At 37.9% G+C, this 72089-nt stretch overlaps 2 protein-coding genes across 2 annotated transcripts; one reads left to right on the plus strand and one right to left on the minus strand.

Annotated features, from left to right (window-relative positions):
• The first annotated feature begins 25442 nt into the window (after positions 1 to 25442).
• Positions 25443 to 26112, plus strand: LOC110695027. Its single transcript, XM_021872219.1, has 2 exons — positions 25443 to 25816; positions 25902 to 26112. Exons 1-2 carry the CDS (start codon positions 25443 to 25445, stop codon positions 26110 to 26112), a joined length of 585 nt encoding a protein of 194 aa, XP_021727911.1.
• A 27931-nt stretch (positions 26113 to 54043) lies between these two features.
• LOC110695032 lies at positions 54044 to 56579 on the minus strand. Its single transcript, XM_021872222.1, has 4 exons — positions 55517 to 56579; positions 54773 to 54983; positions 54599 to 54660; positions 54044 to 54501 (listed from the first exon to the last, which is right to left on the minus strand). Exons 2-4 carry the CDS (start codon positions 54930 to 54932, stop codon positions 54289 to 54291), a joined length of 435 nt encoding a protein of 144 aa, XP_021727914.1. The 5' UTR covers positions 54933 to 54983; positions 55517 to 56579; the 3' UTR covers positions 54044 to 54288.
• Between the last annotated feature and the right edge of the window lie 15510 nt (positions 56580 to 72089).

Consider the following 72089-nt stretch of genomic DNA (forward strand, 5'->3'; position numbering starts at 1 on the left):
GGTCTATTTTCTCTTGCTTGCTCCTTTGAGTAACCAAAAAAGTGTTTTTCCTTGTGACGATATCGCCAACCTCAATACAGGGCTTCGCATTGAGAGCTTAAAGCCCTTGTTACACTAAGGCCAGCAACAACTCGTGGCAATCCCATTCTCCCTACAAAATGATACAACATCAAGGAACATTACTGCCAGCAACAAACCTTATCTGCTCATGAGTTACTTCATTAAGTAAATGTGAGGAAATGATAAATAACGTCACCTGAATTTTGTTATACAGTCTTTCCTTGGCAGATTTGTCAATAGCTACCCAATTCCTATAATAGTATATATTAAACAAGTCAATAAAATATAGCATTTATATGCCTATTATAATAAATTAAATTATGAGCAAATTAAATGTTTATATAATCTGACCACCCTACCTAGCATTTAAAGGACAAAACTCTCTCACCCATCTACTCCGATCACTTATAAATTCAGCAGCCTTATGACCAATAACACGTCGCATGCTATCTGAAATTTTAGCATATGATTTTTTAGTTGGGTGCTTCTCCCTCCAACGACGTGCTTTTAAGCCTCTACTTGGCCCACGTTTAGGTTGTCCTGTAAATTTCTTATTGCTGTAAGTAGTTACTTTTTCTTAGGATATATTTTTAATTCAAGTTATATCATCTAGAGAAGGAAAATGATGCATATAACCTGCTCTTGTAGCTTGCTGCAATCTTTAATTTTGTCGATAAAATAAGTTATTGCCATGTTCTTCAGTACTAATTTCTGATGTAATAGGTTGTGTAACAGAACCTGATGCAATTTTGTGAACATACCTGCACATGTAATGTTTTAAGGTTTACGCAAAAGTTAATAAGTTTGAAGTAAACCAACAAAAATCAAATAGCAATCAACTACGCATATCTTACCAAAGGCACTCCAATTTATTTATTTTTTAATTTTATCATTAATCAGAAAATCACTTTCTGATTCAACCTCTAAAAGATCATTATGAAAGGAATCTATACTTGACTCTACATCAGAAAACTCTTCCTCATGACCATCACTACTTGAATCACCATCAATATTTTCATCATCAACATCACTATGATCAGCTTGGACATTATTAGCATCAACAAAAAATGGTTCGACATCATCTCGAACAACAAAATTTTCATTGTCACTATGTTCCCCCACATCTACAACATTAGCAGCACGACTTTCCACATTTTCCCACAACGATTCATCTTCATCATTATCATCATCATTAGGAAAATCAAAATAGTTTTGAGGTTTAGTTTTTATGACACTTCTCCATTGAGTTTCATTGTGAGACGGAACATAAACACTTGTTCAACTTGAGAAGCCAATGCATATGGTTCATTAGTTTTTAATTTTCGAGTCACATTGACAAGTATGACCTGAAGCTTATCTCTTTGTATCCCTCTCTTGTTATCAAAGACATCAAACCAGTTACATTTAAACAATACAACCCGGGGACTTGTCCTGTCTTTTAATGAGTCATACTTTAATACTAGAACCTTTTCCAAAACTCCATAAAAATCTCTTTCTCTGCTCTCTAAGTCTCCTCTCACCATAACACCACTGTCTTGAGTGTTTCTCTTTTTCTGTTTTTTTTTTGTATGGAACCTAAATCCATTAACAATGTAACCCTCATAGGTAATCACACTCTTCATTGGACCTCGTGCTAAGCACAATAATTCTTCTGTTACCCTTTCATCCCCCTTATTCCAAAGATCAGAAATCTACAAACAAAAAAGTAATTACACTAAATAAAAATAAAAATCTTAATTATTAAAATAAAAATAGTTAATTAAGTAATGGAAAGTTGTCTTACTCTATTATTAAACCATTCGCAAAAGTCTATCCTTTGATCAACAATGACATTCTCATATTCACTAACCAATTCAAAATAGAAATAAGGGTTAATTTTTATACCTAAAGTTATTTTAATATATATAAATACTAACAAAAAATAATACTTACTCTATAAATGGTTGTGTGTAGACACCTGATTGTGTCTCCCTAAAAAACAACACCAAGTGATGAGTATCTTTCACGTCTTTGAATATCGAGTTAGGTGAAGAGTTGAAGAGCCTCGTAAAGTTCCCATTAATCTGGACCAATTCTAACCTTTTCTAAAATGTTTTAAGCCAAAATCATTCATTTCGTGTCCAATTTATAAAAATGTCCAAAAAAATTTATTTTGGTCCATAATCTAGGTCCAATAATTGTGTAGTTGGATGGGGCTTGAAAAAATCTTTCCAACGATATATTATAAGCCCAAATCCGAGTTATAACGAAGAAGTTATGGCCAAAATACTAAACTGAGCCCAAACCGATCCTTACCCACGACCCAATGACCATGTGGAGGTTCCATTAACCTCAACCTCATTTCAAAACTAATTATGATTTATTACAAGCTTCTAGAATCTTTTAGAAGGTTATTTTCAATCCTAAATCCCTTAGGATTTATTATTAACTTCTAGAATCTTCTAAAAGGTTCTAATTTATCCTGTTTTTGAAAAGATAAAGACTTAAGAATTTAATATCGGATAAAACACTTGTTTTTCAATGATATTAATTCTGATAAAAATAGACTACGTACGGAAATTCTATTAACCCAATTTGATTGGAAGTCGGACTCCGTACGGAGTCTATCTCTTAAAAGCATCGCTGAGCGATAAAAATATCGCGCTGCGATAAGCATATCTCATCGTGATAAGCCTATCGCGTCGCGATAAATCTATCTCGTCGCGATGGAACCTGTTTTACTCCGAGTCGGGTTCTAACTCTTTTCTGATCTTTCGACCCTCGTTTTTCCTTATAAATAGAGGTCGTATTACCCTGTTTTCATTCACCAACAATCATCATCTCTTTCCCCCTTTCTAAGCTAAAGCTTATTCTTTTCTCTCTCTTGATTTCTAGCCTAGCCTTAGCCTAAAAACATCCCAACACATCCTAAACACACGTCCTTGATACTTTCCCTAAACAAACACCATTCGTCCTTCACGAGCCTTGAATACTCCAAGCCCTTCTCGAAATTCCCTTCGACCTTGACTTGAAAGGTTGATAGTTCTAAGGGTTTGGTCCCAAATCCATATTTCAATTTATATTTGATGTCTAATGTGTGTATTATTTTGATAGAAAGAGATACGAGGCATCAAAGTGATTAATTCGATTGCTTAATTATTCTTTTGATATAGAAATCATGCTTAGAATAATGTTATTTTAATTCCTAGTATCATGTTAAAATGTTATTATGATTTCTAGTATCATGTTAGGATGTTATTATGATTTCTAGTATCATGTTTAGGGTGTTAACTAATATTTCTAATATCATGTTTCTAGTGTCATGTCTAGGCTAATGCTGTAATCTTTATTATTAGTGACATGCTAGGATTTGTTATTAATCTGTTTAGTATAATGCCTAGGATCTTGCTATCATGTTATGATGATTTTGCTTATGATCGATGATGATTGTTGTGTCAATTAATTATGTTGCTTGATTATTCATGATTTATTGTTATTGCATGATCACGCCCTTTCTTACAGGTTTAAAGGGAATTTATACTTGAAATCACGCATAATAAGATAATTAATAATTTGATTTAGGTTAATATAATTCAAGTGATCATCAATAATAGATTTATTTGTGCATTAATTATCAACCAACGTAGATTAAATATGCTTAGGATTAATTTGATGTATGTATGTTGAACGAAAAGCGCACATGAATATCATAAGAATTAAGTAGAGGCTGATTTAGGGTTGGTTCAATCTCTTTTAGGTTGGATTCATACCATCATTCCCGAATATCCAGTCATGGTTCCGGACCACTATGGAGTTAGCGATCTCCGTGATCGTGAATGGGGTGTAAACTTCACACCCATGAACGGTTTACAAGTTCCTAAAACTTGTTGGCTACTCTTTTATCTCTAGCTTCCTCCCCTTTGGACGCCGCCATGCCTAAAAACATGATCACAATGGGGCTCAAAGTTGATGTTTGAAAAATTCCCTACAGTTTTTGGCGACTCCACTGGGAAGGATTTCTAATTTTAATTCCTAAAATTTATTTTGGCAATTGACTTTAGAATGAGTGGATGAAACTTGAAAGATTCTAGATATTCATGTGCATAATTTTGATTAACATTGTGGCATAAGCATAAAAAGATCCTCATTGGAAAGACCATCCGTAATGCGTAAAAAAATAGGATTTTTACACGTAGGAAAAGCTGGAAACATCTTTCACAACTAGAATCGAAAAGATACTGCGAAAATCAGAAAATCCGAAGAACATAGAAAACTGCCGCAACGCGCAGGAACTGTCGCGAGACGACAGTGTCTATCGCCATGCGATAGGGTTGTCGTTGCGAGATAGACCCTGTTTTCTCGCGCCGAGTTCTTTTGACATCGAGCCAGGAATCTGCCTTCTTGTTTTGACCGATTCTAGTACTGTCTCACCGATTCTATTTCCTGATTGAGTTTTTCCTTCTTTTCAATTCCCATATGTTTTCTACATATGGTCTTAGCCCTTGGGAATTCACGCTCCATCTACCCAATCGAATGCTCCGTGCAACGACGGGTACATCCGAGTTTGTGAATTCACCAAACCATGGAAGCAAGTCTAACTTGTGGGGTCCCATCCATCTGCGCCAACCCTTCCAAAGGTAAGGCTTCCGTGCGATGCATCTGGACTTATAACCATGGACCCTCTTTTGACTACCATAATTCTTGAACTTTAGAGAACTAGATCCATGGTTAGGTTGCAAACTCATTGCATCATGTTGTGACTATTTGACTACTTGTACATTCCTTACTTGTGCATATCTTACTTAGGATTAAACTAACCTTTTGTGTTGACTTGTTTTTGTAAATAAATTCTTAACAAACTAACTAATGACTAAAAAAGACTTTTCTTAATTAATCGATTAATTAAATTGAACCTATAAAGTCTAAACATACTTGACTTAGCAAGACTATAGGCTTACCCCTTCGAAAGAATTACCGAAAATAAGTTAAACTGATGTTCCAGTTTTGGCGCGGAAGTTTGGTTTGTGCCGCAGAACGCCAGCTTTATCGCGACACAACATTTTTATCGCGCCGCGATAGAGCCAGCGCAATGCGATAGTTCCATCATTTCGCGATGGTTCAGTCTTTTCTTTCCGAGTCTTCACGTCGAGTCTAAATTTCATGAATAACCTATTTAATATATAATCAAGGTCTTAACTTAGTCTTTGTTTGAGTCTAATCACATAATTAGTCCCATGGTCATTACACGAGTGTTGAGCATGTCACATTCACTCACGAGTCAATGCACACACTTTGTATATGTCTTTTACCATGACCATGTCTAGAGTCTTCTGTGTGTTTTTACGTCAATTTTTGTAGGGGGGTAAGTCGAATATTACCCTCCCAACATAAACCATGTTGCTTAAAATTTGATTTGATCCCCATACTTTATTCCCAAAATATGCACCCATTTTTTTTCCTTTTCAACCCAATAAAAAATAAGAGTCAATTTGAGTCAAGGAATTAAAAGAGTCAATGGTTTAATTTACAGCACTTGGTCAAGGAGAGAAGGGCGTTTAATCGAGGACAACACTTTCGTTCAAGTATTACTCTTTGACAAACCGATTCGACATAGAAAGAAGTTCGTAATAATGGCTAGTCAAGAAGAATTCGAGAAGCTTCAACAAACTGTCAATGGACTTGCCGAGATGCTCAAAGGGCTCACCACTCGAGTCGGCAACCCTAACAAGCAAGTACTAGTCGAAACCATCAAGCGCATGGAAGGTAGCTTGAGTAAAATCTCTAATGACTACAAGTACTTTGGAATTAACTCCAAAGGGGTCTCAGTGGATAAGGAACTTCTTCCGCAATTGTTCTCTGCTAATGACATCCCTAAATTCAAGTCCATCGACAATCCTTACTTCCATTTTATCCATTTGAGGGCCTTTGAAACAATCATTGAGATTAAGGGAATTGACAAGAAGGTTTTCCCCTCACTCTTCCCACTTTCTCTTGAGCCAGTATGTCAACAATGGTTTTTCTCCTTGGACACCGAGAATATCGCTACTTGGGAATCTATCACACATGCTTTTACTGATAGATACAAATGTAATATTCAAGTAGAAACTGATCATAGGGAACTTGAAATGCTTAATCATTAAGAGAATGAAGGTTTCACTACCTTCTACAATAGGTGGAAGGAAACTTCCGCTAGACTGATTGAAGTTCCTAGTGAGAAAGAATGTGTAAGGATGTTCATCAAGAACCTCCAAGAAAAATATCAAAAACATTTGAAATATCAATGCAATTTAAATACTTTCAAGGCTGTCTACAACATAGGCATTGAAATTGAAGATGACCTTGCTAAACAGAAAGTTGCTAACAATAGTAACAACAGTGGCTGGAAAAGAAAGAAGAACGACAATCCTTTTTCTTCTAAAAACACCCATTCTAGTAACAATGGTAGTACCTTTAATCTAAATGATGTCCTAGCCATGAATAATCAAGGACAAAAGAAGCAATTTAGAAGAGAATTCACCGCTATTGGGATGAGCTATGACATTGCCTTTGATCGTCTTTATGCCAAAGGACTCATCACTCTCATTAGACCTATGCAAGATCCCCTGCTCGAAAGGAGAACGTCCAATTGGAATCCAAATGCACACTGCAAGTATCATCAAGGTAAGGGTCACTCTACTGAAAGTTGTTGGAAATTGAAAGAAGCTATCCAACACTTAATTGATAACAACAAACTTCCAGTGCCTTCTTCTAGCAAGAAACCAAGCATCAATACTTCTCCACTTTCGGATTCCTTGGCAATTTCTGATGAACATGATCCAATAGATCCATCACTCCTTATTAAGCCAATTGAAGATCCTCCCATAAAAGAAGTTCATGCCATTGAAGAAGAAGAGGAGATTTTCTTCGATTCCATGAGTGATTTTCAAGAAGAAACTACCAATGAGGACATTGCTAGTCCTTCCAAAAACCCTACTAAAGAAGTAGTACATACCCTTATTAATGTTCTGCAAGAAATAAGCCTTGAACTTCAAGTTTTTTACAGGAGGGTAGATAAAATAGAAAACAAGCCTATCCTCGAAAAGAAGAGTAACCTCTCTCCTTCAAACACTGTTGGAAGAAAAAAATTTACTTTTAACGTTGTTGAGCCACCAATGAATAAGAATAACAGGGCTTACACACCCATAATCATCCCTCATGAAAGAATGTTTGACATGCTCTTCGAAATGGGAAAAATCAAGCCTCTTGAGCCAAAGCCATTAGAATCCCTCAAAAGGATGGACAAATTTTACTGCAAATATCATCAACCTGGAGGACACACAATAGAAAATTGCTTCAAGTTCAAAGACCTTGTTCAAGGATTCATAGATAGTGGTAAGATTAAAATCAACACCCCAACAATAAATGACATCATGAATAGAGATGCCAACATTAATGGAATTTGGGACAGTGATGATGAGGATGTGTACCTCAAAGACATGGAGGAGCCACCACGAGCTGCACTTTACCCGGTTGATGACATTTAGGATGAGAATGAGGACTCCCCTATCATTGTGCTTACAAGGTCTGGAAGGTTGCAACCACCAGTCACAAATGTACCTATACCTACAACTCAACAAATTCCAGCACCCCTTATAGAAGACAATGACATTGTCAAGCAACTCAAAAAGACTAAGGTTGAGATGAATGTGTGGAAAATTCTAGCTTCATCTTATGAACATAAAGTTGCAGTAAAGGATGCTTTGGGAAAAGTAGGAATAGATTCCGAGACTACTCCAGAGGGGTTGGCCAACTTCCTTACAAGTGACCTCCCTTGTCTTATCAACTTAATCACCTTTTCTGACAAGGATTTACCCCCGGAAGGTGATAAATACAACAAAGCTTTAAACCTCACAGTGGTGTGCAAAAGAATGAATGTGCCAATGACCCTCGTAGATAATGGTTCAGCGATTAATGTGTGCCCAATCCGTACTGCAAGAATGTTGGGAATAAAGGATGAAGACTTGTCTCCATCCACACAAGGCATAAGGGCCTATGACAATACTCCTCGCCAAGCCCTTGGAACCATCACTATGAATGTCACTGCAGGAGTCATTGAACATAGCACTACTTTTCAAGTAGTAGACATCAAGGCTTCATTCAACTTATTGTTGGGATGCCCTTGGCTTCATGACCTCAAGGTCGTCCCGTCATCCCTCCATCAACAAGTAAAGGCAATAATTGGAGGAATTCCTGTCACAATTGATGCTTCCCCTATGAGAATCAAAGAGGTTGATAAACCAATCATTAATGTGGAGCACGATGAGAATGATGAAGATTTGTGGGGCTTTAACACCGAAGAGGTCTCTCTTATCAAAGAAGACGAAAAGACCCCTCTTGACTATAACCCCCACTCAAATCTTGTAGTCAATGATATCCTTAAAAGACAAGGGCACTTTCCTGGAATGACTCTAGGAAAGAGGAAAGGAATAACTAAATGAATGGGAGTACCTGGCCTCCCTAAATTGGATACTTTTGGACTTGGTTTTGTACCAACTCTAGAAAACCTTAAGCGAGCCAAGGAAAAGTCCAATGCACGAAGAACAGCTCGCACCCAGAAAAATGCAATGCCAATGGATCACTACCCTCTTACCTTAAATGGACAATTCATAAAAGAAGGAGAAGACTACCCATGCTACGAATTCCCAGATCCACTTATCAGGAATGGGATACACCAGCCTGGGTTCGAAATCTTCTTGGATTGCAACTTTCTAGACGAAATCCCGGCTCCTATTTACAAGGAACGAGCACCTCCATGCTTTGACTTTAATTTCATGGGTCTCCTCTTTGGGTATGAGAAGAATGAGCCTAAGCGCGTCGACGATAACTCCGTGCTTATTCAAACCGTGCTACAAAGTGAAAACTTTGATCCCTCCAAGCTTATCACTCCAGTGGAAGGACTACTCAAAGGTTGGTGCAAGACCATGAAGGTGACTACACCAAGTGGAAGGAAAATATCCATAACCACGAGAGAAGGATCTATGTTTGATGAGTCCGAGTCGTATGAGTCTGAGTCTGAGTTCGAGTTTTCTATCGATGAGTCCTCTAAGAAGCAGTTGCACCTCCCTCTATCCCACCTAATTTAGCACCTACCCCTAGAAATAGTTAGTAGTTAGGTCCCAAGGGATCTTTCTCTTTTCGATGTAATGATTTAAGAATTTAATAATATGTCTTCTTCCTCTTACTCCTCGTGTTACTCCCTTACCCAAGATGACGAACATTGCTTTTCTAATAATGAAAATGACAAAGAAATAATCAAAGCAATGGAAGCACTTGAGAATAAAACAGCAGTAATAGAAGAAATTGAAACTGTTAACATCTCAAAAGATCCCACCATTAAAAGAGAAGTTAAAATTGGCTTAACTCTAAATCAAGAAGATAGAACTCAATTAATAAATCTACTTAAAGAATTCATCGATGTTTTTTCTTGGTCATATGAAGATATTCCAGGTATAAATAGAGAAATTGCTCAACACAAAATACCACTAATTCCGGGAATGAAACCCGTAAAACAAAAGTTGCGTCAAATGAAACCCAACGTAGCACTTAAAAATAAAAGAAGAAGTTTAAAAACAAATAATTGCAGGTTTTATCAAGGTATCCAAGTATCCAGAATGGGTCGCTAACGTGGTACCAGTTCCCAAGAAAGATGGTAGAGGAAGGATGTGTGTCGACTATAAGGATCTCAACAAGGTAAGTCCAAAGGACGACTTTCCTTTACCACACATCGACATCTTAGTATATAATACAACCAACCATGTACTTCTCTCATTTATGGATGGTACCTAGGTTACAACCAAATTCTCATGGTGGAAGAAGACATGGAGAAGACAACTTTCATAACACCATGGGGCACTTACTGCTACACGGTAATGCCATTCGGGTTAAAGAATGTGGGTGCCACGTACCAAAGAGCAGCGACTGCCTTATTCCATGACATGATGCACAAAGAATTCGAAGTATATGTGGACGATATGATTGTGAAATCCAAGGATCGCCCTGGCCATCAAGTAACCTTGAGAAAATTCTTTGAAAGGCTTCGAAAATACAACATGAGGCTAAATCCTTCCAAATGTGCATTCAGAGTTGAGATAGATCCCACTAAGATCAAGGCTCTCATGTCCACATCACCGCCCAAAACCGAGAAGCAAATTCGAGGATTAATTGGCCAGTTGCAATACATAAGTAGGTTCATATCAAACTTTACCATGATATGTGAACCAATTTTCAAGAAACTCAAAATAATGTACCAGTAGTATGGGACGATGAGTGCCAAGAAGCCTTTGATAAGATCAAAGCCTACCTTGCAAATCCTTCTGTACTAGCACCAGCACTACCAAGCATTCCTCTTCGCCTGTACTTGATAGTCACCAAAGAAACAATGGGGCTATGCTTGCACAAGAAGTAGAAGGAAAAGAAAATGCCATCTACTACTTAAGTAAGAAGATGCTTGAGTACGAAGTTCGCTACACACCACTTGAAAAATTATGCCTCGCACTCGTGTGGGCCACAACCAAGTTAAGACGTTACATGCTCGTCCATACAGTCTATGTGGTATCCCAAATGGATCCCCTCAAGTATCTCTTTGAGAAATCCACACTTAATGGAAGAATATCATGATGGATAGTGAACTTAGCTCAATTCGATCTAATGTTCATGCCCCAAAAGACTATCAAAGGATCCGCAATTTCTGATTTCTTGGCAGACTTTCCAATTGAAGATTCAACACCAGTACAAGAAAACGATTTTCCTGATGAAGATTTGATGGTCACTGAGGATGATACTTGGACATTATACTTTGACGGTGCATCCAACAAGAAAGGGTGTGTTGTAGGAGTCTTATTAGTATCATTTGAAGAAGAGCATGTCCCAATCTCAATAAAGCTTGACTCGACGTTACCATCAATGCTGCGGAATATGAAGCATGTGTGGTAGGCCCCAAAACAGCCTTGGCATTGGGAGTCAAGAAGCTTCGAATATTCGGAGACTCATCTCTTATCATCAACCAGATTTCCAAAGATGGAAGGTGAGGAGTGAAAGTTTAGCTCCATACCAAACCTATTTGGAAACCCTCACTGATCAGCTCGAAAAGGTAATACACATATCTACCTAGAGATGAAAACCAATTTGCTGATGCCTTGGCAAGACTAGCCTTAATGGTTAGAATTCGTAAGGAAATCGAGCAAATGCCTTTAAACATAGAGAAAAGGCATAAACCTGCTTATATTTAAGCTATTGAGGATGAAGAAGTAATCCAAGAGGAAGAAGTAGAAGAACCATGGTATACAGACATCCTCAATTATGTCACCAAAGGGGAATATTCACCTAACGCTGACAAAAGAACGAAGCGCGCTCTAAGACTCTTAGCATCACAATATGTGCTTATAAACGATGAACTCCATAAAAGAGTACCTAAAGGTAGAGCTCTCCTATGTGTAGGAAAAAAGGAATCTCAAAGAGCGATGAGGAACATCCACGAAGGAGCATGTGGGACATACATGAATGGTAAAATGCTAGTCTAGAAAGTTATGCGCCAAGGATACTATTGGACTACCATGAATAGGGATTACCATCAATATGTGAAAAAATGTGCAAAATTCCAGATATATGCCAATTTGTAACATGTTCCACCATCCCTCCTTTACACCTACACATCTCCATGGCCATTCTCAACTTAGGGAATAAACATTATTGGAAAGATCACTCCCCCTGGAATGGGAGATCATGAATACATTCTCGTTGCCATTGATTACTTCACCGAATGGGTTGAAGCAGCATCCTACGCAAAACTCACTGCAAAACATGTGGCACTCTTTATTGAAAGAAACATCATATGTAGATACAGAGTCCCACATGAAATGATAAGTGACTATGGTACTCATTTTCAAGCGGAGTGTGAAGCCTTACTTAAAAAGTATATGGAATTCAACATCACCACTCCTCTCCATATAGACCTTAAGCAAATGATGTAGTGGAAGCAGCCAATAAGAATTTAAAGACAATCATCGAAAATATGACAGAACACTACAATGATTGGTCTGACAAACTCCACTTTACTCTTTGGGGTTATCGCACGTCAATTCGCTCATCCACAGGAACTACGCCGTTCTCCTTAGTCTATGGAATGGACGTCGTACAACCTATAGAGTTAGAAATACCTTCCTTGCGCATAGCATTAGAAAGTAAGCTTGATGAGGTCGAATGGACAAGGGCACGATACAAAGAGCTAAATTTACTCGATGAAAAACGACTAGAAACCTTACATCATGCCCAATGTTAACAAACTCGCATGGCTAGACACTTTAACAAAAGTGTCAAGACAAGAAACATCAAGGAAGGAGACTTGGTGTTAAAAGCACTTAGAAAGAATGTTCTAGATCAAAGAGGCACGTTTAGGCCTAACTGGTCTAGACCATATGTAGTGAAAACTATCTATCAAGAGGTGCAGCTAAGTTAAAAAATATGGATGGTAACGAATTTTTCGAACATGACAAATCTTGACCAACTCAAGAAGTTCTACCCATAATTTAATTGAGTTTCACACTTAAGAGAGCTGCGTTTGGCCTGATTCCTTGACAATGATACGTAGGCAACCCTTTTACAGGGTGCGGCCACTTTATTTTTTCAAAACCCCGCCTTTTTATGAGAATACATCAACTCAGCATCGCGAAAATCAAGCATCGCAACAAGGCAGGTTCTATCGCGCCGCGATAGCACCATTGCGCTGCGTCAGCACTGTCGCGCTGCGTCAGCACTATCGCGTCGCGATGAACATATCGCGCTGCGATAGAAATCGATTTTTGCTGTTTCAAAATTGCGATTAACTACGACAGTTTCAGATCATCTCGAAGATTTTCCAGCTTCCGTACTCGGATTATTTTCGAAATTACTCAAGTTGTTTTCATTACTTAAAGTAATATTTCTAATAAATGGAATATTAAGAATAATAAAGTTAATTTAATTGAAAGCTAAAAATTGTATTAATAATCGAATTAAAATCGACACTACATTATTGAAAGCTTGAAAATAAAATTAACTTGAAATTAAAAATTATCTAATAGAATTAAAAGCAAAGCGATGCTCTAATCTGTCTTCTCCTTCCTAGCTCTCTTCCAGTTCTTGTCTGAGTCTTCTTCATCCTCTAGCTCCTTCACCAGTAGGGAACCTTTAGATGATCGAACTTCTGAGACTTTAGAAGAGGAAGTTTCCCCCTTAGCAAAGACACTCGCCTTCTTCTCAACCCAAGCCTTCTTTTCTATAGGATTAGCCTCCCTTTTTCCTTTATCCTCTGCAACACTTTTCTTCTTAGGCATGGTAGGAGTCTTGAATTCAAATCTTGAACCCAGACGATCTTTAGGAGGGATTTTCTTGTCACCCAAGCGGTCTTTTATGTTAGTCTTCTCCACACCCTTAGAACTTGTGTTTCGAACCTTGTTCTTATCTTTTTGATTTCGACCGAGTAACCATAGTTTAAATTCTCTAGACAATGGAGGAGGAACTCTATCAGAGACAACATTCCATAAGGGTCTAGCACACCAATAATCGTCAAACCTTTCAACAAACTCTGATACAAGGTACTCATAAGGTCGACGATAATCTCCAAAAGGAATGGTTTGAGTAAGACCATATTGCCTCATCACCCTAGAAGGGTAGTAAAAGGTCAATTTTGACAAGCTTGGAATACGGTAGGAAGGTTGAGTATTGACTCCAACCATCTTTTCGATCTTCCACTAAGGAATGACCCATTTGATTGAGAAGTCGCGAGTTTCAAAGATTTTGCTCCACTCCCGGCGTCCCATCTTTAAGGAGAACCGCTTCTTCCTTCTTACAAGGCAATTTGGAGTGTACTTCTCAATATTGCCAGGAGGACTGATTAATTCAAGTCTTTCCATTAGCCAAATCTACAAGAGTAGAAATAAATTGTTATTACTTTACAAAATTAAATATTTTTGATTTCTGTAATTAAAAGTTTTGATTTTCTACCTGTAATAATATTGGTGATCCTCGAAGCGATGCTTTGGGATCCTTTTTCAATTCATCTAAGCTTAACATTATTTCTCCAACAATTAATGGCATTGGGTTTCTCCCAGCATCAATTTGTTCCATAACAGACGCTATTATAGCTTGACCCATATGGATACTACTGCTAGTAAGCAAAAATTGGCTAAACATGCAATAAAGAAAAGCTCTCCTTCTATATATGTGAAACGAATCAGAATTAGGTCTATTTAAGAAAAAAGATGCAAATTTTCTTAAATCAACTTAGTTTCCATGAACTATAGATTTTAAATCGGTTTCCCTAAGATTATAATAACGCTCAAAATCTTTGTAGTAATATTCACACACCGTGGGAATTACTGCAAGGTCTAAAGAGGGAAAACCAAATATAGCACCAACTTCTTCCGGCAGGGGGCTAATTTCATCATTTCCTAGCCTAAAACAGTGAGTGTTGGGGTCTCAATATTCTAGGGCGGCATGAATAAAATCACTATCTTCTACTCCTTTGATGCCCAATAAACTACCCATGTTGAGGAAGTCAAGTTCTTTCCTCTCCTTAGCGATCAAGGACCGACACCACTCACGGGTAGTTTCACAAAAAACTTCTAGACATGACTAGTGATTTGTGGAAACTAGAAGAGTTTAGAAAGCTAAGGACTCGAATTATGCAGAATATGGCGTATTTGGGGGCATTTTATAAGAAAATTTGGAGCAGAAATCGAATTCTATTCGGACTAGAATTTCCCAAATCCATCGTGCCACGATGGAATTTGACGCTTGCGATACAAAAGCGCGTCCTGTTTTATCCATTGATTTGATTTTGACTCAGATTTGTACTTTGACTTTTCAGGATTTTGTCCAACTCTTTTCACCTTTTCCTACCTTATCCAATTATTTCACCATTTCCTACAATAATTCAACCCTTTAATTAAATCCTAATTGATTTGGGAATTTCTTTTATTAGAGAATCTCAAGTTAATTAGTTTTAAACCTATTTTTTGCCTCATTTTTCTTTTTTCATTTTTTTTGGGGGAGAAAGTCAAATATCCTCCAATGATAATAAAAATGACGGAATTTTTGTGCAAAAGTTTGTCAACAAATCACACACATGCACATAAATAATGTAAAAATTGTAAAAATCAAAAGAGTACATAAATAATAAATAAAGTCTAGTATATACATGAGTCTAATGAGAGTCAATAAAATGTACAAAAACATAAGCAAAAGTCCTAGATTGTCAGAAGAAATTAAGTGTAGAAACAGCTACGGTGCCGGAGGACGCAAATCCCGAGGAACGCCCATCGCATCATAAAACTTAGCAGACTGTGGAGTCAACATTGGACCAGAGTCAGCACCACCGGTTATGGAGATCGTGATCAAGGACCAGTCCACTGAGACCCATACTGCTAAAAACTCTCATCAGCAAAGGAAGTAGACACCGGCTGCTGCGACAACGAGCCAACCTCGTACGTCCCACCACCGAGCTGATATGATGGACCGGCCACAAAAGCGTTTGGGGAATCGTGAGGACAGGTCACCGGAGTGCCATAACCGGGTGGTCTCACCTCTGTCGACGATGAGCTACCATCGCCATCTACTGCTGCCTGACCAGGTACCTCTCGCCCGTCCGGGATCTCCAGCGAGGTACGCTGACGCCTCACTTCTCCCTCTCTCGAGCCCTCTGGCCTCAAACGAGTGCGTGATCGAGGAATAGGCTGAAATAAAACAAAGAAATGCAAGTCAGGCATAAAAAATCAAAATAGAAAAATAAAAGCAATTGTGTAAATATATACCGGTACAACATCCCCCGTACGTCAACACAATGCCCGGTGGCTCCATCTCGCTAGCAGGTAGCGAAAGGCATCCATGGAAGCTGCCATTTGTGTTACCTCCTCCTCGCAGTAAGGTGACTAAGCTAGTCGAGGAAGTAGCATCTCCGCATAAGGACGGTCGTTTAATACCTTGGAAATTTCCTTCTTTTAAAAATACTCATTCTACTCTAAATAAAACCCTTTTTAGGAAATAAACAAAATATTACCGCCACCGTGATAACAATTAAGGCTAATTTTCAAAGTCACACAGTGGAAGTCTAAAAACAAAATCCAACTTTTTAAATAAGACTTGAGTTCACAACCTCAAAACAAATGTAGAATAAAACATTCACAAGTTGGAACCAATTCACACATGGCCCTTCTTAAAACTAATTAAAAATAAACACAATATTGTTAGTCCATAACAATAACCAATAATTCAAAAATATTAAAACTAAGAAACATAACAAGTAACTCTCTGCACTCTATCCCATCATCCTCTTCATGCTTCATGTACCTGTTACTTCCTCTTTATTCAACCCTCTACTCACCATATAAATGGGTCATAGTAGGGCCAATACAAACGAAAGCCAAACACAAACAAAAAAGTACGAATCAGCAAAGCTGAGTACATATGCACCACACTAATATGAATATCCTAGCACCAAAATAAAAATAATTAAAACATGTCTGCCATACAACCATAAGTTAACTTAACTTTGACTCATAACTAGCAATATTAATTATTAATAATAATTTTGGATTACGCATCGAACAGGCTTCCTTCCTTGCAAATAGTCCATTTAAATATTGAGCTTCCAATCAGGGAGCTACCCCAATTGGCACCTATTATGTCACACTTGTGATGGAATTTCATCGCTTAAATAATAAAAGAAAGTACAGCGTCCTGTACCCCTGTAGAAGCTATAGTTAAATATAAAACCCCATAACTCCCATCATATGTTCATACTCAAGGTAAATACGTTCCAAGAGTTTTGGTGCGCATCCTCTTACACTTTATGTGATTTACCAATTTAACTTGTGATGACTCAAACCAATCAATTAAGAATAAACATAGCAACAATCAACACATACTTCCAATCCATCATTGAATTAATTAGTGAGCACATACTATTTATTTTAAGTAAGGTTCCTTCCCTAGTTTTGTGCACAAAATTGCATGATTACTACCTTGGTGCATAAGATGCACTACTAAGCTTCCTTGACTCAAATTCAACTTACATGAGAGAGTAAATAAATAAACTAACTTCTTGACTGAACACCAATAATAAATTAGTGAGAAATAAATTCATAAATCATGCTGAATAATACTAACTTTAGCTCTTTAATTCATATATAAGCCTTGCTTATTAAATACATGTCTTCTTGATACTTGGAAATAAAACATACTTCCATGATTCATACATATTCAACTTGTATCATGCCTCACATAACATATTCACATGCTTGCATAACAGTTCATGCTCAACCAACATTAATTTCAAGCATATAATCAACCAAACATGCTACTAATTCATCACTTAGATCATACTTTATAAATCCTAGCATGATACAACGCATACACAAATATTCTTGTGCACATACGTACCTTGAAAAATGCCTAAATTCGGCCACACTTGCTAGAAATCACATAGCTCGAAGCTTCCTACAAATAAGAATATATAACTATAATTAATCTACAATTCTCACAAATTTTCAGCAACTATAATACAATTTAAACCTTATTAATTAACCCAATTTAATGCATAAAAGCCATAAAACTTTTTCCTTAAGTGGGTACTTCAAACCCTTTCAAAAAGACTTAATGTTTATGACTTAAATATATAAAATTCCAGCATACTTATAAAACATCACTAATAGACTAGGAAATCATAGTTAAATCATTAAAACCTTTTTTCCTTTTATGGGTAATCAGACCCTAACTCAATAATTAAAAAGTAGTGTGCATAAATAAATTCCAGCATTAATTTGAGGGCTTTAAACTCATTAAAAACATGTTTTAACCATTAATTAAACAACAATGACAACCTAGGATCAAACCCTAACCATAAAAATAAATTCCAAAATTCTGGAGTTTGTAAATTGGGGTTTTTGATTGAATAAAATTCTAAAATTTATATAAATAATTTAACACATCAAATACCCAAAATCAATACCAAAACATAATCAAAAATCATGTTTTAAATTAATAAAAACAAATAGAATTAAATTAGGAAGAGAAAAGAGTTTTTTTTTATTTTTTTATTTTATATATATATATATATATATATATATTTTTTTAACAATAATACTGAACCGCAAAAAGAGGAAAGAGAAGGCGGGTGGCCGGCGGTGGTCGCCGGTGGTCCTCCGATGCGCCAGTGGGAGAGAAAAGAGGAGAGAGAGAGGCGTGAAAGGAGAGGGAAAAACAGAGGAAAAAAGAAAGAGAAAAGGAGAGAGAAAATAAAGAGAAAACTTTTGGGATTTTTGTGAAAAATCTGACAATAATGATTTTAGAGTGAAAAATCTTGAGGTTTTGAAGTAATTATACTCCCCTTTTAAAACAAAAACACATAATTACAAAACTGCCATTACTAAATCCTACCCCTCCTTAAGTTCTTCCTTTGGGGCTAACTTGTTGGGCTCTTAAGTGCCCTTAATTTCCCAACAAGTTGATCCAACTATTTAAATAGAGATGACCCAATTTTAAACACTTTTATTGCCTCAATTAATGACTCATATTATTTTATACACACTTACATAATATTTATATAATAAATCTCTTTTAAAATGAAATGAATCATTTTAATTTATAAAAATAAATAAAATAAATAATTTATATATATAAAAATATAATAAAATACGGAGTATTACAGGTCGGGGCACCTATGTCTTCGCCAGTCCTCGACTATCGCACCACTGGTCGCATGGATCCGGAGCTGCTCTTCACTCATCATCTAAGCAGGAGGATCAGCGGGAACCATATGAACAGCTGAGGAGTGCTGGATGACCACTCTTTCCCCCAGGTACCATACCACCTCGTAGGTACCCCAGAAAAAACGCCTCTTAGTAGTATACTGAAAGGCTAGCCTAAAATCGCCCAAATCAGCCCATGGAAGATATTGGACCTCAGGGTGCTACAACAAAAGGAATAAGTCAGGAACTCGTGACGAAATCCAAAGAAGTAAGAAACGAAGGACAAAATCCTTACCTCAAGAATCGCAGCCCTGACAGCAGCGGTAGAAGCCAGACCAGCACGGCGATCCTGCCAGCTGGCGGCAATCGGGAGCCCTCTAGCCCGAGGCCTCACCAAAGCCAGCGAAGGGAAATACTTGTAGAGCCAGATCTGCGAGAAATAAAAAAAAATCTAAGAATCGATGAACATCAAGAGTGAGATTGAAATCACAAGACTAGAGGTACATCTACGATCTTCAAAAAACCAGAGAGAGAAATCTCTGCCCTGCAATGTTGCTGACGACAAGCCGAACGCAGTGCCAAAAGAAAATCAACATAGCCAAGGATGGCCTAGTCGTACGTGCCGACCCGCTGAAGGTCGCGCAGGGCAGAAAGATAATGCAGTAAAACACGACTTCCTCTATAAGGAGAAAAGGTCCCCGACAGGAGAATAAGAACAAAGATGCGAACCCGCTGCTCCGGGGTGGTCGCATCATCATCCAAAGCCTCAGCAAGCAGCGCTCTGCCGACTATCCTCATGCTAGTGTCCATCCTCTAAGCCTCAGCAGTGGCTATGTGGACAACAAGACCCAGCAACTCTGCAGTCTCTGGAGAAACTAGAGTGTGCATCCTATCTGCAGGAAGTCAAGCAGGCCGAAACTCGAGCTCGCTGATAACAGAGAAGTCGAGAGAGGTGATGGTCATCTAACCCCATGGAAAATGGAAAGTGTTCGTGGTGTCCTAGAAAAACTCCAGGACACCTCGAACAATGCGATGACTCTCTCGCTAGGGATGAAGAGTCGTAGCAACCCGAAGAAGGGGAGTCAATCCACAAGAATCCCAGAGAACTCTCACCACCTCATTCCCCATAATATGATGGCGGAAGACAAACAAAATAAGTATCGTTGCCCGAACTGTGCAATGAACGTGCTCCTTAGTGAATCCCAGCCGAACGTGCTTGGAGATGTAGTAGACCGGCTGAAAAGCCAGGGTGTGCTCATCCCACTCAGGGAGAGACCACGCACGGCTGGTGGAAGCGTCGTCACCGTCTCTTACGGGCTCATCCTCTCGGTGAGACAAGCGGGAACGTAAATCGAAAACCTCGACATCGAGCCATACTATTTATTGTTGAAAAAAAAAACAGTAAATTAATGGTTCTATGGTATCTAAGTTCGCCTAGTCGCATGATACTATGTTCGTCAAAACAGAGTACAAAAATGCAAAACAGAGCATGATTTTGATTTGCATAACAACGCAAATTTTGAGTACTAAGTCAATTTCTTGCAATTTTATGACAAATATTGCAACAAATTAAGCACAAAGAGAAAGAAAAATCATGAAGAACAAGCCACATTGTAATCACGGGCCTAGAGTATTCAACAATGGTAAAACGCTCGTTTCTTCACCAAATCATGCAATTCTAGTCACAAATTACTCACAAAGAAATATACCAACACATACAAGCAATTTCATGGCAAGAAATTCAACAAAAATTGAGTAATTAGCATGAACATGTTTCGAATTTTTCAAAAAAATGCGAAATAAATACTCGAAATTCACCCAAATTAAGAAGAGTTTGAGCAAAACTTACATAGATCGACAAACTAGAATGGAAATGCGACGATTTGCAACAAATTTGAGCAAATTTGGTTGAGAAACGAGTGAGAATGAGCGAATTGAAGAATAGGGGTTTAAATTACAGCGAATTTATCGTGGCGCGATAGGACCTGTCGTCACGCGATAGATCTGTTTCCGCCCGCGTCAAACCTTGTGGGTCCCACAATTTGATTTGAGCCTCATGATGAGACATTGATGAGAAATTGATTTGATTAGTAATCGGCCCGATTACAATTTTTGATTGATGATCGGCCAGATGACGATCACTTTATTGATTGAGCACGCCTAAACATTGGCAAAGCATATTTGATAAGCGCCTAAACATTGGCTCATTACACTTAGAAATGCCTAAGCACCGGCAGAGCACATTACGCCTAAGCATTGGCAGAACATATTGCGCCTAAGCATTGGCTGGAAAAATTATACCTAAACATTGGTTACGCACGCCTAAGCATTGGCTAATTGATTGCACCTAAACATTGGTTATGCACGCCTAAGCATTGGCTGATTGATTGCACCTAAGCATTGGTTAATCTCGGCTAAGCATTGGCGAGGTTTGAGGATCGCTAAGCACTGTGATCTTCGACGGCTCTACCTAGGATGTGGAGGTTGTCAGCATTGGTTGGTCCCATCTAAGTATTGACGAGATTTGGAGATGGCGACATACTGCGATCTTCGACGATGTCCTTAGGATGAGGAGATTGTCACTTTGATTTGAAGATGGAGACACATTTCTACCTTTGATGACTTTCCCTAGGATGTGGAGGTTGTCACCCTAACATTTGATGACCGCTAAGCACTGTGATCTTCGACGATGTCCCTAGGATGTGGAGGTTGTCACCTTAATCTGAAAATGGCGAAGCACTGCCACAATATTAAAAATAGCGAAGCACTGCCACCTTCGACGTCGTTCACTAAGCATTGTGGAGGTTGTAAAACAGAACGAATTTGATTCGACAATATGTCACCCAGAGGCGTGTATCCAATGGTGCAAGATACGCGTTTCTAACTCCTTTATTTGTAGAATTAACATTTTTCTACAAGTATCGGTGTTAAAAAGAATGATTTAGGATCGCAGAACGTTCTGAAGCATTCTCCGTCCCTATTGATTTACTTTGACTAGCATTTTCAAAACTTACGTTTCTCCAAACTCAATCAAAGTGGGGGCTTCAGTAGACACCTTATTATGCCTTCCCAAGAAACTTAAGTCTTTGAATATCGAGTTAAGTGAAGAGTTAAAAGAACCTCGTGAAGTTTCCTCTAGCATTAACCATTTCTAGCCTTTCCTTAAATGTTTTAAGCCAAAATCATTCATTTCGTGTCCTTAAAATCATTCATTTCGTGTCCTATTTATAATAAAGTCCAAACTAGTTTATTTTGGTCTATAATCTAGGTCCAATAATTGTGTAGTTGGATTGGGATTGAAAAGTGCTTTCTAACGATATATTATTGATGAGTGGCATTTTTGCCACTATTTAGCCCTTTTTATTAATGATTTTCCCCCATTTGTCTCTTGTTTGCGCCTTCTCTAGCCGTTTTTACCCTTGTTTTGGTTATTTTTGTTCTTTCTCGTGATTTCCTCTTCTTTTATCTTTTCTTTTGTTTTATAACTTTTCTTTGTTGATTTTGAAGGTTTTTGGAACTCTTGGATGGAGTTAAAAGAGCAAATTCGGCTAAGGAGGAGGAGAAGATGCTCAAGAGAGAGGGCGCGCAGCTCTGCAGGGAGCCGCGAGTGCGGACAGGCTGAATTGGAGCTCAACCTTTAAAACTGTAGAAGGCTGGTCGTGCCCTTGGAGAGGGCTCTCTCCAATCACCCGCGGGTGCGACATTTCGAGGCCCTGATTTCCCCTACTCTTCAGCTACGGCCTCTCCAACAACCACCGCGGGCGCGACACTTTATGTCGCGGGCGCGCCCTTCTGGGTTTTGCAGTTTTGTACCCAGCTTAGAGAGGGCGCGACCTTGATCGAGAGGGCTCTCCTTAGTTCGTTATTTCCGAAATTTTGATGCAATATAAATAGACTTTTTCTTGAATTTTAGGAGGATCCTACTTTTTTCCAATTATAATTAGAACTTTGTAGTGAGAGAAACTCTAGTATTTTAGAGAGAGAAAGTTGCTTAATCTTTAAGTTTCATCATTGTAATCAAGATTTCTTCAAGTTTTCTTAAATTCAATGCAAGTATCTCAATTTTTTCTTCATCAATCAAGCTTCATAGTAGTAATCTCTTTACTCTCTCCCTTTTGTTTGGTTTAATTGCTTTTGATAGTGTTGATTTCCATCTATTTCCTTGATTTTACTTTATTGATTGCTTTACCTTTTGAATTTGAATCATGTTTTGCTTTGCTAAGATTGAATCCATGCTTAGTGTAGTTGTGATGGCTATTTTCTCTTCTCTAGCTTAGATTTCTAGATAGGGAAGGGGGTGGAGATCATGATTGATTGCGATTATATTGATGATTGATTGGATTTAGCCCTGAGTTGTTGATTTTATGCTTAAATTACTTGGACTTATTGATGTGCACCTTTAATTCCAATATTTGAGTTCTAAATTATATGCATGGGAATGATCTAGTTTAGTTTTGATCTATTTCATCAATTTGCTTGAGTAATTGCATGGGAATGAATTATTTGAGTAGAATTTGTATTCCTTGGCATGAATCCATGTTGATTATCATTGTTGTCTTAGTTGAACATGATTGGAACCCCCTCTCCCTAGGGTTTTGATCATATTTCTCTCAAATCTAGTTTTCCATCCTTATATTAGTTTTTCTAGTTTGAACTTTCTTAATTTGCTTGCTTTTATAATTTGTAGTAGTTAATTTGATCATTGAAAATCACAAAAAAAATCAAAATACCCCTTGTTACTTGCAATAGATTCTTAATTCCACTTTGATTGTGCATTACCCCGTTTCCTTGTGGTTCGACCCTAGCTTGCCACTATCTAGTGTGAACTTGATAGAGAAAGGTTAGGATTACAAATTGATGATTTGATTTAGGATAGTAGACACGACCTATTATCCGGCGATAAAATTTTTGGCGCCGTTGCCGGGGAAATGGCTAGTTTTGTACTTTTATTGTGATATTATTGGAATTTTAGCTTTTGCTTTTGTTCATTTACTCTCTTGCTAGTCAGTGCTAATTGTTTACTTAGCTTTGGTGGCTGCGAAGGAGGTCTCAATGACCACCCACACATTACATTGACCACGAGATCGACCGTACTTTGAGACAAGTCCGTAGGCTTAATCAAGTAGAGGCGCGAGGTCTTGGTGTTATTATTGAGAATGGGAGTGATTCTTGGTCTTCAAGTTCTCAAAGTGAGGCAATGGCGACACAAGAAGATGATATTTTATTTCGTGAGTTTGGAAATCAGGAGGATTATGAGCTCACGGGAGGGATTTTGCTACCCGTCACGGAAACCAATTTTACAATTTATCCCCAATACACAAGGTTGGTACAAGCGGAGCAATTTTCGCGTTCTCCAAGTGAAGATCCTATTAAGAACCTTGATAGATTCCTTGAGCTTTGTGCCATGATTCAAACTAATCAAGTTTCTCAAGAGTACATCCGTATGCACTTATTTCGACAATCTCTTTCGGGTAGAGCAAAGAAGTGGCTCAAGCAAGTCAAGCCAAATTCTCTCACAACATGGAGGGAGATAGTCAAGGCATTCTTGAAGAGGTTCATTTCCGAGGAAAAGACCGCCAAAATGAGAAGGAAGATTGCATCATTTGAGAAAGAAGCGGATGAGACCCTTAGTGAAGCATGGGAAAGGTTCAAAGAATTGGTTCAAGCATATCCTCACCATGAATACAATAAAAGCTTGCTTATGCGTTTCTTTTATGATGGGTTGGAACCTATGTCTAGAGCAAACTTGGATGCGGGGGCGGGTGGTCAATTAATCAAGATTCCCCAAAACCAAGTTGAAGCAACAATTGAGGAGGTGACCAAGAACTATTCACGGGGAAGTAGAAGAAGCACTACTCTAGAGAAGGGGAGAAAGGATGAGTTGGAGAAGCTTGATTGACTTCAACATCAAGTGGAGCTTTTGAGTAAAGGTGTAGCCAAGTTGGGATCTAGTGGAATTGTTGGCTCAAGCCCCTCACAAATCAATGCTTTCTCTTGTCAAAATTGTGGTGGTACAAACCATGATACATCTTATTGTGGAGGTTTGAACCCCGAGCATGTTGTCGCCTTAAACTCAAGACAAGATGGTTTTGTGAGCAACGGAGTTGGAGTTGCTTGGAGGAAACCACCCCCCGGTTTTGCACCTCAACCCCAACAATGGAACCAACCAAATCAACCACCTTTAAACCCCCAATTCCAAAACCAACCTCTACTCTACAACCAAAACCAAAACCAAGGAGGAAACTATCCAAGGCAAAACTAAAACCAATTCCCTCAAAAACACCATGACCAAACCCCGCAACAAATGGACCAAGCCCAAACCCAAATCCTTCAAACCATGAGCCAACAACTTCAAGCTTTTGGCCAACTAATCCAAAACCAAAACCAACGAATACAAGAAGTCAAAGCCCATAATAAAATGGTGGACTATCAATTGGCTTAATTGACCGAAAGGTCTTCCTTCAATTCACCATCTACACTTCTCGGTCAATCAAACCCTAACCCCTCACATACCTACAAAATTGAGTCTTACAAAGCTATGACTTTAAAGTCGGGAACCACCTATGATGACCCAAAGAATAAGGTTAGTGACGAGAAGAGAAGTGAGGATGAGGTGGTTAAGGATGGGCCGGGGTTGTTGATATGGGTAAGGGCATTGAGAAAAACAAGCTTAACGAGAAGAAGACACCGTCACCCCCTAGTGATGTGAGGAATCTTGATGGACCGGTCCCCTTTCCCGGTAGGTTAGCGGAAAGGAATTTGGAGGAGAAGTTAGTTAAGTTTCTAAGGGTGATGAAGGGTCTACATATTAATATTCCCTTCCTTGAGGCAATCACACAATTGCCCTCCTATGCAAAGTTTCTCAAGGAAATTCTTTCCAACAAAAAGAAGATCAATGAAGACATCGTCACTCTTCCTTTTCATGTTAGTGCTCTAGTGCAACATAAGATGCCCAAGAAGCAACAAGATCCCGGGAGCTTTACTTTGCCGGTGAAGATTGGGAATTTGGAAGAAAGGTGCCTTGGCCGATCTTGGGGCTAGTGTGAGTTTGATCCCATTGTCCATTGCTCGACAACTCAACATTGAAATAATCCCTAAAAGGAAGACAATTCAACTTGCCGACCGATCGGTAAAGTTGCCATGTGGAGAGCTTGAGGGTGTTCCCATTCAAGTAGGACATATCTATGTTCCTTGTGATTTTGTTGTCATGGACATGGATGAAGATAACAAGACACCTTTGATCTTGGGTCGTGAGGCTCTTAAGACCTTGGGAGCGGTGATCAATTACAAGAACAACACTATCAACTTGTGAAGTTGCTGATGAAAAGATAGTGTTTGAATTTTCCAAGGTATTTAAGAATCCCATGGTGGACAAGATTTGTAGAGTGGATTTGGTAGGTTTCCCTCAAGAGAATGATCTTGAGAAAAGAGAGATGGGATTGAAAGGGAGTCCTAAGCCCCATTTCAAGAAATCAAAGGAGGTGGCCAAAGTATCTATGATGAATGAGGATCATTTGGTAGGAATCTCATCCTTGTTTGAAGACTCTCTTGAGGAAGGTGAGGTTGCCCCTCCCAAGATCGAGAATGCAAGAAGTGGTTCTTCTCAAAGGTGTTTACGGAAGAGAAAGAAGAAGAAAATAAACAACAACAATAAAAAGATGAATAAGAAAGTTGAGAAAGTTTGGGTCCCTAAAATGCCTCCATTTATCCCTTTTGATGGAGAGATGTTACAAGATGTATTCTTGCCCAAGCTTGGGGGCATGCATGCTACTTGCACCTCTAAGTTGAGGAAGGTGGTATCCTTTGATCCACCTTTAAAGAGGTGAAGGGTCATGCTAGAGACCTTAAACAAGCGCTTCCCAGGAGGCAACCTGGAGGATTTCTAACCCTCATATCCTTTCTCTTTTAGTTTTCTTTTATTTTTCCCTTTTACCCTTTTGATTTGTGTACCTTGGACTTATCGTGTAGGTCGCTTTTAGAAGCATTGGAGCGGACTTAACATGCGTTGAATTTATTTTGCTCCTTGATATCTTTTCAACAACCTCCCGGTGAGACCTTTCTTGTTTTCACTCACTTTCTTTCTTTTGGTGTGCTTAGTTTAGGTTAGTTTAGGAAGAATTTGAATGTTTCGAGGTTGTTTGCATTTGGTTCTAAGGAACCTGGGATCGTTGATGTTGTTATCGAATGATCATTGTATGATGATTGGGAATTAATTGGATTTATATGCCTCGTTTGTGAACCTTTTTGATTTCTTCCTTCTTCTTTTGTTTTGTTTTCCCTTTTTGTGTGACAAACATGACTCGATTGCTTTGATGATGTACCTTAGAATGCTTGTTTCTTCCTAGTTGATGATGGAATACACGGTTTGAGAATGCTTTTGGTTGAGTTAGACAAATTTTAAGCTAAGGTAGCAAGGTTAAGAACTTGGAGGACATTTGAAACCTTAGTTCACGGGAAGTGGTAAGATGGAGTTGCTCTCTATAGGGGATTTGAAACCCTTGGTTGGTATTTGCCTATTTTAATCTCCAGTGAGGTTACATTGTTCTAGCCTTCATCACCTTGTTGAGCGGCAATTTAGGATCTTTAGCTATGCATGTCTTAATCCTTGGTTTGACCTCTAGCTTCCCAAGGCCGTGACCGAGCCACTCTAGGGGATGACAAGGGATCTGTTCATTTTCTTTATCTTCTTTTTGTTTTGCTACAATTTTTGTCTTTATTTTGCATTTTCTCTTCTTGCTAACCCCTTGTATTCCCTTTCTTGATTATGAGCCACATTACAAGCCTTATGACATTTTGTTTCCTTAACCCTTAGTTTTGTGAAGCATTTTGGTTTGAGAGTTTGTTTTGTGTTGTGATGGTTGTATTGAAAATGAGAAAGTAATATGCTTTTTGGACCAAGCAAGACAGTAAATTGTATATATTGTGTGTAATAAAGCAAATGCATTCAAGAAAAAGCTGTCCATAGTTAAAAAAAAGGCAAGGACACCAAATAAGAGCTAAGAAAAAAAAATCCAAGAAACAAATACAACAAAAATATTTTAGTTGGTTTCGTTTTCTTCCCTATTTTAAGCATTGAGGATAATGCTTCGTTCAAGCTTGGGGGGAGTGTTCCTTCGTTTTTGTATATATTTTGTGCGTTGGTGTTGAATAAGCTTGGGGGAGATGACATTATTGGTATTTTTGATTGATGTTTGGTGACTTCGTGAGTTTGTTTTTGAGGTTTGATAACCCTTTTGCTTCACTTAGGAAATACCACCAAAATTTTCAAATTTTTGCCCCGCCTTGACCCCCTAGCCTTACGTTACAACCTATAAAAGACCCTTAGACCCTCGAGGGTTGAGTCAATATCGGTGGAGGGAGATAGTTTTCAACCCTATGGATAGAGTGTTCATGGCTAAGACGTCGGGATTACCTCCTCAAAGTTTTACATTTCTTAATCTTTTTCTGGTTCCTTCGAGGAATCATGAGAAACTAGCTTAAGGGTGGATTTGAAACTAGTGGAGAGAACGCAGACCGCTTGGTTGGGGATTGGGCGTAGAATGAAATCTTTAGTTCTCTATGCTTAGCTTAGGTTTGTCTCTTTCAACCATGAGCATCTTAGAACGTGTTTTCCCTCATTTGATTAAGAAAGGTGAGTATTCTTTGGCGCTAGTTTTTTTCTTTTGAGTTCGAATGAAGAATTGTCCACTCTAAAACTTGATTGGTTTTCCTAAGCCTTGCCATGTTGTGTTAGTCTTTGTAGTGTTTGCTTTTTCTCTTTACTTTTAGCTTTGCTTGAGGACAAGCAAGAGGCAAGTGTGGGTGATTTTAATGAGTGCCATTTATGCCATTATTTAGCCCTTTTTATTAATGATTTTCCCCCATTTGTCACTTGTTCGCGCCTTCTCTAGCCGTTTTTACCCTTGTTTTGGTTATTTTTGTTCTTTCTCGTGATTTTCCTCTTCTTTTATCTTTTCTTTTGTTTTATATCTTTTCTTTGTTGATTTTGAAGGTTTTTGGCACTCTTGGATAGAGTTAAAAGAGCAAATTTGGCTAAGGAAGAGGAGGAGATGCTCAAGACAGAGGGCGTGCAGCTCTGCAGGGAGTCGCAGACGCGGGTGTTCAAGTCGCGGGCGCGGACAGGTTGAATTGGAGCTCAACCTTGAAACTGTAGAAGGCTGGCCGCGCCCTTGGAGAGGGCTTTCCCCAAACACCCGCGGGCACGACACTTCATGAAGCGGGCGCGGCATTTTGAGGCCCCGATTTCCCCTGCTCCTCAGTCGCGGCCTCTCCCTAGCTGAGAGAGGCCTCTCCACCAACCACCACAGGAACGACACTTCATGATGCGGGCGCGGCCTCCTAAGTTTTGCAGTTTTGTACCCAGCTTGGAGAGGACGCGGCCTTGCTCGAGAGGGCTCTCCTTAGTTCGTTATTTCCGGAATTTTGATGCAATATAAATAGACTTTTTCTTGAATTTTAGGAGGATCCTATTTTTTTCCAATTATAATTAGAACTTTGTAGTGAGAGAAACTCTAGTATTTTAGAGAGAGAAAGTTGCTTAATCTTTAAGTTTCATCATTGTAATCAAGATTTCTTCAAGTTTTCTTCAATTCAATGCAAGTATCTCATGTTTTCTTCATCAATCAAGCTTCATAGTTTCATCATTGTAATCAAGATCTCTTTACCCTCTCCCTTTTGTTTGGTTTAATTGCTTTAGATAGTGTTGATTTCCATCTATTTCGTTGATTTTACTTGATTGATTGCCTTACCTTTTGAATTTGAATCATGTTTAGCTTTGCTAAGATTGAAACCATGCTTAGTGTAGTTGTGATGGCTATTTTCTCTTCTCTAGCTTAGATTTTTAGCTAGGGAAGGGGGTGAAGATCATGATTGATAGGGATTATATTGATGATTGATTGGATTTAGCCTTGAGTTGATGATTTTATGCTTAAATTACTTGGATTTATTGATGTGCACCTTTATTTCCAATATCCGGGTTCTAAATTAGATGCATGGGAATGATCTAGTTTAGTTTTGATCTATTTCATCAATTTGCTTGAGTAATTGCATGGGAATGAATTATTTGAGTAGAATTTGTATTCCTTGGCATGAATCCATGTTGATTATCATTGTTGTCTTAGTCAAACATGATTGGAACCCCCTCTCCCTAGTGTTTTGATCATATTTCTCTCAACTCTTGTTTTCCATCCTTATATTAGTGTTTCTAGTTTGAACTTTCTTAATTTGCTTGCTTTTATCTATTTTAGTAGTTAATTTGATCATTGAAAATAACAAAAAATCAAAATACCCCTTGTTACTTGCAATAGATTCTTAATTTCACTTTGATTGTGCATTATCCCGTTTCCTTGTGGTTGGACCCTAGCTTGCCACTATCTAGTGTGAACATAATAGAGAAAGGTTATGATTATACATTCTTGATTTGTTTTAGGATATTAGACACGACCTATTATCCGGTGATCAATTACAAACCCAAATCCAAGTTATAACGAAGAAGTTATGGCCAAAATACTAAACTGAGCCCAAACCGAGCCTTACCCACGACTCAATGACCATGTGGAGGGTCCATTAACCTAAACCTTATCCTTAAACTAATTAGGATTTGTTACAAGCTTCTACAATATTCTAAAAGGTTGTTTTCAATACTAAATCCCTTAGGATTTATTATTAGCTTATATAATCTTCCAGAAGGTTATAATTTATCCTGTTTTTTAAAAGATAAAGACTAAAGAATTTTATATCGGATAAAACACTTGGTTTTCGATGATTTTAATTCTCATAAAATTAGAATACTTACGGAAATTCGATTAACCCAATTTGATTGGAAGTCGGATTCCGTACGGAGTCTATCTTTTAAAAGCATCGCTGAGCGATAAAAATATCGCGCTGCGATAAGCATATCGCATCGCGATAAGCCTATCGCGCTGCGATAAATCTATTGCGTCGCGATGGAACCTGTTTTACTCCAAGTCGAATTCTGACTCTTTTCTGATCTTTCGACCCTCATTTTTCCCTATAAATAGAGGTCGTATCACCCCGTTTTCATTCACTAACAATCATCATCTCTTCCCCCCTTTCTAAGCTAAAGCTTATTCTTCTTTCTCTCTTGATTTCTAGCCTAGCCTTAATGTAGCCTTAGCCCAAACACATCCCAACACATCCTAAACACACGTCCTTGATACTTTCCCTAAACATACGCCATTCGTCCTTCACAAGCCTTGAATACTCCAAGCCCTACTCGAAGTTGCCTTCGACCTCGACGTGAAAGGTTGATAGTTCTGAGGGTTTGGTCCCAAATCCATATTTCAATTTATATTTAATTTATTTGATTTAATCTTTCTTGAAGTTTACTTATGTGTGTATTGTTTTTATAGAAAGAGATACGAGGCATCAAAGTGAGTAATTCAATTGCTTAATTATTCTTTTGATATAGAAATCATGCTTAGAATATTATTTTAATTCCTAGTATCATGTTAAAATGTTATTATGATTTCTAGTATCATGTTAGGATGTTATTATGATTTCAAGTATCATGTTTAAGGTGTTAACTAATATTTCTAATATCAGGTTTCTAGCGTCATGTCTAGGCTAATGCTTTGATCTTTATTATTAGTGACATGCTAGGATTTGTTATTAATCCGTTTAGTATCATGCCTAGGATCTTGCTATCGTGTTATGATGATTTTGATTATGATGATGATTGTTGTGTCAATTAATTATGTTGCTTGATTATTCATGATTTATTATTGCTTGATCACGCCCTTTCTTGTAGGTTGAAAGCGAATTTGTACGTGAAATCACGCATAATAAGATAATTAATAATTTAATTGAGGTTAATATGATTTTAATTCAACTGATCACCAATAGTAGATTTATTTGTGCATCAATAATCAACCAACGTAGATAAAATATGCTCAGGATTAATTTGATGTATGTATGTTGATCAAAAAGTGCACATGAATATCATAAGAATTAAGTAGAGGCCGATTTAGGGCGGGTTCAATCTCTTTTAGGTTGGATTCATACCATCATCCCCGAATATCCAGTCATGGTTCCGGACCATTATGGAGTTAGTGATCTCCGTGGTTGTGAACGCACACCCATGAACGGTTTACAAGTTCTTAAAACTCGTTGGCGACTCTTTTATCTCTAGCTTCCTCCCCTTTGGACGCCACCATGCCTAAAAGCATGATCACAGTGGGGCTCAAAGTTGATGTTTGAAAAATTCCCTATATTGTGCCTCCTTACAATTTCTCAAAATATAAAGTTGAGCTAATTTCCAGTCATCACAACTCAATTGATCTACATTAGCTTTTCCTAATGGCTTCCCCTTTTTTGTGAATACAGACAAAGAATGTGATTGAAAATGCGTAATGTCATCATTTCGATTAACGCGATTAAAATATGTCTCGGTTAAATTAAAATATCTTGAAACAAATGTATAGCATTCTTTTGCAGTCCATGACTCCGCAATAGATCCCTCAAAGCGAGCTTTATTACGGACATAAGACTTAAATATAGAAATCATCATATTCAACACATGAATGATTATTTTAAATTTTTAAGGAATAAAATTTAGAATGAAATACCTCTAATATATGAATTGAAGCATTTTACCGTTAAAAAGCATACACCCAGCGATAATGCACAGGTCCTCCTAATTTAGCTTTAGTGGCTAAGTGCACACAAAGGTGTCCATAACATCAAAGAAAGCTGGAACAAAAATCCGTTCCAGCTTACAAAGAGTTACAACAATGTTCTTCTCCATTTGCTCCAAAACATGAAGTTTCAAAGTCTTAGAACATAATTGCTTGAAATACACACTAAGCTCACTTAGAGGCTCTAGTACCTTCTCATCCAACACACCACGAAATGCTGGGACAAGGAGATCTTGCATAAGAACATGACAGTCATGACTCTTCATACCCAACATTTTTCCATCATGTAAATTGACACACCTTGTAATATTGGATGAATATCCATCAGGAACAGCTAGCTTTGACAGTAAGGTCACAACTTTCCTCCTTTCAACTAGGGTTAAGTTGTATGGTGCCATTAGAATTCTATACTTATCCCCCACCAGAGTAGCTCGGAGTTTTGGGTGCATATTCATTTTCACAAGATCTAATCGAGCATTGACTGAGTCCTTATTCTTTCCAGATAAATCAAGTAGTGTGCCAATTATATTATCACAAACGTTCTTCTCAACATGCATCACATCAATGTTCGTTGTGCCTAATCAAAAGGTGTCTCCAATATCGTAACTCAAAGAAATCACTAATTTTCTTCCACTGATGAACCAAATATTCAAGTCCTCTTTTACGTCTTTTATTTTCATTTTTTACAACTCTACATTTCGTTTCCCACTTAATTGCTCTAAAATATCATGGCCGCTAAGAGGCTTTGGAGGAGGGTCTCTTTTTGTGTCTCCATTAAAAGAAGTTTTGTTCTATATTCACTTATGGTCAGGTTCAAGAAATATACGATTACACATGTAGCAGATTTTTCTGCCATTATCTAACCATGCAGAATGTGTGTCTTTATGGCAATTAGAACAAGCAAGGTACCCTTTTGTGCTCCAACCAGACAAGTTAGCATATGCAGGAAAGTAAAAAATAGTCCAAATCAATGCAGCATGCATATCAAATGTCTCCCTACTATGTGCATCATATGTTTTAATCCCCACCTCCCACAAAAGTTTGAGCTCATCGATTAAAGGCTAGAGAAAAACATCAATGTCATTCCCAGGAGATTTAGGACCAGGAATTAGCAAAGGCTAATCATATTATAACTTTTCATGCACATCCAAGGGGGCAGATTATAAACTACCACAAAAACTGGCCATATGCTGTACTACTACTCAAATGACCCCAGGGTTGAATCCATCAGTGGATAAACCTAACTTGATGTTACGTGCATCTGCAGCAAACTGAGGAAATAGTTTGTCAAATGATTTCCAAGCTTTAGCATCAGCAGGGTCCTTAATACACCTTCTTTCTCTTCACGACCATCCTTATGCCAACGCATAAGTCGTGCTAATTGTGAGGAGGCAAACATTCTTTGTAGTCTAGGTATCAAAGGGAAATGACATAACACTAATTGTGGTCCCCCCCAATCTTATGTGCACCTTCACTGTCACTATCAACATTTCCAATATCTTGTTCAACAATTTTCTCTTTCCACCTAGAGGCTCCACATTTTGGAAATTTCTCCATAGTCTCATTCTCTTTCCAAAATAAAACACGATCATTAATGCATGCATCAATTTTTACATAATCCAACCCTAATTATTTGGTGTATTTTTTACTTTCATAAGAGTTTTTAGGGAAGGATGCATCATAGTTAAATGCCCTGTGTAATGCTTGAAGTAACATTGAAAAAGACTTGTCACTCCATTTGTTGCTCACTTTAATGTGGAGTAACATCATAATAAATTCTACCCTCTTGAAAGTCTTACATCACAATAAATTCTAACCTCTGATTCTAAGTCTTCCATCAATTTGTGAAACTCATCAGACACCCCACTTGTACCACCTTGTTCAGAGGTCATAGTTGGTTCATTATCATGAGGGATTTCAGGGATACTAAAATCACCATGTATCCTTGTTGCATCCATAATCATTGAGGTTAAGTCATCACCTACTATATTACTCACGTCATCTGCATTGCTAGTTATTTCATAGTCACAACCTTCACTATCACTCAAATTATTATCCACATTTTCACCATGGTGTACCCAAGGATTATAATCCCTAACTATTCCTTTTGCTATTGAATGGCATTTCATTGTATCTCTATTGTGAAAAAGTTGAAAGTTTAAATTTAAGCTAGGACACCTTAGTTTAGTTCCATCTTCCATATCATTAAAAGCAAAGTCTAAAAAATTCAACTCCCACAACATAGTAAGGTTGTTTTCTATCATTAATTCCCTTATGATTCATCCAAATTCGATCTAAATTTAACCTTTAATCCAAATCAATGATACTATTAGCAGCTATACATTTAAAACTAAGTTAATGGTTAATATAAACTCTATGGAAAGAAGGAAAAAAAACACTATATCTAATGAAATGTCAATAACTTTAAATATAAAGTTGAGTTTGATATGAATATAGTAATCATATAATTTCAAATGCAAATAGCATAGCAAAGCAATTGAAGTCATGATTTGAAAAAGATCAAATACATGAAGATTTTATTTAAAAAACAAGTAATGTATTTCAACAGCGTGCTAATTTTAGTTAGAACATATATACAAGCACACACACATCAAATATATATTAATTAGATGCATAAAAACTATAAAATCATAATTTATTAGTACTTCCTTGTGTTTGAAGCGAGTCCTGTAGGATTTTCCATAGTACAGCAAGAGAATTGAAACACTACAAGACTTGTCTTTTATCAACACATAGATAGATACCTAACAAAAAAGAACAAAACATTAAGAAACAATAACCAATTTAACATCCTTATTAGATATATCAACTTTACACATTGATATGTTCATTTTATATAGTGATTTACCCCCGTCCCCTGGTCATTTTTAGGTGTGTTATTGGCTTTTTGGAGCCACTTTTATTACTAATATGCGTTTTCTAGTGTTTTCGTAGTTTTGGTACTATTTTATAGGAAATTGCAAATTTGGAGCATTATCCCGGACTTATGATAAGCCACTACGAGCATTGGAGAATTATGACCATATTTCATAGCCCAAGACCGGTTGGAGTCGTCAAATCGGTGATTAAGGACTCGACAAAGAAGAGATCGAGGCAATGGACCAAGTATTCAAGACCCAAGAGGAAATTTGGAAATGGGCCAAGAGAAATAGCCCAAAAGTGAAAAGGTCTAGCTTGCCCGAGAGCTCGCCCGACCGGGCAAGCCCTCGCCCTAAGGCGCGCCCGGCCGGGCGAGGCATATAGAAGAAAAAGAGGCTTCGCCCTGACACGCGCCCGACCGGCGCAAGTGAAGATTAAAGGCTAAAAAAGGCGGGCCCGGCCGGGCAAGCTCCGCCCCGACCGGGCGCATGTTTCTAAGAAGAAGTTTTGACGATTTAATTTGTTTTACTTTTAATAGGATTTTGTGCTTAAGTGAAATTACGTTTTTAAGCTAGAGACGATTACTACTTCTTTAGTTAGTTAATTTCCAGATTTCTGATTTTATGCTTTGGTTAATACTCTTATTTTCTCTCTACACCTTTGACTTATGCAATTCATTATTTTTCGTTTACTTTGGTAACGATTTCTTCCCTCTTTATTTTCAGTAATTTAATTGCTTTGATTTAATATGCTTTGTTTAATTTCTTTGATTAGTTTAGATCTAATTATGTGTGAGTAGTTTCATACTAGGGTTTATGGGGATCCATAAATAATATGAAGGGGTAATTTATTATAGCTGATTGTTAATGTTTCAGATTAATTTCCTATTGATTGGTTTACTGCTATGCAATTAGATTAGCACTGGTTTAATTGTATGAGTTATGCAATATTAATTCGAGATTCGAGAGATGAGAATTGATGTTTAGGCTTAGTTTTAATAGGCAGGTTAATTTATAAATGGTTTCAAGATTCGAGAGATGCGATTTAATACCGGTACATTTTCTGTGAATACGTAGCGAAAGCCCTTTATGATCTGATTAATTTATGCATTGATAATTGATTGTTATGTTTTTACCCTGCAATATTGTTTATTGGTGAACCTATACCCTAGGTCTTTTATTAATGATTTTCTCCCTTACTCAACTTGCTTTAGTTTAGTTATTAGTTTTACTCTCATAACAATAATTCGGTTACTTAATAGTTTAGATTATATTAATTATTTAGGAATAGAAAGACTTGTTTCCGCGCGGATTCGACCCTACTTCCCTATCTACTTTAGCTAGAGGACTTAGGTAATTCTTTTGATTAGGTGATACGACTTTAGCCTGTCAAAATTTGGCGCCGTTGCCGGGGAAACGGTTTTATTTTTATTTCTGATTATTATTGTAGTCTAAATTATTTTTCTTTTGTCTTAGAGAACGCAAGTTCTTTGGGACAGTTCTCATACTTGTTCGTTTAGTTATGTGTTTATGCCTAGGAGTTCTAGATCAGGTTACATCCCATTCGATCCTGAAATCGAACGTTCTTTTCATAAGCAGAAGAATCTTTTTAGATAGGTAAGAGCTACTTCCGAGGGTACTACACCTTTGGAACCTCCATCTGATTCTAGCGATACAGAAGTTTCTTTAGAACTAGAATCAGAGATGACGACTCAACCACCTCGTAAGCTCAGCGGTTATTCGCAGCCATCCTTGGCAGACTTTCCACACCTTGCCCCGCACCAAATCTCGAGGGAGTACAATTCGAGATTAAACCCTAGTTTATTACTATGATCGAAAGGAAGCAATTTAGCGGAGCTAAGGGTGAAGATCCAAATCTTCACATCTTGGATTTTTGCCAATATTGCAACACCATTAGACAAGCTGGGGTCACGCAGGACCAAATCAGGGAGATTCTTTTTCCCTTTTCTTTAAGTGGTAAAGCTAAATTATGGTACAATGGATTGAATAGAACTGCACTTGGTATTACTGACTGGGAAACTCTTGTTTTGAATTTCTATAACAAATATTACCCTGCAGAAAGAACAGCTTTGTTAAAGAGTAAGATCCTAAATTTTTCCCAAGAAGCAGATGAATCTTTATATGAATCTTGGGAAAGATTTAAGGATTTGCAGAGAGAATGCCCCCATCATGGGCTAGCACAGTGGCAGATAATGCAAGCTTTCTACAACGGGCTTGGATATAATTCAAGAATAATTTTGGACTCTGCAGCTAACGCAAGATTTATGAATTTAAATGTGAATATAGCGAGTAATGTTGTTGAAGAGATGGCTATTCATAATTCCCAATATGGGAATACAAGAGGATTTTCAAATAAGGGAAAGCACCAAGTTGATTCTATATCCTTTTTGCAAGCACAATTGACTGCTATTAGCCAGAAACTAGAAAATATTAATAATTCTAATTCATCTTCCGTTGCTTATGTTTCTGCTATTGGTACTAACTCTGCAATAAATTGTGAAAATTGTGGTCTTGTAGGTCATTGGGCTCAAGAATGCACCAATTCGCTTGAGAAGATTAATGCTTTTCAAGCCTATAAACAAACTAGTCCATACTCTAACACCTACAATGCAGGATTGAGAAATAACCAAAATATGTCGTACAATAGTATGAATGCGCCTAACCCCCCACCACAGGTACAACAACCGCAGCAGAGGTACTATCAACCTCCACATCAGAGACCACAACAGACTGTTACTCCTCCTTCTGATTCTGGCTTATTTGAAATCAGAACGATGTTAGTTGATTATGCAGAAACAGATGCAGAGTAGGGATGCGCAAATTGATTCAATTCTAGCTCATAATAAAATCATGGACAATCAAATTGCGCAACTTTCCTCTGCTCTACAAAGTCGCCAGCAGGGAGCCCTACCATCGCAGCCAGTACAACCTATAGATCACGTGAATGCAATTACCCTAAGAAGTGGTTCAAAATACGATGGGCCTTCTATGCCCAAAGATGATGAACCTATCATTACAAATAATGCTAATCCTGATTCTGTTATACCAAATATTGTTGTTACTAGCCCTGCAGGGCTCCAGAGTAAAACTAACATTTCTGATGATACATTACAGGGTATAACTCCAAAAGGATAAAAATCAAGACAAGAATGGAGATGTACAGAAACCAGTTATCAAACTACCATTTCCAAATAGACATCTTAAGAGTAAGCTAGATAAGCAGTTTGGTAAATTTCTGGAGGTTGTCAAGAATTTGCAGGTAACGGTTCCTTTTACAGAATTAATTACTCAAGTTCCTGCATATTCTAAATTTATGAAAGAAATCTTGACCAGGAAGAGATCTATTAGTGAGGTAGAGACATTGCTTTTACTAAAGAATGTAGTGCTATATTATAGAATAAATCTTCACCTAAACTAAAAGATTCGAGTAGTTTATCTATTCCTTGTCACATTGGTAATCTGATGATTGATAAAGCTTTATGTGATTTGGGTGCTAGTGTAAGTTGTAGGGTTTCGTAGTGACCCGACACTACGCGGAAGGAAACCCACCAAGACCCGCCCGTTAATTAAAGCAATTAAACAAGCATAATAAACTTAATCAAACAAGATTAAGGACAAGAATTATACCTTTGACGCGTGCTTCGCTCCCAAAGAGCTCTTACTTCAAAATCCCGAAAAGTCGAGATCTCTGACGGATCGTACCCTCGACCCGACCCGAGCGTCCTAAGTCTTGAAGGTTAGTCAAGACCCGGACAAAATAACTATGAGTTTTACGAATCAAAGGTTTACTCTTTTCAAGAGTTGCCTTTTTAATTCCACTCAAGGTTGTATTCTCAAAATCCCAACCAAGTGGGTATTTATAGAGAATGGGGACTTGAAACCCCTTTTCATGATCAATGTGGGATCATGTGCAATTGCAATAATTTATTTAATTCTAAAATAAATAATTATGCAAAGCAATCACAAGCCAACAAGTGGCAAAAGGAGAGAATAGGTTAGGTGAGGACCATATCCCATGGGGGGGGACCATTGCCTTGCTCCCCAAGGGAAGCTTGGTGGCTTTGGTCCCCACATCCTCTTCAAACCGCCACTTGCAAGGCAGCTAGGCTGGCTGCCACCTGGCGCTGCCAGCACGCACAGCCAGCTAGCTTGCTTGGCTGGCGCACCATGCATCACGCACCAATCTGCCCAGCGCCACTATCGCACAGCATGCATCGCCCAGCTAGCACTTGCTGGGCATCGCTGGCGCTGGTGCCTTGCTACCGCAGGCATACGCATACACATATGCATAGTGCTGCCTTGTTGCTATCGCAGGCACACACACACGCATATGCGTGGTGCTGCCTTGCCATCGCATGCGCAGCCATGCATCGCCCAGCTAGTGCCTGCTGGGCTTGGCTGGCCGCACAGGCCTCGCATCACGCACCAGCCATGCGCCATGCACCAGCCATGCACCACGCACTAGTCATTGCCAGCCCTCACGCACTAGGACCATGCATCACTCGCACTAGCTAGTGCCTAGCACTACTTGTTCTTGGTGCGAGGCATGCGCACACGCACCAGCCATTGCATGCACACGCACCAGCCCACACGCATAGCGCGGCTGCTGTGCGAGGCCAGTGTGCGAGTCTGCGAGGCACGCACACGCATGCCCCTGGCATTGCGATGGTGCTTGTGCATGGTGCCAGGTCTTGCGATGGTGCCTAGAAAGGCCTGTGTGCCGCGATAGGGCACCACATGCACCCAGGCACCACGCTAGCATGCTGCTAGCTACTATGGGCTGCGTGGTGCCTGTGTGGCTTGCGATGGCTGCCATGCGCACCTAGGCACCCATGCTAGCATGCTGCTAGCTTGCGATGGGATGCCAGTGTGCACCTAGGCTGCGATGGTGCCTAGCACACCATGGTGCGCCTAGCACACACATGGTGCACCTAGGCATGCTATGACCTAGCCTAGCCTAGCTACGGCTACGCTCATACTTGTTGCTTGTGATTTTGCGACGCTCGGTATTGACGCCCTAGGCTCGATTTCCGACGTCTGTATTCGTAAAACTCTGTCGACTCATTAAATCCTTTCAGATTAATTTGACGTCTCGAATCGGAGATTCGATTGGGTTCGACCCGAAGGGTTCAGTTAAGATTAAGCTGTAATATCAATTGTACCTTGATATTACTGATCGGAAGCGGCCTCCACCTAGGCATTCCGATCACTTGACCTTACTGAAGAATTAGCTCTGTAATAATTCTGAGCCCTCTTATCGGAATAATACACTTGTTGGAAGGACACCATTCCTTTCAATCTCCCACTTGTCCTTCCGGACAAGTGTGCATATTGTGTATAGCTCATTTCCTTTGTCACTTAATGTTTCTTCGTGAACTATAAGGTAAGATTCTTTGTCATCCTTATTACGTTTAGAAGTGTTTCTCGATCTCCGAGTTCGACTGTCAATAAGTAGATGATTTCTAAAATCCATCTGAGCATGGCCATGCATTTTACAGTCTCACTCTTCGAGCAGCTTTTTAAACAACAAAACATTTTCCCTATTGTTAGTAGGGGAACAATCCCAGTCTTGTATTGTAAGTTCTTCTTACTAAGAGGACATAGACTCCCGAGTGTTCCCGTTATGATCCCCAGTTACGGCAGACGTTTGGAAACATCAAAGAGCCTAGTACTCAAACAAGAAAACTTCACAGTACTCATAGTCTGAGGAAATAAGTTCCGATAGCCATAATGAGAAATGTACTTATGACAAAATTTAAATTTTCTTAAAGTACTCTCATAGGTCTTATCCAGTACAGTGCTAAACTGTACTTGTGCAAATGATTTATGACTATCACGTCCTCGCAGCACAAGAAACGGTGTTGTAAATCATACTACACACTAATCTATGGCGGTCATCAATCGTCCATCTGTTAGATGACCTCGATTAGGGATACTTTTCGATTTAATATTCAATGTTCACTTAACAGGTGTTTCTTTATCCAAGACATGGTCTTGATACCCTGTTTTGAATATTTCCGTAAATCAAATGGACTCATTATTTAATTCTAAACCACAATTAAATAGTAATGGAGTGAATGATAATTTTGCACAAAAATTAATTACTCCATTAATGAATGGTTTTAGTACAGTGTCTTACATTAAATCAACCCTGTTTAATTAAAACACTTGTACAGGGAATATCAAAGCCAATCTCCTATGTGCTTGATTCCCATTGCCTTAACGTGTTTGTTGTGTTTCACTTGAGGCAAAGGTTTAGTCAAAGGATCGGCTACATTATCATCCGTGCCGATCTTACAAATTCTGATTTCACCTTCGGATTTCCATTCCCTTATCATGTGAAATCGCCTTTGCACGTGTTTTACCTTCTGGTGTTCTCTCGGCTCCCTGGCCTGAGCGATAGCTCCATTATTATCACAATAAAGGTCTATCGGTCCCTTGATTGAGGGTCAACACCAAGTTCACTAATGAACTTGTGAATCCAAACAGCTTCCTTGGCAGCTTCCGAAGCGGCCAAGTACTCGGCTTCAGTTGTAGAGTCTGCAGTGGTGCTCTGCTTGGCACTATTCCAGCTGAACGCTCCTCCATTCAGACAGAATATATACCCCGACTGTGACTTGAAGTCGTCTCTGTCAGTCTGGAAGCTAGCGTCGGTGTAACCTTCAACAACCAGTTCTTTGTGACCTCCATACACCAGGAATTTATCCTTGTTCCTTTTCAGGTACTTAAGGATGTTTTTGGCCGCAGTCCAATGCGCCTCTCCTGGGTTCGATTGGTATCGACTCGTTGCACTCAGGGCATACGATACATCTGGCCTTGTACATATCATGGCATACATGATCGATCCGATTAGCGAAGCATATGGGATCTGATTCATTCTTTCTCGCTCAACAGGTGTCTGCGGACACTGTTTCTTGCTGAGAGTTATGCCATGGGACATGGGTAAATGCCCTCTTTTGGCATTTTCCATGTTGAATCGAGCCAGTACCTTAACAATGTAAGTACTCTGGCTTAATCCAATCATCCTCTTAGATCTATCCCTGTAGATCTTGATGCCCAATATGTACTGTGCCTCTCCTAAGTCCTTCATTGAAAAGCACTTTCCCAACCAGCCCTTTACGGACTCCAACAATTTTGTGTTGTTTCCAATGAGCAGTATGTCATCTACATACAGGACTAGGAATGCAATATCACTCCCACTGACCTTCTTGTATACACAAGATTCATCTGGATTCTTGATAAAACCAAACTTGCTGATGGCTTCATCAAATCGCAGATTCCAACTTCTGCTGGCTTGCTTTAGTCCATAAATGGACTTCTTCAACTTGCAAACCTTTCCAGCGTTGCCTGGATCGACAAAACCCTCTGGTTGTGTCATATACACAGTTTCTTCCAAAATCCCATTAAGGAAGGCGGTTTTGACATCCATTTGCCATATTTCGTAATCGTAATATGCAGCAATCGCTAGGATGATGCGGACGGACTTTAGCATTGCAACTGGTGAAAAAGTTTCATCATAGTCAATCTCGTGGACTTGTCTATAACCTTTTGCCACCAGTCTAGTTTTGTATACCGATACATTTCCATCTTTTTCTGTCTTCACTTTGAAGATCCATTTGCAACCAATGGATGTATAACCCTCGGGCATATTTACCAAGTCCTAGACTTGATTTTTAGACATGAAGTCCATCTCGGATCTCATGGCCTCTTGACATTTTGCAGAGTCGGGGCTCGTCATAGCTTGCTTGTATGTCGCTGGCTCATCACAATCCATGACTAGGATGTCCTGATCATCGGTTAAGACGATACCGAGGTATCTGTCTGGTTGAGATCTTTGCCGTTGCGACCTACGTAGGGTAATCGGTTGAGCATTTTCATTGTCAGTTTGATTCTGACCATCCTTCTTAGATGCTTCCAAAGCATCTAGATAGTCAGTTTTGTCAGGTTGACATTGTTGCTCGTCCTCTCGAACTTTTTCAAGTTCGATTTTCCTCCCACTTGTCATTTTGGAAAGGTGATCCTTCTCCAAAAAGACACCATCACGAGCAACAAACACTTTGTTCTCGGATTTTTTGTAGAAGTAATACCCTTTGGTTTCTTTTGGATATCCCACAAAGAAACACTTATCCGATTTGGGGTGAAGTTTGTCCGAAATTAATCGCTTGACATATGCTTCGCATCCCCAAATCTTGAGAAAAGAAAACCTGGGAGGTTTCTTAGTCCATAATTCATATGGAGTCTTTTCAACAGCTTTTGACGGAGCTCTATTCAGTGTTAGTGCTGCTGTTTGTAGCGCATGTCCCCAGAACAAGATAGGGAGTTCACTAAGACCCATCATTGATCGAACCATGTCTAACAAGGTCCGATTCCTCTGTTCGGACACTCCGTTCCGTTGAGGAGTTCTGGGAGGTGTCAACTCTGAAAGAATGCCACATTCTTTCAAGTGATCATCGAATTCATGGCTCAAATATTCGCCACCTCGATCCGATCGAAGTGCTTTAATTTTCTTGCCAAGTTGATTTTCAACCTCTTTCTGAAATTCTTTGAACTTTTCAAAGGATTCAGATTTATTCGACATTAAGTAGATATAGCCATATCTACTATAATCGTCGGTGAAGGTGATGAAATATCGGTAACCTTGCCTTGCGGGTGTGCTCATAGGTCCACATACATCCGTGTGTATTATACCTAATAAGTCACTTGCCCTTTCTCCCAACTTGGAGAATGGATGTTTGATCATCTTGCCTAATAAGAATCCTTCGCAATTTTCAAATGACTCTAAGTCAAATGAGTCAAGAACACCTTCTTGAAGAAGTTTCTTGATGCGTTTGATGTTAATGTGGCCAAGACGACAATGCTATAAGTAGGTTTGATTCGACTCGATGGTCTTAGCTTAGTGGTATCAACTTTAGTCATATGTAAAACATGCAATTTAATTGAACATAAATTTGTAAGACAAACTTGAAACAACTATTGACAAAAGTCTTACATTTGAAATTCCTAGGTGTCCAACACCATGGATCATAATATGTTCAAAGCATGAAGAAAACTAGAAATAGTTTAATTACATGTCATAGACAAAATAGTGCATGCAACCACGACCGAAAAACCATCTTCGTCGTCCTTTTGTCTATGCACCAACACTTGATAAGCTTCTCACTTGGTCCCTGAAAAGGCAACATTAAGTGAGTCATACTTGGTATCCAATACCTTATGATAAGCTTAATCCACAAGTTTTAAGGAAGATACCTGAGGCGGATGCTCCATTCCTCTCCTCCTCCTCCCGAAAGAGCTTGCATTCTCTCTTGAAGTGGCCTTGCCCGCCACAGTAGAAGCATCGCATCTTAGCCTTAACCTTGAGATCCCTCCTTCTTGATGGTCTTTTGGTTGCCCCAAATGATTTGGCCCGGTGCAGAAGCTCTACCACATTCTTTAAGGAATGTGTCTCCTTTGAATCAGAAATATATGCCCTTAATGCATCATATCCTGAGTGGAGTGAAGTGAGCAAAATATGACCAGCCATTCCATCTTCTAGTGGAATTCCGTGAAGTTCCATGTGCTTGAAGAGCTTAGTCATTCTTGCCACATGGGGTCGGAGGGGCATACCCGGTCTCAACTTAGTGTTGCAGACCGTAGACCAAAGATGATACCTCTCTTTCGCAAGACAACCTTGATCCGACGGCTTTACATTCATGTCCGTAAGTGACCTAGTCATTTCAAACAAGAGTCCATCATTGTTGTCGTTGAAACTCTTAGAGAATCTCACACCGACAACATCCCTTAATCCTCCAAGGAACAAATCTGGGAAAGAGAATGGAAAGTTTTTCTTTCCATTCTTCCGGGATGGAGTTAGCCATGAGTTGTGACACTAATTTGCAGTCTTTCGACCATGCACAATAAGTTTCGTCACTCAAGAGGGTCTTGGAACAGAGAGTTGGGAAGGAAGTATCCAGAACATACTCCTTGGAACAACTCCGGAGAGTTTTCCTGAGTTCTTCTTCCCATTCATCAAGGTTTGTTAAGTTGAGCTTGATAGCTAACTTATCGGGGAGTTCCGGGCACATTCGGTTGTTGTTCGAGTTACTTGCAGACATGATTTCTACAATTGAAAGAATTTGAAGTGAAAAACCATTCATACATCAATAAGTTGAAATTTAAAGCGTTCATGCATTTATTCACACTTATTGAACATTTTATCCACGCATTTTAAGATTGTCCCTTATGGGCGAGAATAAAATGATTCCGAGATCCCAAAGATCAAGAAATGGTCAAGCATGCTTTGGCTTGTCTTAACCATTAAATATCTTAAGGTAAGCAATCCAATTGCTAATAGCTCCAAGCTACTCTAGGTTTGATAGAATGTCGCATCTAATGCATTCTTGACATTTTATCTCTTTTGCCACGACATCTAAGGACTCCTTACTGATATCGTTGAGCTTAACTAAGACAACTTGTATACCTAGTATACCTTACGTTCCTAGGGGAGTAGTGATGCCTCGCTTTGGCGTAATCCATCACGTACGCGCATTAGTTCGGTAAGTGTTGTTCTTGGAATGGCAAATTTTAGCTCAATATTATTAAGGGACCTAGGGTTTCTATGTTGGTTGATTTTAAGTGAACTTAACTAATCATCGCAACATCATAGAAATCCTACACATGCATCTAGCAATCATATATATATTAACAATATATAAGGCATAAAATAGATGCATTTGGCAACTAGCATGACCCCTTGAAATCTTCAATTTCCATGGGTCTTCATCTTGGCTCGTCTTCGTCGAAACGTCGTCTTGAGACTTCTTGGCCAAAATGAAATAAAAGAAGCTAGCTAGAACAACTAAGATTAATCTAAATAGTACAAAAATACTTAATGGTTCGCAGACCGTATTTAGATTTACAAAAATATATAACGGAACGCAGTCCGTATTTTCTATCCTAGTCGGGCCCCACTAGTTGCCATTTTCAAACAACCTGTTTTGAAAGCAATTTTTCATTCACCCGTTCACTATTTGTGAACGGCCCATGCAATTTTACGAAATACATAATTAAACACGCAAAACTAGTAACTAACTTAGGACGTTAATCCAATTAACGCGCCTAATTAAAACTAGTCAAAGTGGTTTAATCCATTATTTCTGAACGCAAAATGCTAACGCATTTAATTAAGCTCCCACTAAATTCCGCATCCGTACTTAATTAATCCGATTAATTAAGTCGGCGTAACCCATAATTTGTCAAAATTTTGCAAAATCGAAATTCGAGGTTTTTAGCCTCGTTAAAATAATTAATTAAAATTATTAACACGGGAAAAATCGCAAAATCATAGCTCAATGTTTAAGCAAAAAGGGGCATCATCCAATGATGTTTGGCGCACCATGGCTGCTAGGCAGCCCATGGCCCCTGCGCCATGGTGCGTGGTGCTGGCAGCTAGCAAGTGCGCCTAGCACAGCCTGCCTAGCTTGCTAGCACCAGCAGCATGCTACGCATGCTAGCAGCTTGCTGGCACTAGCATCAGGGGCTGGCTGGCTGGGGCTTGCTGCCTCACTGCCCAGCAGCCGCACAAGCGTACCAGCAGCCTAAGGCCCCTGCGCGCCAGCACATGCACCACACAGCAGCCCCTCCACGCCACACAGCTACGCACCAAGCGATGCACAGCCATACGCGCACCATAAGCAGCCTACATGTGGGCTGCTAAGCAGCCCGGCTAGCCTTGGTGACGCTTGCGGTTTTGCATCGTTTTGCGTGCATTTTACTCGGAATTTAATTCCGATTTGTTTGTGACAATAATCAATTCTAAATTAAATTTTAGAATTAATTTTGAGGGAAAAATAAAATAAAACAAGTATTAAATCTAACTTAAACAATTTATTTTATTAGTGCACAAGCCTAAATTTATCCAAAAATTTTCAATTTTGAACAAAATTAGGTCAAACTTTATGCCTAAAATAAAATGAGCTATGTCCAAAATTAATCTTGCCAATATGCAAATCAATAATGGATTTGACAAAATGGGAGTTGGAAAAATAAATTAATCATCCAATGATAAAAAATTTTCCAACTTGCATACTTGTGTAAAATACCAAGATTACATCTTCCAATATGAAGATTAATCAAATTTTACTCACAAGTAATTGAACTTAATGGATTTTAATCAACCAAAACATGAAAAAAATCCAAACTTTGTTCAACATGGAATTTAGGGTTAGGGTTCCAATCATTTAAACACTTAAATATTAGAACTTTAACATTACTTGGGAACTTAAAATCCAAAATCACAACAAGTTTTCACACCTTATTGCAATTTATTTGCAAAATTGTGAAAAACAAGTTTATGTGATTACTTGGTATATCAACTTAATCACTAATAAACACTCCATTATTATGCTCAAGGATATTTTAAAACCAGTAGATTAGTGATGCAAATGTGCATTTAATCTAACCTTGTAATGCTTGCATTAATCAAGGCTTAAAAAGAATTAAAACTTTCGTTGCAAAACGAAAAACCCTAGAAAAATTGGGTTTGGTTCGAATTTGGCTTCTGGACATTCCTGAAAGGTTTGAAACAGTTCCAGAATGTCGATTCCACCAAAAAATCACTATTTTTGAGCCAAAATCTGGGTTCGACAGCCAAATCGATAATAAAATCGAGTTTTAAAAATTAATTAAAACGAGCATCTAATCTAATTAGATGAACATGAACCAGAAAAATAAATTCTTTAAAACACCTTAATTAAACAATAATTGCAAAAATTAAAAGGAGCGTGGCTCATATACCGCTGTAGGGTTTCGTAGTAACCCGACACTACGCGGAAGGAAACCCACCAAGACCCGCCCGTTAATTAAAGCAATTAAACAAGCATAATAAACTTAATCAAACAAGATTAAGGACAAGAATTATACCTTTGACGCGTGCTTCGCTCCCAAAGAGCTCTTACTTCAAAATCCCGAAAAGACGAGATCTCCGACGGATCGTACCCTCGAACCGACCCGAGCGTCCTAAGTCTTGAAGGTTAGTCAAGACCCGGACAAAATAACTATGAGTTTTACGAATCAAAGGTTTACTCTTTTCAAGAGTTGCCTTTTTAATTCCACTCAAGGTTGTATTCTCAAAATCCCAACCAAGTGGGTATTTATAGAGAATGGGGACTTGAAACCCCTTTTCATGATCAATGTGGGATCATGTGCAATTGCAATAATTTATTTAATTCTAAAATAAATAATTATGCAAAACAATCACAAGCCAAGAAGTGGCAAAAGGAGAGAATGGGTTAGGTGAGGACCATATCCCATGGGGGGGGGACCATTGCCTTGCTCCCCAAGGGAAGCTTGGTGGCTTTGGTCCCCACTTCCCCTTCAAACCGCTACTTGAAAGGCAGCTAGGCTGGCTGCCACCTGGCGCTTCCAGCACGCACAGCCAGCTAGCTTGCTCGGCTGGCGCACCATGCATCACGCACCAATCTGCCCAGCGCCACTATCGCACAGCATGCATCGCCCAACTAGCACTTGTTGGGCATCGCTGGCGCTGGTGCCTTGCTGCCGCAGGCATACGCACACACATATGTGTGGTGCTGCCTTGTTGCTATCGCAGGCACATACACACGCATATGCGTGGTGCTGCCTTGTCATCGCATGCGCAGCCATGCATCGCCCAGCTAGTGCCTGCTGGGCATCGCTGATGCTGGCCCTCGCATCCCACGCATTGGCTGGTCGCACAGGCCTCGCATCACGCACCAGCCATGCGCCATGCACCACGCACCAGTCATTGCCAGCCCTCACGCACTGGCACCATGCATCACTCGCACTAGCCAGTGCCTAGCACTACTTGTGCTTGGTGCGAGGCATGCGCACACGCACCAGCCATTGCACGCAAACGCACCAGCCCACACGCATTAGCGCGACTGCTATGTGAGGCCAGTGTGCGAGGCTGCGAGGCACACACGCACACACACGCATGCCCCTGGCATTGCGATGGTGCTTGTGCGTGGTGCCAGGTCTTGCGATGGTGCCTAGCAAGGCCTGTGTGTTGCGATAGGGCACCACATGCACCCAGGCACCACGCTAGCATGTTGCTAGCTACTATGGGCTGCTTGGTGCCTGTGTGGCTTGCGATGGCTGCCATGCGCACCTAGGCACCCATGCTAGCATGCTGCTAGCTTGCGATGGGCTGCCAGTGTGCGCTTAGGCTGCAATGGTGCCTAGCACACACTGGTGCGCCTAGCACACACATGGTGCACCTAGGCATGCTATGAGCTAGCCTAGCCTAGCTACGGCTACGCTCATACTTGTTGCTTGTGATTTTACGACGCTCGGTATCGACGCCCTAGGCTCGATTTCCGACGTCTGTATTCGTAAAACTCTATCGACTCATTAAATCCTTTCGGATTAATTCGACGTCTCGGATCGGAGATTCGATTGGGTTCGACCCGAAGGGTTCAGTTAAGATTAAGCTGTAATATCAATTGTACCTTGATATTACTGATCGGAAGCGGCCTCCACCTAGGCATTCCGATCACTTGACCTTACTGAAGAATTAGCTCTGTAATAATTCTGTGAGCTCTAGATTAAATATGGGTAATTTAAAAGTTACCAATATTACTCTGCAAATGGCCGATCGTTCTATTAAATACCCCTTAGGTGTTTTAGAGGATGTTCCTGTTACAGTAGGTAAATTTTATATACCTGTTGATTTTGCTATTCTTTATATGGAGGAAGATTCACAAATTCCGATTATTTTGGATAGACCATTCCTTCATACTGCAGGGGCAATAATAGATGTGAAAAGTGGTAAACTTACATTATGTGTAGGGGATGGAAATATTACTTTAAATCTACATAATGCCCCTAAAAGCCCTATTTTAGAGGAAAAATGCTTTAGTATCGGTGTGGTCAATGTAAATAATTTCTCTAATAAGCCCCAAGCTCTCATTAGAGATCCCTTGGAGCCGGTATCTTGTGTTGCATCTTCCGCAGGAAAAATTACTACATGGAAAGATGAAGTGGATGTTATAGAAAGAGCTCTAAATTGTGTAGGGCTTGGGTTTGAAGATGAACAAGTGGAGAAAAATGAGCAAGTTGCGAAAATTAAGCTCGTAGTGCAAGTCCCACCCGATCGGGTGGCATTTGCTCAATCAAGCAAAATTACGAAGAAATCCAAGGCCAAAGAGAAATCTCGAGCAGCTAATAGCAAGAAACCACCTGTCTTACATCAAGAAGCGGCTACGATCGGTGTAGTTGAATTACTTCACCTAATCGATTCCATCTCATCTTGATCGACATTTGGGGTAAGAAGGTCGTGCGAGACCTAGATAAACCAGCGCTTTGCGGGAGGCAACCCGTACTTTCTTGTTTTTTAGAATATTTTTTTCCTTGTTTTAGTCTTTTGAGAGGAAGAGAGGAGGGAATTTAATGTGCTTTAGAGTATTGTGTACAGGTTGGAGAAAAAGAGTTAGCAAAATTTTGAAGAGAAAAAAGAAAAAATTCGGACTCACAATACTATAGCGCGCCCGACCGGACATGAGAGAATGAAGGATTTTGGCCAACAATTCGCCCGGTCATCCGCCCAACCAGACGCGAGAATAAAGTTCCATAAAGAATCAAAATCGCCCGACTGGACGCGAGCCCAGCAAATTTGAATTCGTCAGATCGCCCGACCGGGCGCGCCACTACGTTCCTCCGTGTTTTTCTTCTTCTTTCTCCTTTCTTCTTCTTTCTTTCTTCTTTCTTACTCTTTCCTCCATAGTTTCTCTCTCTAAAACTCAATTCTCTCTACCTTCTCTCTAAGATCTCTCCTCTATTTCTCACGCAAACTCAAATATTTTTACATATTCCTTCTCCTCTTTTCATCCTCTTTATTCCTATACTAATTTTGTGTATTTTGAAAAAAATTTCAACATGTTTGGAAAGAGGGCTTGAACACAAGGAGGGCGTGGTTCGGGCTCAAATGCACCAGTCGACCCAGAGCTACAACTACCTTAGTGGCCAACAATCAAGATTGCTACTTCGCAACAGCGTGAACGGCTCATCAACCTCTACAAATGGGAGGTAAATCCTTCTCGGTGGTTACACCAAGACACCCTTCAATCTCTAGGTTTATATGAGCATGTTAGACGTTTCATGAATGATCACTAGACGAAAAAGATAAAAAGGCACCGGTTCAAACCCCCCCTTTGGCACCGGTTTTGAACCGTTGGGTATTTGAGGGATGCCAAATCCATGAGAATTTGGCATCGGTTCAAAACCGGTGCCAACTAAAGCATTTGGCACCGGTTAACCGGTGCCAACTACATGCTTTTTTATGGCGCGTTTTTTTTTTCAATACCATTGGCACCGGTTCAAAGTAAGAACCGGTGCCAAAAACCCCACTGAAGGCACCGGTTCTTGCTTTGAACCGGTGCAAAAAGTGTAAAAAAATTTTAAAAACTTTTGGCACCGGTTCTAGTCAAAACCGGTGCCAAAAATACCCCAAAAAAATAAAAAAATTTTTTTTTTTTGCGTTTTTTTCACTTAAATTGATATATAAACATTAACATATATATAAAGTTACATATTTTCATTTTTTCTGTTAACTTTCAAAACAAAATAGGAAAACAGCAGCTCTGTCGCATCAATATGCAAGAATATTAAAACTATATGCCGGCAAAATAGGTAAACAGCCGAACAACAATATAAACAAAATAAGACTTGACTGCATAGGCAGAAATCAACGCAGCAGCTGCCAGAGCATTACAGCACCAACTGGCAAGGAAAAGCAGCAAAAACAGCAGCCTCACATGCAGCAAACCAGAGACCAACAAGCAGCTAGCAGGACTGCATTAACACACAACACACAGGAACACAAGTTGCCAATAACAACAGCAACAGCAAGCAGAAAACACAAAGGCAAGCAGAACCAGCAGCAAACAAAAGAAATAGCACCAACAGCCAAAAAATAAAACAGCACTACAACACCAGACAGAAACTTGGCCAGCAACAACAGACCAGGCCAGCACCATCAAGACCAGGCACCAGCCAGCAACACAAACCTAATCCAGCCCAAAACAACAGCCCAAATCAAATACAAGGCTAAACCTATATATGAAACATTGAAACAAAACCATTTCCAAACAAATGAAGATACATCCAAGAAAGATAAAAAATAAATAAAAGCAAGCCCCATCAACCAAGGATTCACGAAAAAAAAAAAAAAAAGATAAATTAGGGGGGTCAAAGTAAACAAATATCATTTTTACCTGCCAACATTTTGGAAGCTACTTCCCGTATGTAGCAAAAACTAATGAGAAATGGAAGGGAAGCATAGAAAATGTTTAGATTATACGACAAATTAGCAAATGTTGGTTTGATGAAGTAACAATTATACTCTTTTCTTCCCTAGTGATCGTTTAAGTTTCTAGAAGTACTTGGTTTGTCTACAATGAGCTTTCTAGGGTTTTCACTATTGCTTTCTGTAATTTTGCTCATGTCTCTGCAAGTTTCTGTTACTATTAGTTGTTTCTTATTAAAAGACAACTAAACAACTAGGACGATTGTTATGAAACATAGTTATTTTGGGTATGAGCTGATTTACATTGTGAGCTGAGATTGCTGAAAGAGGCTATGATTTGGGATAATTAGGCAAGTTTACCACAAATTTAAATTAGGTTGATGAGTATATGTTCACAATGTGTACATTAAAATGTGTAACAAACATTCAGACTATACAATTAATACCAAGTAAGATATGTCACTAACAATTTACAATACCTACAGCGGATCCTTTTTGTTCTTTCCATTTGAAATCTTTTTGCGAGACAAAAAAGGTCAAAATAGGAAGAACAAAAAGGATCAAATGGCGCATAAGTAAAGAGTTAAAAAGACTTGTCCACACAACATTTACACATCAGTCTCCATGATCTGCAAAATTAAGTATTACCTCGATTCCCAAGAATTAGGAAGATGGTATAGTGCATATCCAGGATGCCGCACATCAGCAGGGTAACTTCCCTGAGGCCTTGAATATGGGGTTCGCGAAACTGCAAATATAGATATACATAAGAAACATAGTCAATTCAAGTTCAATGCTGAAAATAACATGTCTACCTTTTTCAGTGCTAAGGGCCTGAGTTGCCTAAAGGCTGACATAATCACATAGGTCCACAATGATAATTATATGCAAGAATTCAGGAATCCCTGACTTTCCCAAATAATTTGATCTTTTTAATTTCTAGGTGTTTTCACCTCCCAGATTTGGTTGCATGATAATCTACGCTTTGCTAAATAATAGGCTGCGGCCAACTATGGTAGTTTACAGGTTTAAATGAGTATAACAGTGATGTAAATAGTTTTCACTGTCACGCTGAGTGTAATTATTCCCAGGAATAGGATTTCCATAACTTGAGTATGTTCTGGGACCTCCATCCTCGAGACCAGGATTGCTGTAACTTGAATGTGTCCCAGGATAACAATCCCTGGGAGGCATTGGATTCAAACTTCCAGGAAAGGAGTAGGACCCTGCTGGTGCTTCTATTCTGCCAGAAAATCCAGCGCTTTCATATCTGGTATCTACCTGCATCAACAGTGAATATCATTTTTATATATTGTTGCAGAGTCGAAATTGGAATACATACAGGTAACAAAAATACATACTAGTATATTTTTTGGGTGGGTAAGAAACGTGGAAAATTCACACAAATAATCATAAATGCACACAGGTAATTATGCATTTAGTCAATAAAACATGTAATAAATTTTGGGCACGTTTGGTTACTTAGGGGAAAAAAGGTGATAACAAGTATAAAAATTCAAGAGAGAATATTTTACAAGTTAGAGGGTCATTTTCCAGCAAGTGGTTTCCAAAGTTTCAAAGTTGGTTTCCACGATGAAAAGCCTATCCTTCATAAAAGTGTTCTTCCAGTAACATGGACTGGTAAGGAAGAACACAAAATCAATGATAGGAAGCTAAAAAGATGTATGTATAGTTAGAACGGAGCTCATATTAGACGTTATCCCCAACACTAAAGGAACCCCCAACCACCTCAAATAAAATTGAAAAATATAAAAGAAAAGAAGACCCACAGATGCATGAACCTCTCTACTCACATTGTTGTAAGAACGAGGCTGCATTGCCTGTAATGCGACAGAATGCTCCACCCCTGTATATCCTTTAATTGCCTGTATTAAGGAAAAATTAGGTTAGTTTCCAACTCGAGCATAAAAGAGAAAATCAGAGTAAAGACTTGTTAAGCATGATCCAGGCCTTTGAACTCACGTTGGCAGGGTTTGGCAGCGAAGCATGTCCAGGAGGACCAATCCAAGAGCCTGTCCCAAAATCTTAAATGGAGCAAAATCCATGAAAACAAATCATGTCACTATGATGAAAATGGAGGAAAAGAAAAATGTATAGGGTATGTCAATTAAATCACAGTCGAGTGAAGTAAAATACCTGTTTGAAGTCCCAACGAGGGGCTTGAATATTGTGAGTAGGGTTGTCCAGGATCACAGGCTGACAACCTAGAATCTGAATGGACAGAACTTTCATGGGAATATGATGGATGATCACCCTTGGACTTCATGCTAGATGACAATATAAGGGCACGCTTCATCTCATCAAGCTGCTGCTGTGCCTCTTTCCTACTAAGCTCTGTGAAGATGACCTAGTACAGTAATATCACCATTAAAAATAAGATAAAGCAATGTAGATTCCCTTTACGGATTTGAGCAAATGTATACAGAGTATATGTCCACAAATTTGAGCAACTTCTTGTATACATTAACGCCTTAACGGCATTATATTCCATTTACGGATTCAGTTTTATATTATTGTGAAAAGCTTACTTTGATTTTCTTTATTGGTTGTGGTGACCAACATATAACTCTAATTTGTATAAATAAGGGCATGTTTTAGGCACGTAGACTTTTATCTAGCCAGCTTTCATCATTTGCAACTCAACTTTAGATAGCAGTGCAAGGTGAAGTAAGGACATGAATGACAAAGACAATTTGTTGAGTAGGCAGTACCAAAAAGTCATTGGACTCCTAATGAAGCAAAACCTGTATTTCACTAATTTCACTTTGAATTCCTACTAGTTTCTTGGATATATCTCACTTTTCAAAAACCAAAACAACAAATTGAAAGAAAAAAAACAAAAATCATATACGAAGTAACTAGAAAGAACAGTTACCATACCTTCACCAGTATCCTTTACCATAAGATAAATATAGAAGTTCTGCAGCCGTGAAAATCCGTATGCTGTGCAGTTCTAGAATTGCCCAAAACCACCAAGCATATCAGATCTTTAATATTTCTGCCATCTATATATTTGAGATGATCAACAACTGACAGGTGGGATAAAAAAAAAATTGTTTTTAAAAAATTGCATTACTTCAAAATTTAAAAAAAAAAAATCATAAAATTAACCTAATTATGATTGCTGATGAAAATATTGACTATATATTACATTGACAAGTATGAAAACAACCTAATTACCATAAAAAGATGTACTAGATAGTTGTAATACATAGTGATTTAGGAGGAAAACTCCGTACACAAGATATCTACTACTAAGGTAAATCAGCAACAGAAAGGCTCGGGAACAGCCGTCATCAACAGACAACCACGAAGCAATAGGTGTAAATCAGCTCCATACAAATAGTGAATAGCCAACAAACATTATTATCACAGTTATCCTTATTAGTGCTAGACTAGTAAATCTTAAGAGTGCCAAGTAAAACGCAATATTTTCCATGTTGTACTCAGCAATGCAGGCAGGTTCATATCGATATTGTGTCATATATCTTAATGTATTCTCGACTAAGTCCTAGTCTAAAGAAAGCAGTCTAACCCAAATACCCAATGCTTAACTAACTGGGCAGTGGCCAATTTCTATAGTAGGTCAGTATCAAATGTGGCACACTTGTACCAAAACCTGTTCTCGGATACTCAGGAGTTTAACCATCAAACACTAACCCTACCCAAAGGTGATGCAAAGCAATACTCCATTCAGTAATTTTGCAATATTCATCAACCTCAGAAGTCAAATGCAATGTCAATCTTTTCCAGAAAACCTGCCTCAATCTTCCATTAAAATCCTCACTTTAAGTTCATGTTTCCAATTAATTAGCAACAACGATTATCAAAGGATACAAATCATACAATCAATGCAAAAACCATAGTTTAAAAATCAAGTATAGCATACATTTCAGATTAAAAAATTATCAACTAAATTCCAAAAATTATCAAGAAACTCAGATATCCCACATTCATCAAAATCTAAAAACTTGAGCAAAGGATAACGAAATATAGATACCAACATTGCAGCAAGCAAAGCAACACAAAAACTTTTAACTGGTTGCAATTTGACACCACTTTACTGGAAAGAAATTGACGGAATTAGGTTGAGTGCCAAGTAAGGCAGTTGTTTCAATGGAGGAGAAAGCTCAGAACTGCTACAATATAACGCAAAGCTAAATAACCCAGAAACCCTAACCTCGATTTCTGATTTTTGGTTCGAATTTGATTCGAATTTATTGTTGTTGAAGACGCACGCACATCATATTGATTCAAATAGACGCACCTAGAAACCCTAACCTCCAATATTGTAGAAAGAGAGAAGGAGAAGGAGATCGAAAGAGAGAAGAAAGGAAAGGGAAAGTAACGGTTATGGAGAAGGAGAGAGACGGAGTGTTAGGAAAGCACATAAGCCCCTTCAATGGAGAAATTCGAGTACGCTACAATGGAGGAGAGAGAGAGGCAGATCAGATGAGAACGAAGAGGAAAGAGCAAGGAAATGAAGATGAAGACGCGCCTTAACCCGGGATTTTTTTTTAAATGGCACCGGTTCAAACCGGTGCTAATTACTATAGTTGGCACCGGTTTAAGGCGAACCGGTGCCAACTCTATTGCTTTTTTTTTTTTTTTTTTTAAGGTTGGCACCGGTTTGAACCGGTGCTAATTAAATGAGTTGGCACCAGTTTTGGTTGGAACCGGTGCCGAATCCCTATTTTCCAACCCGCCCATTTCTTTTGGCACCAGTTTTCAAGAACCGGTGCTAAAGGGGGGGTGCCTATTTGATTTTTTCTACTAGTGGATATTGGCATGCGAAAATTTGTTGATATGCACTATCCCACTTATAGAGAAATAACATGTGAATTTCTTTTCTCCTTGAATGTGGTTCAATCAAATAATGGTCCTATTTTGCATTTTTAGGTTGAATAATAGAAATGTTAGTTTAATCTATGTTGAATTTGCTACTTTGTTTGAACTTGATCCTCATCCCCCCACCCAATGGCATGAAGATTATAAGGCCGATGATATATATCTTTCTTTGTCAGGCAAACCTTTCCCAAATTCACAACATGCTAGCGCCCTTCCTTTCCACCACCCCATCCCTAAAATCTTCCAAAGATTTTTGGGGACTTGTTTTCTAGCTCGTCATGAACCCCACAACGCCCAAACCAACGAGCTAGCTATCCTAGGGCAATATGTTTATGGGTACGGAAAATTGAACATTGCTCGATATATTATTACCCATTTGAGTAGGCACGCCAATGCATGTAGTAACAATGCCAAGACCCCTATCCATTATGGCGGCCTAATCACTAGGATAGCGATTAAGAAGACCGGGTTGGTGAGTCTAGATATGAGGGGTTGACCAACTGTGGGAGGGATACACTTATGAACTTGCCGTACTTTCAATATTTGAACTGGGTTAAGCCAACCGTATCAATGTTCTAGAGTGGCTTGTCAGGGAAGGGAAGGATTACACACCCGTTTTCCTTCTTCCTAACCCCGAGCTGACTGCCTTTCCCCTTGGGCAAGAGTCTTACACTTACGATATTCTACTTACCCATGCCCAGGCACAGCCTCGACCACGTGCACCATCACCACCACAGCCACACCTTGAGGTACCACCACCACCATCCCATGTGCCTCAGCCACCCCCACACCAGCCTAGGCTAGACTCCGAGACCATTTGGGACCTTTAGAGCATAGGTCAGGCTATAGGTCGCGTAAAGCAGGGAAACCTTAGGAGGATGGTTGGCTATCTTGATCAGAGGTTAGGGTACGTTAAAAGGAACTAGGGTAGGGCCCTTTTTCCCATGTATGATGACTATGCTCGTCGGGGTGCTATTCCCGACGATGTTGTTTACCCCGACTGGTACCAGCCATCACCCCAAGGATATATGGATCCCACCTCCCATGGCATTTACACTGACTATTCCGCATTTTCTGGCTATGGCCGAGACTTTCCTTTTGGGGGGATGGGGGGAAATGTTAACCCTAACTATTTTGGTGGTAGTACTTCTGGTGGTGCAGGTGGTAGTGGAGGTGGTGCGATGGATGAGGATGATGATGATTAGCCATGCTGGGCTAAATCCCGAGTCAATGAGGACATTGTCTGATTTTGGCTTGGGGGAGATTTTTGGATTGAGGTATCTTTCTTTTCTCTCTCATTTTAGTTTTGATGTGTATAGTTTAGTTTTATTGTTTTTTTTAGGTTAGATTTTATGGCTTTGAAAAAAATAAAAAAAATATATACAAAAATACGATCCAATAAATGATAAATCATGCTTCCCTGTGCCCCATACATGAAAATTGTTTTGATTCTTGGTATATGATGATGAGTATTGTGGATAGGTTAGCCATGATTTGATGTTTGATTGCTTGGATGTCTTAACATGAGTCTATTTTGCCCAACTACTTGTGAATTTAGTGCTTGACTAGTTGATTTGGTTAAGAATGTGTGTTAGTTCCTGGTATGTCAATGAAGTTGAGTATTGGTTTATAACTTTGAGTAATGTTTGTATGACTCATTATTATGCACATCGAGGAGGATGACGGCATTTGTTCCCTTAGGTAAACTTCAGATGATTTTAGATACATTTGTTCCCTTCTTGTTTCCCATGTTGTTGCTTGTGCCCTTTTATTGTCTATTTAGCCACATTACAAGCCTATTTTTCCCAATTGGTTACTAGTCCCAAGCTTGGCTTGGGGGAGCTAATAGTGAGTGAGGTGAGGGAGTTGTAGTGTGCACATAATTTGCACAATTTTGGGTGGATTTGAGAAATTTTTATTTGTTCTTATTTTTTTGAGGATTGGAAAAAATTGAGAGATTGTTGTTCAGAGTTGAAAATTTCCAATGTGAGATAAAAGGAAAAAAAGAGCAAAAGAAAAAAAAAATTGTTTCAATGTTCAAATGTTCTAAGTGAAGGTTGATCATAAGAAGAAAAAAAAAAGTCAAATTAAAATGAAAAAAAGAATTCAAAGTTTTTTTGTTCACTCAAGTTCTATAATGTTGTATTTTGTATAAATGAGTGAAGTTGTAAGTGTTGGGAATTTTTATTATAGTTGGATGTTTGGTAAATTTTTGGTAGAGTTGAGTTGTGTTAGAGATGATTTGGTCATTATTTAATTTGACCTTGGTTTTATTTATTAGGATTTTGGCTCTCTTACGCATGGCTTTATACTCACATTTTTCTCAAATGTTTCCTACCCTTTACCTAAGCCTTACATTACAAGCTTTGAAGACCTTCCGACCTTTGTGCATAGAGTTGTATGAATGTGAAATTAGTTGTTTATCAATGCAAAGAATGATTTGATATATTTCGAGTCGACTACTAGGTTGAGTGTATGTCTTTTAAACACACGAGTGCGTGAGTTGGGAGGGCATTGTTCACATATAAAGGGGTGGGTGGAGAGCGATCGAGTACATTTTTTACTCGCCACATAAATGAGAGTTGAGTGTGTGAGCACTAGTCTTGATAATTGTTAGGAAGGATGAGTAGTTGGATGAATTTGATTGGTTGATTTTGATGCAAGCTTGTTGGATTTGTCTTGAATTGGTATGCTTAATTTAAACTATTTTTGGGGTGAAGTATGTTCTATCTGTTCATTGATGAGCTCGGTCATTTTTAGGTGTATCATTGGCTTTTTGGAGCCACTTTTATTACTAATATGCGTTTTCTAGTGTTTTCGTAGTTTTGGTACTATTTTATAGGAAATTGCAAATTTGGAGCATTTTCCCGGACTTATGATAAGCCACTACGAGCATTGGAGAATTATGACAATATTTCATAGCCCAAGACCGTTTGGAGTCGTCAAATCGGTGATTAAGGGCTCGAAAAAGAAGAGATCGAGGCAATGGACCAAGTATTCAAGACCCTAGAGGAAATTTGGAATTGGGCCAAGAGAAATAGCCCAAAAGTGAAAAGGTCCAGCTTGCCTGAGAGCTCGCCCGACCGGGCAAGCCCTCGCCCTCGCGCCCTGCCGGGCGAGGCATATAGAAGGAAAAGAGGCTTCGCCCTAACACGCGCCCGACCGGGCGCAAGTGAAGATTAAAGGCTCAAAAAGGCGGGCTCGGCCGGGCAAGCTCCGCCTGACCGGGCGCGTGTTTCTAAGAAGAAGTTTTGACGATTTAATTTGTTTTACTTTTAATAGGATTTTGTGCTTAAGTAAAATTACGTTTTTAAGCTAGAGACGATTACTACTTCTTTAGTTAGTTAATTTCCTGATTTCTGATTTTAAGCTTTGGTTAATACTCTTATTTTCTCTCTACACCTTTGACTTATGCAATTCATTATTTTCCATTTATTTTGGTAACGATTTCTTCCCTCTTTATTTTCAGTAATTTAATTTCTTTGATTTAATATGCTTTGTTTAATTGCTTTGATTAGTTTAGTTCTAATTATGTGTGAGTAGTTTCATACTAGGGTTTATGGGGATCCATAAATAATATGAAGGGGTAATTTATTATGGTTGATTGTTAATGTTTCAGATTAATTTCCTATTGATTGGTTTACTGCTATGCAATTAGATTAGCGCTGGTTTAATTGTATGAGTTATGCAATATTAATTTGAGATTCGAGAGATGAGAATTGATGTTTAGGCTTACTTTCAATAGGCAGGTTAATTTATAAATGGTTAAGTCAAGATTCGAGAGATGCGATTTAATACCGGTAGATTAATTCTGTGAATACGTAGAGAAAGCCCTTTATGATCTGATTAATTTATGCATTGATAATTGATTGTTATGTTTTTACCCTGTAATATTGTTTATTGGTGAACCTATACCCTAGACATTTTATTATTGATTTTCTCCCTTACTCCACTTGCTTTAGTTTAATTATTAGTTTACTCTCATAACAATAATTCGGTTACTTAATAGTTTAGATTATATTAATTATTTAGGAATAGAAAGACTCGTTTCCCTGCGGATTCGACCCTACTTCCCTATCTACTTTAGCTAGAGGACTTAGGTAATTATTTTGATTAGGTGACACGACTGTAGCCTGTCACACATGGTGAAAGTTGTTAGGTTGCAAAACAAAAAGTGCAGTATACTATTTTAAATGGAGCAAATGCATGCCCAATAAGATTACTCACTTGTTTACAAAAAATACAGTAGTGTTTGGGGTTTTTTTGACTATAGGTGAATACAATAAACACATGCCCAATAAGATAACTCACTCCGTTTACAAAATATAAAGTAATGTTTGTGGCTTGTTGACTAAAGGTGAATACAAACATAGTGGATTAATTAGAAATTAAAAAGTTAAAAATAGTGGAATTTGATTAAGAGCAAAAAAAGAAAAAAAAAGAAGTAACATATAAGTGAATTGAAGGATGTATTTACGAACAAGGGTTTTAAGAGGTATATGATGATTATTATTTAGGGACAGTGAGAGTATATGTGATCCCACCTAAAAAAAATAATTTCCACCACTTGATTGAATTATAAAAAATCTTATTGTGTGAGGGAAAAAATATTAGTAAGTAGATAGGGTCATATGACTACTACTACTTTTTTTTATTAGTGAGTGGTAGTATCTACCATCTACTAATTTGAGTGAGAAATTTTTTTGTATTTGCTTCGTACTAGTACCATTTCCATTTAATCATATACTTTATATCTTCTTTAATATTGTTTTTTCTACTTACAAATTATATCCCTAGCCCACTCAAGAACTAACCAAAGTTTATATTTTAATGAAATTAAGTACAAGTATTAAACTAATTGTTGTCTACAACAGAATCTGACAAAAAATTAAGTCTTTAATTAAAAAAGTTCTAAGTTGTACTTATCCAACAACTTATTATGTATTTAACATGCAACATTGATATTTATTTATGGTTCTCATTCACAAGTTGGAATACAAAACTCTGTCACCCATATACTACAATCACTTATAAATAGCATCCCCAATTCCCTCACCTCAACTCGTCAACAAACAACACCACACAACAATTTATTGACACAAAACAACACAAATAATAACACCCAACACAGATCCGTCGCCTCACCTCGCAAACGTAGCAGCCCACACTCGGAGGAATCCTTAATGGAGGGTTATTCATCTCCCATTATTTCTGTTAGTAACATTAATTTCTTATCAAAGAACCAAGGACAGCCCTCCATAACCTTATTTTTATCATCTTCACAGAAAAACTAAAAAACAAAAAGATTGGTCTCGACCATACGTATCCGAATATTAACAGAAATAATATTCTTCCGAGTGTTATATCGGAAAATCAGAGTACTTTTACGTCGGGTAGACTTATTACACAATGCTTTAGTAGCTCTAGAACTATTCCATACTATGAAAACGAGATGTAAGGGCAAAAAGGGTTTGATTTCTTTGAAATTGGATATGAGCAAGGCTATGACAGAGTGGAATGGAATTTTCTTGAGAAACTCCTGCTAAAAATGGGTTTTGCTGATGGTTGGGTCAGAATTGTGATGGATTGTGTTACTTCGGTCTCGTATTCGTTTATTGTTAATGGCGGGGTGTGTGGTTCTGTGACCCATTCTCGTGGCCTCCGACAGGGGATCCATTGTCCCCGTATCTTTTTATTCTTGTTGCTGATGCATTTTCTGGTCTTTTGCAGAAAGCTATGGTTGATGGCTCGATTCATGGAGCTAAAGCTAGTAGAAAAGGTCCGGAAATTTCTCATTTACTTTTTGCAGATGATATTCTTCTTTTTGCAAGAGCCAACCGAAGGGAATGCTCGAAAATAGTTGACATTCTCAACATATATGAAGCAGCTTCCGGATAGAAAATTAACTATGACAAATCGGAGGTCTCTTTTAGCAAAGGTGTCAGTACGTCAATGCAAGAGGAATTGATTGAAATTTTGGCAATGAGACGAGTAGATACACACGGGAAATATCTTGGTATTCCCACCATTATTTGAAGATCGAAGAGGATGGTGTTCATGGCTCTCAAGGATAGAATATGGAAGAAATTAAATGGGTGGAAAGTAAAGCTATTGTCCCGTGCTGGGAAGAAAATTCTCTTAAAAATCTGTAATCCAAGCGATTCCCACGTACCTTATGGGTGTTTATAGATTGCCTCAAAGTGTTATTCAGGACCTTCACTCCATGATGGCAAAGTTCCTATGGGATAGCACTGATGAAGACCGCAAAGTACATTGGAAGAAATGGGATGATCTTTGTACTCCGAAATGTTTAAAGGCTTGCGCTTTAGAGATTTACGGGTTTTTAATGAAGCAATCCTTGGAAGACAGGTTTGGAGACTTACCAAGTTCCCAAACTCTCTTCTAAGCAAGGTTGTGGGTTCAAAATACTACACAAATTGTAGCTTTTTGGAGTCTCACTTGGGCTATGCCGACAGCTATTCATGGCAAAGCATTTGGTCCTCTAAAGCTTTGCTCAAGGAAGGCCTTCTATGGCGAATTGGTGATGGCTCAACAGTTAATATATGGTCCGACCCTTGGATTAACAGTGGCTCTAGTAGATTTATTTCTTCCCTGAAATTAGGCACGATTGAGTTGGTTGCAGATTTGATTGATCATGAGAATAGAGAATGGAAGGAAGCGATTATTTCTGAAAATTTCAATGAAATAGACACTCGCAGCATCTTAGCTATCCCATTGTGTTCTAACTCTATGCCAGACTCGATCTTTTGGGCTTTCTCCATGGATGGTGCATACTCGGTCAAAACTGCGTATATGCTAGGTAAATCGTGTAATTTGGACAATTTTCATAGAACATGGGTTGATATTTGGAAGCTTGATGTTACACCAAAGGTGCGCCATTTCCTTTGGAGGATTTGTACATGTACCCTCCCTGTTCGAGCCTACTTAAAGTATCGCCATATGGCGGAAGTCGAGTCTTGCCCTTGGTGTCCGGACAGCCTTGAAACGATTAGACATGCCTTCTTCGAATGCCCCGCTGCTAAAGACCTATGGGTGGAATGTGAATGCCATGAGCTTGCGGTCTGGCCGAATGAATTGAATTTCCTCGAATTTTTTGAGGGGTGGAGCAAGCACAGCACACGCAAGCAATGCAAGGGGGCTATTCTTATGTGGAATCTGTGGAGAAGACGCAATGAGAAGATCTTCCACGGGTCCGAAACATTTTACCTTGTCCTTGTTGACAGAGTTCGAAGACTTGCGAGTGAATGCATTTCAGCCTCAGAAAGAATTTATGGGGTGGTTAGAGCAAAACAGCAGAGCAGCCCCAAGACTTGGCAAGGTCCGCCTAACGGAGTTATTAAACATAACTGTGACGCGTCTCTTCGCGAGGATGGTTGGGTTGGGCTAGGGGTGGTAGCTCGTAACAGCAATGGTGAGGTCTTGTTGGCTTCGTGCAGACGTTCCAAAGCTTATTGGTCTCCAATTATAGCTGAGTGCAAGGCGGTGTTGATGGCTTCTAGACTTGCAAAGCGCTATGGGTTCAAGGATGTTGTGATTGAGTCCGATAGCCAAGTTTTGGTTGGAAGGTTATGCAAAGGTTCCATTTTTCTCACTGATCTGGATGGCTTACTCGAGGATGTGCTTAACTCTTGTAATTCTTTTAACTCTATCTCTTGGAGTCATGTTAAATGGGAGGGCAATAGTGTAGCTCATCATTTGGCCCGTATTGTGCCTTTTGGTTATGAACAAGTTTGGGAGAACCATAGTCCTTGTGAGGTCTCCCTGTATGTATTGATGGACAATTTATCAATCTAAGGCATGCCATCCATTTTCCTCAAAAGAAATATGTTAGATACCAATGAACCTTAGCTTCTTATTATTCATATAATCAATTGCTAATTAATTGAGTAAAAAAAACCTATCCCAACCTATATCATGAAAAAAATAAAATTAACTATTTAAATTAGCGTTTGCTAAATTTTAGTATATACGAAGGAGATATACTTTGTGTATTAAATTTCTATGTAGGTATGTAATCATATTCTTTTTATAATTGTACAAGTGATGATTTTATATTAAGAGGTTTTATCATACTCGTATAATGAAGGGTTACAATAATTATATCACTAAGTGTTACACACAATTATTATCAATTACACCTTATTATTGCTAAATAACCCATGTGTTTAAAATTTATTTAATATTAAGAGACTTGTTACAAGAAGTGTGGTTTATATCAGTTTTTTTATTGAGTGTAGCATGTACGCAGTTACTACAATATTCTTCTATTACCAGGCTATGTTATAATTACAAAATTAAAACTAACTAAGGGTTTGTTTGACATCGCTATGGTTTTCGGTTTTTTGGTTATTTTGTTTTTCAAAACCATATGATATATGACATAAAATGAATCAAAAATTATTCTAACTTATTAAAATCTTGATAATTTTGAAAACTGACAACAGAAAAGTGGAAACACCTTTTTCTTGTTTCTTGTTTCTTCTTTTTGGTTTTTGGTTTTCAAAAAAAACAAAAAACAAAAAACGATGTCAAACAAGCCCTAAACAGTTGTTGTTAGTTGTTACTTAAAACCATGTAAATAACAAAAAAATCTTAAGCAACAACTATTATATACATAGTTATCCTTATGTATATGAAACCTTTGAATCATACATTACTAATAATAATATTACTACTAATAATATATTACTAATAATAATAATAATAACAATAGCAAGAAGAAGAAGAAGAAGAACAACAACAACAACAAGGAGAAGAAGAATAAGAACAATGACAAAAATAATAGTAATAATTTTAACTTAATCATGATATTTCATTTTGCAATAAGCAAAACTATTTTACCAAACTAGTATTGTGCAGTATTAAAATAAAAAGTATAATTATTTGTAACATTTGTCCGAATTTAAATGAAATTTTTATATTACATATTCCTCACAAAAAAAATAGTTAAATTTATAACTCAATTACTTGTGATCATATTCAGCGCTTATTATTGATGTGAAGGTTGATTAATATTTACTTGATTACCTGGCCTTTACCTATTCACCTTAATTTCTTATCACTTTTCAATGATTGTGTCTTTCTCACATTATCTAAACCTCCAAAGACTTGACAGGGCGAACTTTTTTTTCCCTCAATATATGAAATTAATTGAAACAAAAATATTACACAAAATCAATGTTTCTTAAAATTATAAAGAATTTTTTATTTTTACCACCATAAAAAAACCCGATATTGGCTTTTACAACCTACATTTTTTTAATTTTATTTTACCACCACAAAAAAATCAAAAATTAGTTTTCACAACTTGTCGTCAAAAACCATCTGTTAAATCTAACGAAAAATAAAAAATTTCTTTGGTTTTTGTGCCAAAAACATGATCTCTAAATGTTTTGGGGATGATTTTGGTTCTATAGGGACCAATTTGAGGTCAAAATTAACCAAAAGTTATCGAAAATTTCTCATTTTGCGTGTTCCACGCAAATTGAGGTTTTTAAGTTAGAAAAAACGAGACATTTTCGATAATTTTTTTGTCAATTTCAACCTTCATTTGGTCCCTTTAGAACCAAAATAACCCCCGAAAAATCTAGAGATCATATTTTGGCACGAAATAGAAATATAAAAAAATTAAATCGTTACATTTAACGGTTATTCAGACGGCTGGTGGTAAAAATCAATTTTTTGATTTTTTTGGTGGTAGTAAAATAATAATAAAAAAAAACAGTAGGTGGTAAAAGCCAATATCGAGTTATTTTTTGGGCGGTAAAAGTCAAATTTTCCAAATTATAAATTTCTTTTTTATAACTTTTGAAGTTATAATTACGTATAATAATCTCGTTTGATTCATACCTTTAAAATAATCAACAATTACATTCAATTATTCATTTTATTACTATATACAAGTTTACAAATTATTTTTGGTTATTTTTTTTTAATCTTGTTACCATAAAATATTGGATACTATATTTGTTGTGATCGTTACCAAGCTCATTGTAAGGGTAACAACAAAAGGTTTAAATAAGGGAAAAATATGCACTTGTGAGGAATCGAACTCAGAATCATGTAACAACATGTTAATGTTTGCATATGAAAAATATTATATTAAGAACTGTTATGTCATTTTCAGATATGTGCTTACCAAGTTACCAAACATAACTGCTTGTGTTACTAAAATATTTCTAAATAAAAGTGTTCGAAATAAAAGGGGAATATAACCTATTTGAACAACACAAAATCGAAAATCTGAAATAAATTTAACTCAAAAATTCTTATTATTCTCTGGTATACAACGATTAAGTTGTCCAATTAAATCGAATAATCTAAATGATGGATGTATACTCAACATTCGGAGACGATAGTGCAACATCAACCTTTCATGGAGTAATGGTCGAATTCCCATTCATGGAGAAAGTGCACTAGCAACATTTCATGGCCAAATGCCTAAACAAACCAACGGAAAGTGGAAGAAATATATAATTTAACAGAAAAAAATTCTAGGGTTTTGTTTTTCATCTTCCATGGCCGCCTCGCTCTAGAACGTTTTTTGTTCATGAAGTTCAAGAAATGAATTTTGTTTTTTGTAAAAAAATTTAAGATATTAAATTATTGGCATTGGAAATGACAAATTATTTAAATTTCAAACATTAGGGTAACTAGAAATTTTATTTGAAATATAAATGAAATCTCAAATATAGTGGAGTTTAGGGCTCATTATAGCAACCAATTAAAGGCTGTCATGTCAAATTGTATGTGGTCCCCCACATACAATGGTTGTTTGTATAGACTTTGCCTTATTTTTGTACTTCTGCGCTTTAAACAAAACACTTTATTGACTTTCAAGTTCCAATAATCATTGCATTAGTTACTTTATCCATTTGCATTAAAACCCGTGAAATTTAAGAAATGGACACTTTAATTGGGACAAAGAGAGTAAAATTTTTAATATTTCAATTCCCTTCAAAATTGGGATTGTTTCAGGCTATAGTTGTGAGAGTCCTAGATGCCTCTAGTAACTGACAATTTTAGTTGGTATTTTTACCACTCTTTTGGTATACCAACAAGACCTATTCTAATACCAACTAGCTCAATGTTGGTATGTTAAATGAAATACTTATATTCGAAAATAAGATTACTTGTTTTCTAATTAATGATTTTTAGCGGTACTAGTTATTATCACTACTCTTCTAATCATATATAAAAATAAATTATCATTTAAGTTTAGCTGACCATGCTTCTTAATATTAAACATTTAAATAAAGAGTTTTGACCAATACCTAAACTTAATCGACAGTGAAACCTTCGACGGTTTGAGCTTCCGACTATACGAAGGTAGCTAACCCCAACCCTGTCTTCCTTAGATAAATTAGCACAACATATATCTAATTCGTTTTCTACCTTAGATCGTAGTCTTTAATTAAAAAGTCTCTATTGTGTTTATGATGAAACTTTTAAACTGATTAATAACTTATGTATATAGCAAAGGATTCACTCACTCTACTAACACTCTATATATATTGGCTTATGACTCAACAACAAATAAAAGCCACTCTTCTTATACAAAAAGTTAACATTGACAATTTTTTAAAACATGGCTACAATATGATCAGAATTCTTTTTATGGGACTTAGTCTTCCATTATCTCATCCATTATATATTATCTTGAGTAGGCCACCTTCACTATCCTTGCTTTCTACATAGTGAACATGCATGGGGATTTTTAGAGATTCCCTCTTCTATGTAGAAATCTTGGACACATTTGGCTTCATATGACTAATCCCATGTGACAAAAATCACAATTAGATGTTTGGTTCCCTTCTGAGGATAGAAATTTCCAGCCTCAACTTCTTCAAGGTAATCATAGACTAATTCGCCATGTAATATTCCTTCTTCTAAATGATTCTTTTACCATTCTGGTGCTACTATAGTGGTATTTCCTACATTAATTATGACTGGGGGCTCTTCCTTTATTTTTAGTATAAACTGATTGAGATATTGGGCAATATAGAAAAATCCATATGCTATTGCTTCAGTAGGATCCTTACTCGTTTTTGCTGGAAACAAATTGGATCTTTGACCTTATGATGAACATCTTTAAACATGATTTTGAAATGTGGAGGACTAATATTTCCCTTAACTATTTCAATGTTTACACATTGCACTTGGACTTGATCAATTTTTCCTTTGTATCTTATTGTTCTTTTGAAATCATATCTTTGGAATTTTATGAGTTTCTGATGAGTTTATTATATATATATATATTCCGCGTCCCATGGTCATATTTGTGCTTATTTGAGCTCTACGGAGCTATGTTTATTACTAATATACGTTTTCTAGTGTTTTTGTAGAGTTGGTATTATTTTATAGGAATTTGCAGGATTATGACAAATCCTGAGCTTATTAAGCCACTACAAGATATTAGAGTATTTTATGACCGTATATTTAAAGCCCAAGACCGAGTTAAAGAGATTTGGTTCGGTGATTAAGGGCTTAATTTGTGAATAGGTCCAAATTTATATATCAGACCAAGTAATGAACAAGATAGTACCACAAATCAAGCAAGCTAAAGATTTGGGCTCAAATAGAAAGCTCAATCCCAAGAGGATACTGCTGGGCTAGTAAAAATACCGCGCCAATCGAGCAAGCTGAGGCCTGATCGAGTGCGCTTAGGCTGTTACTGCTGCATTGATTTCATTTAGTGTTCGATTAGTAGTGGAGTTTGTAAAAACCTCTTTTGCTTGGTATATAAGGGGGTAGTACGTAGGCTAGAAGCAGTAGGTTTTAGATTAGATTTTTGTTCTTTAGATTAAGTTTCATGCTTTACTTTAGTTTAGTTTTTGGTTTTTATGCAAACTACAACTTTTAGTTTTTATTATTGCTTTTATTTATTTATTTTGGAGGATCTTTAACTTTTTTTTATGTTTAATCTATTTCGTTTTTACAGTAGTCTTGTTATTGCTTTCTTATTAGCTTTATTACTATTGCTTTCTTATTAGCTTTATTATTATTATTATTATTATTATTATTTAAATCATGTTTAATTAAGTTGCTTCATTTAGTTTAGATTTAAATATGCGTGAGTAGTTTAATTCTAGGGTTCTTGAGGGATCCGTAATAAATTTGAAGGGATAATTTTTATTATTGATTATTGATATTGCATGATAATTTCTTATTGAATTGTTTTAATTCTTTGCAATTGGATTATGAATCGAGCAGACGTGATTTGATTGTAAAAGTAATATTGAATCAATGAATTGAGCAGATGTTAATTTGATATTAAAGGCTATTTTCAATAGGAACTTAGATCTAATAAATTGCGAGAGCATGTTAGATCTATGTTGATTAATAAATTGTAAGAGCATGTTAATCATGTTATGTTTGCAAAGTTAATCGTTGATTGTTATACTTTATCCCGGAGTATTAATTATTGGTGAACCTATGACCCTAGGCTTTTTATTAGTGTTTATTTCCTTAGATTAATTCACACAAACCTTATTTGTTTCTTAATAATTTAGATTATAATAATTAATTAGGAATAGAAGAACGTTGTTTTCCTATGGATTCGACCCTACTTCCCTATCTATTTTAGTTAGTGGTTTTAGGAATTACTTTTGATCAGGTGATATGACTTAGCTTGTCAAATTCCAAAAAAAAATGTAGTATTATCATTAGGAAATGGTACAATGCTGTAAACCATTCCATAATCCCAAGCTCTATAATGTTCTTCAACATAAGGTACTACCCATTCCAGAGTATTTGGATGAATTGGCACAGTTCCTACTCTGGAGTTTGTGTTGAAGATTTTACTTCCCCATAGATCAAAAACATCATACACCTTGTAGAATCTTGTTAGGTTGTACCAAAATCTGAAGTCGTTATCTTTTATTTTATTTAGTATTATAACCTGAATATTCGAAACGAGTTGAAGGATTATAACCATTACTTCATACATTAAGAACCTTTAAACTGCTACATGAAAACTTTTTATTAACTAATCTCTAAATCTCTTTTTTAATGAATGATCATGGCCTCAACCAAGTCCCAATTAGTGAAACTTGCTCCATTATTTTCTCTATTTCTTCAATCAGATTTCTTCTCTCTGCCTCCATCTTTTCTAATTGATGGCCAGGAGGTTTTTCTGTTTTCTTGAGTTTCTTGAACATTAGCTAATTCTCTGGTTAAGATGTCTACCAAAGAATTCTTCGAACCCTGTATATGTTTAACAATAAAAGAGAATTTATTAAGCCATAATTGCCAACGCAGGACTTTCCCTTGCGCTTGCATATTAGACAAATTCTTTTTTACAAAACCATGTATGCCTTTGCAATCTGTTCTTATTAAGAACTTCTTAGGGGCTACAAAAATTGAGAACTTCTCGATCCCTCTAATGACTGCAAGAATTTCCTTTTTCATTGTAGGATAATTTAACTGAACTCTATTGAAGCTTCCACTATTGTATCTCTACAAAGTCTTTATCCTTCTTTAATTTTTTTCGATGACACTCTAGTGCTCATTACTTGCATCTGTTTCAAGGATTAAATCATCCTCATTAGTAGCAATTGTTAGTATCGGAAGATCATAACATAAA

This window comes from Chenopodium quinoa, unplaced genomic scaffold (assembly GCF_001683475.1).
Source record: "Chenopodium quinoa cultivar QQ74 unplaced genomic scaffold, ASM168347v1, whole genome shotgun sequence".
Taxonomy (NCBI): Eukaryota; Viridiplantae; Streptophyta; class Magnoliopsida; order Caryophyllales; family Amaranthaceae; genus Chenopodium; species Chenopodium quinoa.

Coding starts and splice junctions, on each gene's coding strand:
- LOC110695027 (XM_021872219.1), top strand. CDS start 25,443: ATGGGTAAGGGCATTGAGAAAAACAAGCTTAACGAGAAGAAGACACCG. Junction 25,817..25,901: donor ATTGGGAATTTGGAAGAAAG/GTGCCTTGGCCG, acceptor AATCCCTAAAAG/GAAGACAATTCAACTTGCCG.
- LOC110695032 (XM_021872222.1), bottom strand. CDS start 54,932: ATGAAGCGTGCCCTTATATTGTCATCTAGCATGAAGTCCAAGGGTGAT. Junction 54,661..54,772: donor CTCGTTGGGACTTCAAACAG/GTATTTTACTTC, acceptor GCTCCATTTAAG/ATTTTGGGACAGGCTCTTGG. Junction 54,502..54,598: donor CGCTGCCAAACCCTGCCAAC/GTGAGTTCAAAG, acceptor TCCTTAATACAG/GCAATTAAAGGATATACAGG.